Source organism: Silene latifolia, chromosome Y (genome assembly GCF_048544455.1).
Source record: "Silene latifolia isolate original U9 population chromosome Y, ASM4854445v1, whole genome shotgun sequence".
Lineage (NCBI taxonomy): Eukaryota > Viridiplantae > Streptophyta > Magnoliopsida > Caryophyllales > Caryophyllaceae > Silene > Silene latifolia.
In genome coordinates this window covers 44,957,879-45,029,845 of record NC_133538.1, presented here as the reverse complement: position 1 = coordinate 45,029,845, position 71,967 = coordinate 44,957,879, and the positions used below count along the sequence as shown (strand labels likewise).

Here is a 71,967-nt window from a genome sequence, read left to right as displayed (position 1 = left end):
TCGTAGGTGTCCACGCCGGTTTCCCAAAGTTGTTTCAACTCTTTGATCAACGGTTGGAGAAAAACATCTAAATTTGACTTAGGGTTCTTAGGACCGGGAACTAGTACAGATAAGAACATAAATTGTCTCTTCATGCATAACCAAGGAGGTAAGTTGTACGGAGTCACAATCACGGGCCAACAAGAGTATTTCGTCCCAAACAGCCCAAAAGGTTGAAATTCATCCGTACACAAACCTAGCCTAACATTCCGGGGTTCACTTGCAAAATCTGGATGCTCTCTATCGAAATGCTTCCACGCTTCTCCATCACTTGGATGTGTCATTGTTCCCCTTTCTCTTAATCGAGAGTTTTTGTAGTGCCAACTCATCTCACCTGCTATGTGCTTGGTTGCATATAGTCGTTGTAACCTTGGCGCAAGCGGGAAATAAGTTACTAGTTTACATGGAATTCGCCTCCCACTTGAATTCTTTTTACCTTTATACCGAGATGCACGACACTTTGTACATTCTTCAAGATTAGAATTTTCCTCCCAGAAAAGCATGCATCCATTGAGACATGCATCAATCTTTTCATGGGGAAGTTGGAGTCCCTTCAGAACTTTTTTAATCTCATTAAAATTGCGCGCCATTTGATTTTCCTTTGGAATTATGTCATCAACGAACGATACAAAACCATTAGCGCATCTAAGAGATATGTTGTTCTCACATTTGAGTGATAACAACCTAGCAGCTGCTTGCAACAAACTCATATCACTTCCCTCAAACACCGGCTGTTCGGCTTGCTCTAACATTTTAAAGAACGAAGAAACTTAGGGGTTCGGGGTTTCATAACGCACTTCTTCATCGTTAAGGTCATCAGGATTAAGTCGATCCTCCAAAATTTGGTCAACAGTATCACGCAATACATTTTACACGAACTCACGGTAAGGATTCTCACTAGCATTTGTACTAGGTAGTTTCTCACCGTGATATGTCCATACATAATAATTATCGGCGAAACCATACGATCAAAGATGAATTTGAACATCTGCTTTCCTTTTAAAACCTAGGTTTTTGCATTTCTTACACGGACACCTCATTTCACCTAAATTCTTGTACTCACTACTTCCTTCAGCGAATTTAATAAACTCTTTCACCCCCTCTGCATATGCTTTCTTAGGTTTCTTTTTTTCGTCTAATCTTTCATACATCCACTGCCGTTCTAATCTTTTCATGTTATTATATATCTACACATTTATATATGTCATTAAAAAAGATAATAACCTAACAACAATCAAAATCAAGCATAATACACAATAATTTAACATTTTAACCAATATAAATATTGTATTTCTTTGAATTAGGTCCTTATCACTCCAACCTAAACCCATCAATGTACGTTTTAAGTCACTAGCAAACATTTAATTGTGATTTATTAATGAAAAAAAAAATTTGGCAGCAATTCCCATCCGTTCTCCAAATACACAATATATAATAAATAATTACTCTACATATGCATTTAGAGAACATTAAAGGAATTGTCACCAAACTCTTTTCTCATTAACAAATCACAAGCACATGTTTACTACCTAAGTGACTTAAAACGTACAAAGACAGTCCCAAAATGGGGACTATTCAAAAATTACTCCTAGTGAATAATTTTTGAACGGGTACTAGGTCAATATGAACAATAATTTTAACAATATGAAAAACAAAACATACAACAATGACTACTTTTTCAATTAACATAAACTAACATGATTTACTTTCCATTTTACATATCTAGTCTAATTCATATCTATTCTAATTAACATTTAACAATAATCTAATTTTTAACAATAAAATTAAATATCTATCTTAAGTCAACATGCATACATTAAAAAAATATATATAACTAATAATCTAAATTAACAACATACATTAACAACATACATCCGTCACAACATTGGCTTCTATCCTAAGTCAACATGCGTCAACACCAACCCTTTTTCAACAACAATTAAAACAATAACTAATAATCTAAATTAATTAAACTAATTAAAAAAATTAAAAGGAGTAATACCTAATTAACTTGACAAAAAAAATGAAAAAGAAGGGGCAGTGGCCGCAGGCGGCGGACGTGGGGTCGGCGGACGTGGGGTCGGCGGCGGACATGGGTAGGCGACGGCGGCGGGCTGCTATGGACAAAAAAAAAGTAAATAAGAAAAGGAGAAGGAAAAGGATGAAGGAGAAGGAAAAAGTTAAAGGAGAGAGGAAAAAAAGATATAGTTAATTACCTTATAGTGATGGCGACGGCGTGGTGGTGTTGGTGGTGGTGGTGGTGGCGCCGGAAGTGGAGGAGGGTGGTGGTGGTGTCGGGTTTTAAGGAGGTTAGGGTTGACGATTTTTAATGATTTGGGGGAAATTTGGTAAAGTGAGGGGAAAGTGTTCCCGTGGTTCAGTTTATAGGGACATCTGACGGAAATTCCGTCGGTTAAATAGAAATACTGACGGAAATTCCGTCAGTTTTTTTATTTAACTGACAGAAATTCCGTCATACGCTCACTTTATCAGAAAATAATGCAAGTGACTGTACACGTCAGTCAAAGTAGAAATCCTGACGGAATATCCGTCAGTATTTTGAAAATTCTGACGGAATATCCGTCAGTAGGACAATTATTGTGACACTCTGTCACACACTGAAATCAACTAATAATTGACCAACTGACGGATATTCCGTCGCTTTTTTCAAAATATGCGACGGATATTCCGTCGTATACTAAACTCTTTCCATTTTGTCCTCCATCATTTGCATGTGAATAGCAATGACGGAAATTCCGTCAGTTTTATGGAATTACTGACGGAATTTCCGTCACAGCTTTTTTGGCGCCTTTGACTTAGTTAACGCGCCAATATTTACTGACGGATTGTCCGTCAGGAAACGTTACTGACGGAATTTCCGTCACAAATCCGTCGGTAACCCGTGTTTTCTGACGGCCTCTTTTTTCCGTCGGTAGAGCCGTCACTAACCCGCGTTTATTTTGTAGTGCAAGAAACAAGGCACGACTAGTTGTCCAAGGCTAAAATCAACAAGAAGGGATCGATTATGACGAGGCCTTTGCACCCGTAGCAAGACTTGAGGCTATTCGTCTCATTATTGCCTTTGCTGCTCATAAAGGAATGAAATTATTCCAAATGGACGTTAAGATTGCATTTCTTAATGACTATTTGGAAGAAGAAGTTTATGTAGAAAAACCTCCCGGATTTTTAGATAGCAAGTTTCAAAATCACGTTTATGAATTAGACAAAGCTTTATATGGTTTGAAACAAGCTCCAAGGGCATGGTATGACAGATTATCCAAGTTTTTATTACAAAATAATTTTAAAAGAGGATCGGTCGATAAAACCTTGTTCCTAAAATCCGAGGGTTCTAATTTACTTGTTGTGCAAATTTATATAGACAATATAATATTCGGTTCTACTAATGAAAAATTGTGCAAGTATTTTTCAGATCTAATGACTTCTGAGTTTGAAATGAGCATGATGGGAGAATTGAAGTATTTTCTAGGTTTACAAATTCAACAAACAAAGGATGGTATAAAGATTCACCAACAGAAATATATCAAGGAACTAATTCGAAAATTCGGTATGGAAAATGCAAAATCTTACGATATACCTATGGTACCTGATAAGAAGATAACTATAGATGAACATGGTAAGTGTGTCAATGAGACTACATATCGAGGTATGATTGGTTCACTTTTATATTTAACTGCAAGTCGTCCTGATATAATGTATAGTGTATGTGTCTGTGCGCGATATCAATCGTGTCCTAAAGAGTCCCATATGATTGCAGTTAAACGTATCTTGAGATATTTAATTGGTACATCAAATTTGTACTTATGGTATCCACTTGAGTGTAATTTCGATCTAGTAGGATATTCAGATGCAGATTATGCAGAATGCTCTTTAGATAGGAAAAGCACTTCTGGGTATGCAACGTTTGTTGGACCTTGTATATATCATTACATAGGGATCAAAGAAACAAAATTCAGTTGCAATGTCTACTGTTGAAGCCGAGTATGTATCTGCTGAACTGGTATGTTCTCAATAACTTTGGTTAAAGCAACAACTATGTGATTATGGTATAAATGTAGGTCGTATGCCTATTATGTGTGACAATACGAGTGCTATAGTAATTTCTAAGAACCCTGATCAGTACTCGAGGATAAAACATATAGATATTAGACACCATTTTCTACGAGATCACATAGAGAATGGCAACATTTCACTTGAATTTTGTAGTACCGAAAGGCAATGGGCTGATATCTTGACTAAGCCGTTAGCTAGAAATTGCTTTGAGTTATTGAGACTAGAGATTGGTTTAACTAGCAATAATTAAATCCGTCATAATTATGTCTGGGAACCTGAATGACTGGCTAGGAAGATGAGATTGTACGATTGTGTCCGTATATTTTGTTGCAAGTTTAATTATGTTAAATAATGTTTATTTTACGTGTTATATCTTGCTTATGTGTATGGTAATATTTAATATTATGTATAATCACATATTCTTACAAAAAATTCGACAAAATCTACAATAAAATGCCTAAATATAATAAAGATATTTCTATCTTATTATATTCCTACACAAATCTCTATCCCTGCCATATTCTTGTAACCACCTCTTCACAATCCTACCTAAACACAAACTAGATGATTCTTTTCTTATTCTTATCATATAAGAACAAGGAGAAAATACCAAAAAAAAAAAAAATAGTGCCAAAAAAAAGGGGAAAGTGCGAAAAAAAAAGCACGAAAAAAAAAGGAAAAGCACGAAAAAAAAGGCACGAAAAAAAAAAAGGAAAGTTGCCGGAAAAAAAAGGGCACCGAAAAAAAAAATTATAGAAATTGGTATTATTTTCTTTCCTTAGAATTCTATGGTTACCAAAACACAAACTCCTTAATGCTATTTAAACCCTCTTAACCCCTCCATAATTCTCATCAATTTAATGATCTTCTTCACCTAATACTTCTTCAAAATCTTCACAATTAATAATGGCAAATCATCCTACAACCCGTTTTCAATCCAAGAAACCCGTTGTTGTTGGAAAGAAGGTAACCCGATCACCCCTGAGAACCACCCGCTCCGTCACGCCACCCGAGACCGGTTCACGGTCACCACGGTCCGCCGCCGACCGCACCGACACCGCCAATTTACCTATAGTTAGCAAGAAGAGAAGGTTTATTAAAGGTAAAGGAAAATTGGTTTCGGAAAGTGAGGTAAGCTCGAAAACTGAGAGCTATATACTTCAAGATGGTTCTTCACGTGTTCTTTACGCACAGCATATGGATGATTACACTAAAAATGGACTGAATAATCTCCGATTAACTCAAGTAGAACGAAGGAATATCAATCAAGTTGCTCAATATCGCATTCATGCAGGACGAGTATATTCGGTTGATTGGTTAAAGCAATATAAAGCACTTGGGTTCTTTAGGAATTTTCTCAAAGATCAAGGTTGGGAGAATATTGTTGCTGTAAGTGGTCCAGTCTTTCCTATTGAGGTATATCAATTTTATGCTACTGTTCAATTTAAGGAAGGAAATTTACTTGTTGTGGTTAATGAGACATCTATACGTGTCTCAATTGGTGATTTTTGTGACTTGGCTCGAGTTCCTAGAGAGGGAATCGAAATTAATCCAATCATAGAATGGGGAAGTATGTCGCCTGATGAGAGATTAGTAGTGAAACTGTATTTCAAACAAGATGCGACCTCGTCTGAAACTATCTTAACAAGTAAATTGTCGCCTTCTTTGAAATTCTTTTTTACTTTTATTTAGACTACTATTGTTCCACGAAAAGAAGGCCGAGATAAATTTGGGGTTCACGAGACGATTATTATGAAGGCTTGGCTTGAAGGAGAAAAGATTAGTCTACCTAAGCTTGTGTTTCATAAAATTATACAAGTTAGTGTAACGGCTAAGTTGGACTATCTAGCTTCTACTTTAAGTTTGCCTTATGGAAATTGGATTTCTCGTATTTTAGAAAAGAAAGGAGTTTTTGGGAAACATAGCTATGGAGTTATTGCAAGTGATGAGATGAATGATCTTTATTTATCTTATATGAAGCTCGTTATTAATGGCCCGGAATTGTGTTTTGAAACAACAGGAGAAAAAGGAGGAAAAAGCAATGTAAATTTAGAACTATTGGATTCTAAGATGGAATCAAATTTTACTTCTATTATTGGAAGGATTAATGAGCAAGACAAGAAATTATGTGAGTTGTTTGATCTCATTACAAAGGAAAGGAGAGTTGATACTAGTGGACCGAGTAGTGTTAGCCCGGCGCGATTATACACCATGTTGTCGCGGTTGGACACGCAAGTCGACCACGCTCTAAAGGCAGCCGTGCGAACACACTCCGAATCTACTCATATGAGGGAAGTTATGGATAGTTTGGTTACGTTTGGTGATGATCTATTACAATCTGGAAAGGATATAAGGTCTGAGATGCATACGATTTATGAAACAGTTAAAGCTATGACTTTGAGGATTGTTAATTTCGACGCTCGATTAGCTGCTCAAGCTACGCTCCTAGACCATTATCAGGCACAACTCGAGGATTTGGGGTATCAGACCCGTCCGAGGTCACGTCCACCGAGCCCATATAACCCATGACCGCTTCGCCCTAACCCATCCAAATTTCCAACCTAGCCTTATCTTTTTAATTCCTTTGCTCACAATAAAAGTCCATTCTTATGGATATTAGCTTTTTCAATTTCGCATTTTATTCCTTGTGTGATTGCAGGTTTATAATATTATTATGCTAATTAAGAACTAGATTGCGTTTAATATAATATGTTTTTCATAATTAATTTTTGTCTCATAATATATTATTCTAGTTGTTTTATGTTTGTTCTCACCTTTTCAATGATGCCAATAGGGGGAATTGTTTTTATGATTTGCGACCGTCTCAAGTTAATTCTCTCAAGGCGTTCTGTAGTTATAACTTTGAAAAGATTATTAGTTTCTGCGCTCAACTGTTCTATAATTTGGGAAGTATTATGTTGAGGGGGAACTAGACTTAGACACAAATCATAGGAGACTTGTCATCATCAAAAAGGGGGAATTTGTTGGACCTTTAGTCCTAATTAGTTGTTTTGATAATGACAGTAATGATTTGTATGTGGACTTAATATTATAAACATATGCGTGTAATTGTGTGCTCAAGTCTTAATTTAGAAAGGAACAATTATAATGACGCAAGCTTGAAGTTTGGCCCAAGGAGGTATAACTTCAAAAACAAGCAAGCTTGAAGTTTGGACCAAGGAGGTACAACTTCAAAGACATTTGATCGTAATATTCAAGATCAAGATCAAATAACAACCACAAGACTCAAGATGAGAGACTTGTGAAGAGACGATTCGTTTACTGAAGATCTTCTGAAGATTAGATAGTATAGGTCGTCATCCGGTAATGGTTTCACTTTGTTTGATTTAAAGGTTAGTAAAGTTATGACCTCATAGCCATAACTTTACTGCTAGACAAAAATGATGCGTTAATTTTTGGAAAATATATTTTTAATGTTTTATAAGAATAAGAGAGTATTTATATAATTGGAATTATTTAATTAGAATTTAAGTTGGATGTACTATCGGTTTGTAGCACGATATTTATGTCATCATGCAACCTAGGGTTTCAACTAAATTCTATCTCGATTTGTTGTGAACAAGTGGAGGCCAAATTGGACTCATGAGAGCCCAATGATGGGCCGGCCGAAATCTCCAAACCCTAGCCTCCTACTTGTTCGTCAAGTTATTTAGGGTTTCACACCTTCCAGAATTTTCTAAACCCTAATCTAAAAAACTATAAATACCTCTCTTCATTCAACAATTATTAGCGACACACATCTACAACTTTCAAGAGAAAAATATTTAAGCAAAAATTATTTGAGCTTTAATTCTTATTTTACAAATTGCTTATACAAAAGTTGCGCATCATATTTGTCAATCACTCAAAGTAAATCGTTATAGGATACTAAGTGCACAAAGATATTATACTCACTCGCATAACGTGAGATTAGTATTTATCGTTGTGTTTTTCTTATTAACGTAAGAGCAATCTAGAGTATTTAACGATACTCAATCTGAGTTATAATCATAGTGTTGATTATACGAGTGGGTTGATAATTTTTGTAATCCGTAGAAAGGTACTAAAAATTGTTAATCGAGAATAGTGGACGTAGGTTTCGACTTGTGAAACTGAACCACTTCAAAAATCCTGTGTGTCTCTCTTTCTCTCTTTCTTTATTTTTGTTATTTTGATTTTGCGTTTACTATTGGTAAATTAATTAGTTGATTTTAATAAATAAATCAAATAATTAATTTTACATCATATATTTCGAAAAAGTGGGCATCGTTTTTAATACTCAATTCACCCCCCCCCCTCTTCGTATTCGATCAATAGACTTCTCAAAAAGATTTGTCGTTTATATCCATATAGAATGATATTTAACCCGTTTTAATATTAAGACGGAGAACTTCGTTTTAGAAAAAATTAAAGGTGGCTTGGATTTATGACTACCCCTTGTAAACATCGATGATATATCTTATATCTTATATCTTATATATATATATATATATATATATATATATATAACTGGGTTGAAACGCTGTGGATGCGCCACGTGTCAACCCAGCATTAAATATAAGTATTAATTACAGCTGAACATTAAATATAAACATAATAAATGCTGTATAAATCTCAGCAAAATATTAATTATAGTTTAATAAATTTTATTTATAAAATTACATTAAATAATTACTGTGATTTGATTATAAATTTTTTAAAAAATTATTTTGATAAAAATTCTAAAATGTAAATAATTACGTTCATTACGAAAAATGTTTCAAATTGAGTACAATTTTCATTATATCTATTGAAATATTTTGATTTGTAGAAATTATTAAAGTGAATGTCTCATAATATTTTATGTTTACGTAAAAAGACATTTTGAGAAAGTTATAAATTTAGACCATTAAATCCTAAGAAAAATATATTTGGAAGACATTTTATTTCTTAAAAACATAACTTAAAGATAACATATAAGTTTTTATGTGGGAACGAAAAAAATTATATTGCGAGAAATTGAATATATATGAGATTTTGATAAGTTTAAATAGTGTGATAACGAGTATTTGTATGAGTATGTATGTACACAGTAATCGCGAGTGCATTTGAATAATCAAAACAAAAGTAATGATTATTAAATAATACTCCGTATAGTATTATAAACGACATGAAAAAGTAGAAAAAACGTTATATTTTTCTTTAATATCTTCAATTAAAATATGTCTACGTCAAGTATAAGTATTGATTATAACTAGCTAAATATTACTTTTAGTTAAATATTTTATATGTTATCTTTTAAATACTTTGAAGTTAAACTTCAAAAAATATTATTTGAGAAAGTTTAATCTATTTTATTTACAGGTAAACTCTGAAACATCATTTATATATAGTTATTTAAAAATACAAAAGGTGCAATTCTTATAGATATGTTTGACACATAACACATGCAAGACACAATCAAAACATTTGACTAAGTTGAGTTTGAACTCTATATGTTTGATACATAAATATCACATGTTATACATAAAAAATTAAAAATTACATAAAATTATATTCACATCATTTTGAACAAATATTAATTGATTTGGAACATAATGTATCGTGAAATGATATAATTTGAGAGCTTAATGTTGATTGTTACATTTTGAATAAATTTTATTTTAATTAATATGATATTTGATAAGACATAAAATAATTTATAAAACGTTGATCATGCATAATTAATTATCACTTATTAGTTTTAATTTAAATTGGATGTATTTTATTTTAAAATATTGAAGTTAAACCTAAAAAAAAAATGAGAAAAACTAATCTATTTTTATTTATAAGTAAAAATATTAAAGCTCATATATAAATTATGTTATTTTTGTTCAATTATGGAGTAGTAATTAAATTTTAAAACAGAACACGCGAAGCGCGGGATACTAACCTGCTAATTATGGCTCGAAAGTGATCTATCTTTAAGCAAATAATCAAGTAATCCGTAATACATTGCCATATCAACCCAATCTAATTTTAATGGTCCAGAAATTCCTAGCAAAATAATACGATACTTGTGCAGAGAGTAAATTTTAATTAAACTTAATCAAACCTTTTGCAAATTGAGTAGCCAAGGCCAAGAGTGACTGTAGGGGTGGTAAAGCCTAGGGAGGAACCAAGTAGAACCAAAGAAACGAAGTTTAAAGTTAACATTACGTTGAGGGTAAGATGAGCTACAATAGTCGAACTCTAAATGGTCACGTAACGTTTGGAAAGTGACAGTAGGATGACCCATGTGAAAAAAAAACTAACAAACCCGGCTGAAACAAAATTGGGTTTGGGATGGAACCTCCTTAGACTAGTAAACCAACCTGCTAAATGTCGTCGACAAATTAATAAATGTCGTCGACAATTTGTAATGACTTTCCTAATCTACCCCACTCTAAACCTCCCATATATTAACATCTTTTTTTCAAGTACTACATTTTTGTCACCACCGCTTCAATTCCGCCATCAAATTCGAGGAATCGACGACAAGTAATCTAAACTAGTTTAATATTTTAAAATTTTGTAATTAGTTAGTAGATTTAGGTGGTTTAGAATAGAATCGTTATTGTTAGAACGGATTAGCGATTATCGATTACCGCGTCAAAAATTAATCTAAGTCGGAAAATGATTTTATTTCCAAAAAAAAAAAAATCCCGGACGTAAAACATTTTCGTCCAGACGAAAAAGTTTTTCTCCCAGACGAAAATATTTTTCGTCTAGACCTAGATCTGGACGAAGAATTTTTAGTTTATAAGATAAAATTTCATAATAATTGTTATTATAAGCTAACAAAAAGATAATATTCTCGTTTGAATTTGAATTTTTAAATCAAAAATTACGTTATAATTAAAATAATTCTCGAAAAAATGGTACGCAAACAAAGCTCGGACTCGGGTTCGGGCTCGTAAAATATTACATGAGCGATCCAGAGCCTTGATTTTAAGAGCTCGTGTTCGGGCTCGAACTCGATTTTTACAATATGAGTGTTATATAATTTAGGTAATTTGCATTATGGCTTTTCACATTCGAATATGTACCATTGCAGAATTAGTTAGTCGTTAACTAATAGGATTTAGTGGGAATGTGATGATAATCTTCTGTTTTAAGAAACATTTTATTAGGGTGTCTTGAACTCGCACCAATGTCTCTGGCAAATGAATAGAGATATTTTAGAAGTAGCTGCGTTTAAAAGAATGGAAATAGGAGAGTATTTCCCAAATCAAGGTATTAAAGCTTATTGCAGTCTATTTAAAACAGGTCAATAAGCTATTTTGCAGATTGGTTTATAAAGCAATGTAATGTACTAAATTGGTTGTGGCATGGACTTTCCTTTGCCTTTACTCCGATTACATCACTCAAAAAAGGCGCCTCGAGTTGGTTTGAAGTCGCCTGACCGTATTTTTTGGGAGATTGTGAGCTTTTATGTGTTAATGAGCTTGGATTTGTGATTATGCGTCTTTTTTAGGGATAAACAGTATGAGCATCTTAGGTATAGATTAGATTGTGTTGTAAGATTACAGTCTTAAGGATGATCAATTCTTATTTTAGATATAGATAAACTTTATAGGCCTTATTACAATATTAAGGGGATATGGCTTTCTAATTCTTCATGGTTTGTTAAGTTAGTTATTATAGAAAGTAGGTGAATATCTTTGAGGTACGCCAAAATGTTATGTTATTGTGTAGACGATGTCGCAAGTGATGGTAACACAACATTAAGGTTTAAGAGCCTGGTTGAGTTGCTACGGTCATGGTGTTTTAGAGATGCAATAAAGTCAAGAGTTGATTTTAATAACTATGGTGGTTTATTCGAGCTTAGTAATTCAAGGGTTTGATTGAGACGTCTATGAGAATTTGCGTTCTATAATATGTTGAGTGCTTCTGGTTATAAAAGCTTATGTATGTGCAGCTGAGTGGGCTAATGCCAAAAGTAGTTAGGTGGTTGAATGATTGTGTGTCTTTAACACATCCTTCAATATTCCAGTACAAAACTTGGAAAATGAATGGTTGTATATCCCTCCTTATGTTTTTGTCAATTTCTCTTGTTCGATTTCAAGCTTGTGGCAAACTGGCTAACAACTATGTTGTCGTCTTAGTTCTCAGAATCACATGAATAAAAAAAAAATTTCTTCCCCAAAATATGCTTCCTTTCCGATAGCTGTTAGGTTGTTTTAATTTACTCATTCTATTAAGATTTTTTAGCTTATTATACAACACGTGCATCTATTTGATGTTAGAATGTCGTTTCTCCCTATTTTGTTTCAGTTGTGGTGGGTGGTTCATTAGGTGAACCTGTGAAAAAGGGGGATGGACAGTGTGTAAACATGAAGCTCATACTGAGCCCGCAAAAGAAGGTAATTTGACATTCTGATACAATTTTTATATAGGTCGTTCAAGCAAATTCTCTAGATTTCTATATTATTTGCCAAGTTCTTTTGGGAAGGTCAGTAGATACTGGATGAGGAGCTTTTATCACGGTTTGAAACCTAATTTATGATGAATTAATTTGTTTTTACAATAGTGCTCCTCTACGAAATCACCTCCTATCAACATATAATCATACAATCATAATCTAATATCAATAATACTCCCAAAATCCCCAAATCACCCAATTAGGGTTTAAATCAAAGCTAACGAATCAACATAAAAAATGTACTAGGTTCTTACCCACAATACGACGGTCTCAAAGGTGTAAAGAACTCTACAATCCGACGACTCAAGCCCTTGGATTTGATAGCAATGTGAGAGAAGAATGCAACGTAGTTTTTGTTTTCTCTTTGTAAAATGTTTAGAATAAAATAAAGGTAAAAGAAACTGATGAAAGTACTTTATATATCATTCTCGCGTTACTATCAAAACCCGGGCAAAAACCCGTAAGAACCAACGTACTCAATCGAGTAACTGAGGTACCCATCAGGCAGAATACAGTCCAGAACGCAAAACTGACTTACTCGACAGAGTAAGCCTTACTCGATAGAGTACCCAACAGCTCATAAAACCGTAGTATTACAGTCCTCCCTCCTTAAAAATGAACTTTGTCCCCGAAGTTCAAACCCATACCTATAAAACATGTACACCTAACACTAACTCTACCAACTATGCCTACCTCCACAACGCGGCTCACGATATCGTATCAACTATTCACTAACTCCATAATACTACCGAATACCAACCACAAATGCCGCTAACTCCGTCTCACTAACATATTGCCCACTAGCAAAACCAATCTCAAAACAATTCACCAAGCGAGATCAACCACCAAAACGGAATGTTACATTCTACCACCCTTAAAATGAATTTCGCCCTCAAAGTTTACTCATACTCATAAACATCATACTAATACAAGCATTGCCATGATCTTTAATAATATCGACCACAACACAAATCCATCCTTTACTCTACTCCAAGACTCAAACTTCCAAATACACTGCAACATGTACAACCATCACACTCTCTTTGTCGTATCCTACTCCTTTTAAGAAAAATGTTACTTCCTCGTAACCCACTAATACTAGATCCTTAGGTATTTCTTCTCATTATCCTTATCACCACCGCATGTCAACGCTAACCGCCTATAACTTCTACACCTACAACCATTCCTATATCCAGGGCTCTCTTCTCTAACAGCTCTCGTGCCTCCAATTATTATGCACTCCATCTAACCTATACCACAAAATTCTCAGCATAACCACTACTCCAACTCTTCAGCATTACCACAAAACGACATACTTCTTTATACATAAACTTATCTCCAAAATCATAACCCATGATCCACAATGTTACACACACTCACACTAGATCCTCAAGTTCTTTTATTTTATTACCGCAAACTCACCCATGATACTAAGTCCCAACACTCCGTACATGCTGTCGCGATAAAAGTTATAAACCACCTGTAGTTTCCAGTTCAGTACAACACATGTTCCAAAAATCACTTTCCATTACTATGTTAACCAATGCCTCCTCTAAAACAAGAACAAAAGTACTCCAACAATCTCTCACAACTGTGTCCCATTTTACAAAATATCACTATACCATGACAACAACGGACACATACGCAATTCTCTTCCATATCATACTCTACCTTCACTCCCAAGTCGAAACTGGTAGGAAACATCAATAAACAAAACAACAGTTTATATGTCCAAACCAAAACTCACAGGAAATAACAGTAAACAAAACAACAATCTATATAACTGGTATACACCTTCGAAAGCTCGTCACATATCCACCACAACCGATGACGGTATCGCAACACCGCCACCAACAGCCGCACCGCAACGCGAAAATACCCGGATCACAACACGAAGTACCGTGCCTGGATCGCTACCCGAGGCACAACAACCACATCGATAGCCATCGCAACTTATACAATCCCATAAACACTGACTCAGTATAACTTTCTTGACAAGAAAACTTCCTTAAAACCGCTTTACTAGATCACAACGCAACATATTACACGGAATAACAGATAATTACTTTATGAATATCATCCATACTATTACTCATGAGGTCGGAACCTCACACTATCACTTACATGTATCATAAATACACATACAAGTATAACTAGCCATTCCAGATTACCTAAATTACCACTTTTGAATATCACCTATTAGATTACCGTACACAATATATGACGCGGAACACTCAGATAACGACTTTATAACTATCACACCATACCATTATTCGTGAGGACAGAACTGTTAGGTTCATATACCTATTATTAGACATTTCTAATAGTGATCTAATCAAAAGAAAAGAAGGTTCGGGAATTTTTTTTTTTTGGAAAAAAATATCATTTTCCGACTTAGATTAATTTGTGGCGAATCGATAATCGCTAATGCGTTCTACTCTAATGCGTTCGTCAAATCATAAACTTGAAACGTAAACATATCTCTTGAACATCGTTACTAACTTGATCGTTGTTACCGTCATTAGTCGATATGTTTAAAACCGTTTTAATCGAAAAGTTCGTAAATTAAATTACGATTTTTTCCGAAAAACCGTCTTCTTTTGTTTTAGAAAGATTAGAGAGAGACAAGGGGGGAGTTAATGGGGGGCAATATTGGAAAGAAGTGTTAATTGTCGACGATAATTAGTAAAAATATCGACGATATTTAATACGATGGCTCAGACCCATGTGCGAATCTAACAACACAAAATCTCATTGAAGACGGCACGTATCCGTCTAACAAACCCGTCTGAAATAAAATTTGCTTATATTAATACATCTATTATTGACAACTTAGCTACAAGCCAAACGGAATGCTATAACATATGCACTGTGCACATATACATACACAGGGCGCGAGTGATCAACGTATGTATACACACATAAAAACGAATTTCCTTATAAGTTTCGAACATGATTATTATTTTATTCACAAATTTGTATTTATGACGGATATATCCGTCACAAGCTTATAACGTCAAATATTACCCACTTGAATATAGTGGCGGGCGCAGGATTTTACTCAAGAGTAGGCACCGATTTTTTTTTACTAAAATAATGTTTGGTATTGGATTTTTTCCAGAATATATATATTAAATATAAGTACATTTGGCACTAATTGTCATTACTGAATTTCTATTTGATGTTATATAACGTTTCACTACTATAATCAATCAATCAATCAATATATATACTTAAAAAATGAACTTTTGAAGCGATTTCATTGGTTATTGCTTTTTTTGAATTAATTATGTATATAAATAAAAAGATATATAAATTGTGTATAAATAAATATACATTAAAATAATAGTTTACAATGACAAATCTTCGATTATTTTATTAAATTCATAAAGAATTTAATATTTACAAACAAGTAAAACATTAGAGAGTCCAATATAACATGCACATTTAAGTGGATATCATCTTATCTCTACATAAACAATAATAAACTCTCGCACTACGTTGTTTTTTTAAGTATAAAATACTTATACTACATATATTTACTAATAACTAGGACTATGATTACCAACTAATATAACCAATATATAAATTAATGAAAGATCCAAAACACATACAAAGACTTCCCTCATGAGTATGACATACGGACTACGAAGTCCATCCTTGCTATTCTTTCTAGATCGAATATTAACCATTATACGGGATTACGGACTATGCTTTATTTTCCTGTATTGAATCGTTATTAATCTATCTATAGTACTATATGCTTGATTTTTCATCTATTACATATGTGCAACTGGATTTTTTATATTTATCATTATATGTAGTTTTATTATTGTTAATAATTCATTGCTTGATATCAAGAAAGTACTACCAGGCTAATACCAGACCAAGTTGGTATACACTCCGTCTTATATTTATGGAGTTGTGAGAACATACTAATTGACATTGGACGTTTTCTTATAGATTACAAGGTGTACCATGAGGCAATTCTCTAAATATCAGTTTTTCTTTCGCTTGTTTCTCATATTTTCTCGATCTTTTTTTCTTCACACATACATCTTCATTTAGTAAAACAAAGGTAATAGTATTGCGGAATGTGTACGATTTTTACATAATTGGAGTAATGACTAATACAAATGTATACATGTGTTCAACGAACGCATTTATTAAAAGTTAATTGATCATTATTTTTTTTAGCATATTTCACATTGTCATTATATTATACTCCCTCCTATCCACTCTTTTGTTCCTCTTTGAAGTGGGCACGGAGATTAAGAGTGGAGAGTATAATATTGATAAAAATATGAGTGAGGTTTGGTAATTGGAGAGAGGTATGAATAATTAGGATTAAATATTAATAAAGGAGATGAGTGGGGTTTGGTTATTGGAGAGAGGTAGGAATAATTAGAATTAAATATTAGTAAAGGATATGGTAGGGTTTGATGAGTGGAGAGAGGTAAGAGTATAATATTAATAAAAACTTTCTCAAAAAGGAAAGGGGAAGAAAACCTGAATAATCCGTTTTAGGAAATAGGGAAGAAAAGAGTGGATAGGAGGGAGTATTATATTATACTCCTTCCTATTCACAATAAACTTCCCTATTTTCTTATCCGTCTATTCACAATAACTTCCCTATTTCCTTTTTTGGTAAGTGTTTGTGTGGTCCAAATTTAATTGTATGGTGGGGTAGTGTATTTGTGTGGTCCAAATTTAATTATATGGTGGGGTAGTGTGTTTCCTTAATATTTGTGCCAAAATGAAATGTGAGGTTTATTGTGAATAGGAGGGTGATACCCGTCGTTGTGAGTACCAAAAATAAAATTTATAATCTCCTATTAAAACTAACCTAACAGGGTCGAACCACAAGGAGGCGAATGTAATTGTCTAATTTAGTCTAAGGTAACGAAAGTGGGGGTTGATTTGATTTGGTCTATACTAATAGCAATAAAAGATAATAAACTAAATAAACAGATAAAACAGATAGAGAAGGGGTACTAGGATGGTCAGTTCGTTATAGTTTGGGCAAAGATACTAAACAGTCTAAATCAAACACATGAGGCGGGAAATAAAGAGGTCCTCTCGGTCCACTCTTAACAAATAACATCTTTCGATCTCGCTATAAGTCCCTAATATCACTAATACTAACTTTCGTCCTGAAAAGTGACTAACGGTCTAAACTTTACCTATCTTTCGATCTCAAAGATAGTTTAGTCATTTTAATTGGTGATCTAACAACTCTGTCCCTATCTTTCGATCTAATGGGTCAGTCAAATATTAAGTATTCAACTAGTCGCATGCATTCGATTCGTCAAACACAACATTTAAATCAATTAAAACGAGGGTAAACCTCACGTGGTCGATCGATCGACTGGTATGGCGATCGATCGACCGACACGCGATTCAGCCGTATTCATTCTATTGCCGCCTACACTATAATTCCCCTACATCCTAGCACAAACTATTTAGCTACTCATACTAAGGGTGATAATAACAATAAAACCAATAAAATAGACAGAAGAATTCATGCTTGAAATAATAGAACAAACAATTAACATAAACGATGAATCGGTTTTGGGAAACTAACTAGCAATTCTATCCTACAAAACGATAATAAAGCAAATGAATTATTAGCGAGGAAGAATACCGATTGGAATTGCAAAGAAGAGATCCGGAAACCGAATGCGAGAGTAATTGTACGAAATAGTATTAAAAACCCTAACTGTTGAATGTTTGAGACCAACTAAAGAACTAGTAAAAACTGAATAAATTTCTGAATATGTCAACTAGGGTACGTTATATAGGAAAATATACGTAACACTTATTATCAAAACCTAAACACAATGGGCTTGAGTTTCCTCGATCTTTTAATTCTCGTCTAGCTTAGCGGCTTGGTCGATCGACTAAGAGTGGCGGTCGATCGACTGAGTAGCGATGATGTCTGATAGCTTCGGAACCCGCAAGTTGGTCGATCGATCGATCAAGGCGATGGTCGATCGATCAAGTAAATGACACTTGACTTCCAATTTCTCGTGTATTTGTCTTTTGGGCCTTGGAATGCGCACCAAGCTCGTTCCTTAAGCGAATGCTTCACGTCAAATGCAATGCAAGACACTCGGGGACGGATTTAGCTCAATTTCCGTTGAATTCTTCACATTTCTGCAATAATGTACAAAAACACGAAAATAGACGGGAATAGGGGAAATGGTAGCTTAAACTACACAAATGAGCTCTGAAATGCGTGGAAAATAGGATGTAAAACATCATATAAAAGACACGCATCAGAGGGAGTATTATATTATATTATATTCCTAAAGATTTCGCTTCAACTATATCCGTAAAGCAATTAATTATATGGAATAAAAATTTTAAGTTAACTAAGTCAATCACAATTGCTATAAATCTTACGAAGTGTACTATAAAACTTTAACTACATAGCAACCTATGCACGCATCAACGATATGGATTTAAATTGTCTCGCCTCCCTCTTTGATATGCTGTGTTTTTTGCATGATGTAAAACACCATGATTGAAAATTTAAAAAAAAAAAGAAAAATAGTTATTTAATAAATTAAGATGATTAGATTTTGTATTAAAGTTGATAGCATCTAGACTTCTTTTGTTTTATAAAAAGTGGTAATTAGTAGTGGCAATGCAACATAATTCTATTAGAAACGAATTTTTCATTTATCGGGTAGAATTTTTAATTTTTGTGATGTATAATGGTGTTTGTGATGTTCATTATGACATGTTTTAATGTGATACAAGATGCTTGATGTACCTTTTCAATCAAAGAGTCCGAAAACATTTTATGTTGTTTAACAAGTTTATTTGGTAGAAAAAACAATATTTGTATGCTTATAGGTATTAATTCACTCTTATAATTAGAGGACTTATAAAATTTATTGAACTATATAGATACTATTCCCTTTATCCCTGTTCCGGTCATTTGTTTACCTTTAATTTTAGCACAAAGATCAAGGAAAAGAGAAAGGACCATTTGTGGTGATTGTTAATAGATGACAAGTGGATCATAATGGAGGTGTATGATCAAACTACCCATAAAGAACTTTCATGATATAGAAAGGTAAACAAATAAATGAAACACCCCAAAATGAGATAGGTAAACAAATGGTCGCGACATACCCTTCATTTTTTTTACAACAATTTCATTAGTTAAAAAAGTTTGATATGTAATTGTATTATGAACTACCAAATTTATATTTTTATTAATTGAATTTAGCTTTTTGAGTGCCAGTCATTTTACTTTGGTACTTGAAATATTCTATTAATTGGATCTATATTATTGGCTACTAATACTACACAATAGGTAGTTGTATCCCTGTTCTGGTTGTCAAAAAATAATATAACTGATATATGTCATTTAAAATTTTACTTATTTATAAATAAAATAGATCGATAGATTAACCTTTTTCTAATCATATTTGTACGTTTTATCATCTATTAAATTTGCACAGTTAAACAAAAGAATTTGCCAACGAAAAATCTATAAAAAAAAATAATATTAAGCTTTGTTACCATATAAAGCCAACTATTTTTTTATGTTTAAGCGTTAGTAAAAAGTTTCGACTGTTACGAGGGACTTAAAAGAAAAATTAGAGAACCCACTTCTCTTAAATTATCAAAATTTTAAAATTAATAATTATAAAAGCTATTTATCTATCAACACCATTGAATCAACTAAACAAAACGACTAGATTAGAAAAGTTTAGGGTAATTAAAACAATTTAATTTAAGCAAATGACTTGTCCTCGATCTAAGACATAACAATGGAAACATTTGCATACATTAATAGGGCACTAGGAGGGAGACTACATATAATCGTAGAAGTTGTTTGGTTATTACCTAATCTAAACCACATGAATCTAAAAAATTATGCAGATTATTTAGGATAAAAGTTGTAATCAAACTTACCGTAACTACCATTGTATATTCTTATCATTACAATATTTTTTTTGATGAATTATTGGATTTGAACCCATTTTTTTTAATGATAATGAGGAGTGGGGATTCTATGTCCCATTTGGTGTTCCAATATGTGTGTCACTCCAATCACCTTCTAACACATCAACAAATTAATATAATTATTTCAATATTTTATTTTGAAATATGTGTCAAAAGGTGAGTGGAGTGGTACACACAATGGGACATGAAAGTGGGACAGATGATCCTTACTAGATAATGAGGCCAATTACTTGAACAGAATCTAAAGAGATTATTATATAAGTCATCCGTTTTTTATGTGACTTTTTACATTTTCGAGAATTCGAGGTAAGTGTTTGAGTTTAATATTTACAAAAATGTGTTTGTTCAAAAATTATAAAAATGCTACCATTGTATTCGAGAAGCTCTTTCATATGAGTAGGCTTTGGGACTAAGCTACTTGAAAACAATCATACTCAATAATTCTCTATATATGCCTATTACGGAGACTCGCCTATTACGTTGTATTTTTCTTAAGGTTAATATCGTGATAATTACTTTAAACCCTGTCCCGGGCAACGCCCGGGCATGAAGGTTGTGTTTGGCAGTACAAATCATGTACCTTTTTTCATCAAAGTAGCTTTTTTGCAAAAAGTTTCAGGTAGCTTATTTATTTGGAAGCGTTTGGCAAGTAGCATTTTTTAGCAAATAAGCTACCTGAAATAAAATGCTACCTAGGCTCTGTTTGGTAAAACTAGCTGAAAATGTACCTAAAACCTGAAATGGTACCTGAAAACTGAAAAGGTAGCTGAAAATTAGGAGATGCTAAGGTAGCTGATTATGTAAAATTATGTTTGGCAAACTAACTGAAAAGTTAGCTTATTTTTGTGAAATGACATAAAAGTATATGATAATTATTTAATATTATAAATTGAAGGGGTAATAATGTAATTTAAAGCAGGATCAGGTACCTGAAATCTCAAATGCTACCCTGGGTAGCATTTCATTTCAGGTAGCTTATTTGTGAAAATAAGCTACTTGCCAAACACTTGCAAAAAAATAAGCTACCTGAAATTTTTGTCAAAAAAGCTACTTCAGTAAAAAAAGGTACCTGAAATGTCATGCCAAACATAGCCCTAATGTAGCATTTGACATTTCAGGTACCTGATTATATTTTACATACCATTTTTACCCCTTAACATAAATGATGATAATATTAAACCATCATTTTCAGGTTTCAGGTACCTTTTCATGTTTCAGGTTCCTTGGCTTATATTTGGCACTAATTAGGCAATTACTGAATTTCTATTTGATGTTATATAACATTTCACTACTATAATAAGGCTGACAACCAGGAAAAGATGCTAAAACTTAAAGCTCTAGTGGGATTTGAACACGGGTCTTCTTGATCATATAGTGGACAACTAACCATTCTGACATTCAAGGATTAATGCTTCTACTATGCATCAATTACAATTTATTTATGGAACTTGGGGGTAGTCACGTGCCTAATAGAATAGAGAGACTTATGGGAAAGATTAAATTTAGAGCTGATCAAGTGCGGGTCGGCCCGTTCGGTCCAGCCCGTCCGGCCCGCTAAAATAACGGGCTTGGACAAGAAAAATAAAAAATTAAACGGGTAACGGACAAGAAAACTAGGCCCGCTAGAATAAATGGACGGGCTTGGACTAAAAAAATTTGTCCATGGGCGGCCCGCTATTAAAAGTAACCTCATAAAAGTCTTCAAAAACCCTTAATCCTCCGACCTTCTCTGCTGATTTCATTTACAATTTGTACACTCTAAACCAATTAGGTAGCGCAAATGAATATTTATGCCTTACGTATTAGTGGAAGATTGTCAGTATTTAAACTTGTTGTATAAGGATTCTTCGAGAATGGACGACATGTTAACGGGATTGTCGTATAAAGATAGTACCTTTTAAGTATTTATTACACGGGAGTGTATGTAACCGCTAACAATGCCGCACAAAGACCAAGGCAAAAATGAACTTTAATTGATTTTGTAGTATTAGGACATTGTCATGTCAAACTTGTATTTTTTCCAAAATCTAGTAAACTTATCTTTTGAAAATTAGTATACTTTCTTAAGGGTAAGCTTTAAAGACAATTGTTAAGTTCTAGTGGGATGTAGCGATAACAAACTCGTATTTTAATAGAAACACTAAAATTTCTGTATTTGATTTTAGCCAGGCCCGCGGGCCGGCCCGCTCGTTTGAATTGGGCGGGTACGGACAGTGGAAACTGGCCCGCTTAGTGGGCTCGGGCTATAAAATAAGATCCGCCGGACACCTTTTTAGCAGTTGGGCCCGGCCCGTGTCCGGCCCAAGCCCGCTTTTGATCAGCTCTAATTAAATTATATTAAGAATTGCATACCTAAATACAATGACGAACATGAGTATTTTATACAAACTAGAGAATGAGAAGAACCTAGTTAACCCTAAGCTGTAGGTCGAAGAAGAACTTGAGGAGCAAGAAATTACAAGATACAAATTACCTAATATACACAAATATGTGATATGCATAACATCTAGAAAATATATATACATAAGTAATATGGAAACTAAGACAATAAATAATATTCTTTACGGTGCCTACCCTATCCTACCCCCAAATCCGCCCCTGCTTGAATAGATAAAGACAAACATTTTGTGATTCTCTAAATTTGTGTTATCTACACAAGTGGGAGATGTTTGATCCGTCATAAACTTGTGACGCTATCATATTGTATAATATCACCCTATTTGGACCTCACCATCCTGTTCTTCCAATTCCATCAGACTGTAAAGTTTGTAATAATGCAACAAAAAATTTGGCATAAAGTTGTTACCATAATAGTAGAACATATTCATTGGCAACAAAATGTGAAGACTGGACAGATTACTATAGAATATTACTACGAGTAGTTCGTAATTGTGAAGTCAACTACTCAGAAAAAGTAAGAATATGCTGATTTAGTAAAACAACTAAGATAAGATTTGATCAAATCATAATGCAACCAATCTAACTCTGTATCTGCTGCTGTTGATAGATGCGGAGCAACTCACTGGAAAAAATCATGGCTGAAGAATTCATACTTGACCCAGTTTGAAACTCACTCTACCTTCCTATTTGTCCAACTCAAAGTTACTCCAGCTCGTCCAATTATCTTATATATGCTTTTTTCATTAAAACAGTCATAAGTATATATATTTATCTCATAGGAGTATATATATTAGTAATGAAACAAGCCCGGAATTTTGAACACCGACTTATGTCAAATATTTTTACAAAGATTGGCAAAACATTGGACAATTGTCGGGCCTAACAATCTCGCTTTTGATTGATCAAAACATGGAAATACATACATACATGTTCTTAAAAGCTACATTTGCCTAATTAACTCTATCTTCTCATTTCTAAAGATTTGTTCTCTCTTGTATATCGTTTTCCTCATATAGTAGTAATAATATTCATTGAAAATGAACAACATTGAAGTTTGGCATAAAGAAAGCAATAACTTTCCCTTAAGATGTATCCCTCTTAACAATATAAAACGGATTACATATTATCCCATTATACATTTTTACATATAAGACAAATCTGTTACTTTTCACCTTTTTTCCATGCATTATGCTTTTGTTTTATTCTAATTATTTAATCAGTGTTAAATTTAAAACGGATAGTATTATTTTAAATGAGATTTTTTTTTTTTTTTTTTTTTTTTTTGTAAAGAATGACACGAACAAGTCCAGTACTTGTCAAAGTGAAAGTGTGGAACCCATCTCTTTATATTTAGAGGACAAGAACCCTTCTGTTTTTAGGCATCACACATGTACGCACGCATATAGACGTATCACAAAATAAATGTCCTCCCCAGTCCCCCACCCACTAGGCCACTATTGTGATTGTGTCTTCTCTTCTACTTTACAGGCTACACCTTAACTTGTGCCACTTTCCAAACCTGTTCATCGTCAACATTCCAACACTACGTTTTCCTTTACTTTCGACGCGAAGATCATCAATTAAAGAGAAACATCCGGGAGGGAGGGAGGGAGTAAACCAATTCAAGGTAGAGCTTGTTTAATCTTTACTATTGATTGATCTCCTATACAAATAATGTGCAACAGACAACATTTTAATGACATAAACACCATATTTAAATATTCGGTTTTTCAAACATATGCCCAATTAAGGTGCTAATTAGAGAAAGATTTACATGCATAATTCATAATAAATATTATAGTAGATGCACACATCATGTGTGTGGTAAGTTGGTAACTAGAGTTAGTAGAGTATCCAAGATGTGGGGTGTAGGCCTGTTAAAACGGGTCAGATCAGAGAGGGTACATTAGTCGAAATATTCTTTTAACGATTTAAGTACGGACTTGTAGCAAAAAAGCTTAAGAAACCCAGATAAAGATTAAGGAACATATTACTGAACTACTAGCAAGAACAGAATTAAGTGTAAAGTGTGTTATGGGATTGATTATTACGAACAATAAATTTGACAAACAAATACAGACAGAATCGACTCTTGCTTTCCTAATAGAATAATTCGATCCTTATTCTTGTGCCTGGGTTATACCGAATTTTTCTACTGAGATAAGACGGTCCCCTCTGTCTTTGGCACTCAAAGATCAGAGACGTAATATAGAAATATTGTGTGTAGTTTGTTAAACGTTTGTTGATGTCAGAAGAATTTTCTATATCTGCTTCTTCTCTTCCTCTTTGTTTATATAGAGAGGAAAACAGGGAAGGGAGGGAAGTTATTCTGATACGTTGAATTGGTTTCCCTTGAAATTAATTAATTATCTTTTCAGAGTAGACACGGAATTAAGTTCCGTTTCCCGCGATATTTAATTAATTCCAAAGTCATAGTCATTCGTCCGAATGATAAACCGTAATTCCGTAAATAATTATGCAAGTATACTCTCCGTATTTTCCCGAACTTGCAATTTATTATTCAGAAATTACCCACTAACGAACCAACCTTAATTACGCAAAATGAAACCGGTAATTACTCTTAAACCACCAACAAAGTGCACATTGGTTAAAATCTGGGCCATTAGTGCAAGAAAAGTTGAACTACCAACGAAAATATATATGCCAAACCTCTCCATCCAATGTGGATTATCCGTAGTTAAATAATACCAGTAAATACAGTTATAACTTATAATACAGTAAATCATAGGGAAGCTGAGATGTCCAGAAGATAATTTCCCCAGGCTAATTTAAACGAGCCCTAAAGCTCCAAGGAAAATTGGTGAGTAAATAGCGTAGGGTACTCCTAAACCGTCGCATTATCCTATGCTAACCCTCTGTATACAGTGAGCAGAATTGCCGGCTAAAATTCCACACTCAAACTGGGCCGGACTTCAGATATCACCCTATTTCCCTCCTTTATGTATACATAATATACAATTAATGAAACAGATGAATAGAGCAAAAGGAGACTAACCAGTCAGATGCTTGAAGGGTGATTTCGACATTTTAAGTGTTGTCAGCAATCTCTGTTAGATAATGTGCAAAAGCCTTCAGCACCCAATGCTTTTCATGATCTTTTTAAGCCGTTCAATAACCTCTTCAGGATCAGAAGAAGAGGCTGGGAGATTAATGGCATGGTAATCAAGACATTTCCACTTGGAGATTAACTGAAAATGTGGACGTTGGAACTGGCTGCTAATGATTTCAAGAATCACAGTTTTTGGTGAGGCAGAGACCACATGAGTGAGACCGGCCCCATGAGCTCCGATAATCACATTAGCATCCTCAATAGCTCGGATTTGCTCTCTCATTGACATGTGAGCAAACAACCCGTTTACAAGGTTGACCCGGCAATCGGTATGATTAGATGCCCACGTCTTCAATGAATCAAATACCTCCTGTTCATTACTCAGTCGAGATTCGACTCTGCCACCGTGACGTGGATGAGCAAGATAATCCTCACGCCTAACAAACAACACGTTGTATTCCAGCGATGGTTTCACGGTTCTAAGTCTTTCAACTGGTAAGTCAAACGCAGATTTGACCAGTTCCCCAAATTCTGATAATCGGGCAGTCTTGCTGTCATCGGGGTTTGCCCATAGGCCTTGAGCCGAAGCCCCTTGACATTGTATAGGCTCACTTAGACCCTTGAACCAGGCTGTCTCATACCCTAAAGGTACAAAGACGGCATGTCGAAAGCAGACTGGTCCAGTGAAATTTTTAGCAAATCTAATACTCGAAAATAGCGCTTCCCATGTTTCTTCCAGTTGTGTCTGCATGCAGACAAAATGATGTTAGGGGACTGTAGACTAATTTACAGAAACATCTCACTTCACAGAAAAGTTAGATTGCCGACATAAGAAAAATAAGCCTGCAAGATTTGGGAGGAAATTGTATCCAAACACCCACTTTCCATATGCCCTCCTCTTCCCTTACCTCCCTTTCTCTTCCCTCCTTCCCCCTCCCCTCCCTTTCCCTCCACGGGTGTGTTTGGATACCATTTTAGGAGGGAAGGGGAGGGGATGGGAGGGGGAGTGAGAGGAGGGAAGGGGAGGGTAAATGGATTGAGGTTGTTTGGATAACAAAAATGGTGAGAGGGAAGTGGAAAGGGAGGAAGGAGAATGGATGGAGAATGCTAATGGTATATGATGAATAATGAGAGAGATTATGTCGTCTGATATGTCATATGTGTGATGTGTGTGAGTGTATTAGATTTTTAGTAAGGATAAAATTATCTTTTTCTAATTAAATGAGGTTTTCTTTCCAAATCTTGCCACTGATGGAAAGATTATGTTTGTTCTATAGGAGAGAAAATAGATCCTCTCATTTCCCTCCCCCTCCATTTCCCTCCTTCCATATTTTGTAACCAAACGAAAGAAATTGAATCCCTCCCTTTCCTTCCCCTCCCCTTCCCTCCAATTCTTTCAATCCAAACGAACCCTAAGGGTGTGTTTGGGTAGAAAATTTGGAGGGAAAGGGAGGGAAGGGAAAGGGAGAGAAGGGAAGGGGAGGGGGAATGGGGTGTGGGTGTTTGGATACAATTTCCTTCCAAATCTTGCCTATTGTGGAGAGATTTTGATTAGGGTTGAAGGAAGGAAATTGGATCCCTCCAAATCTCTTCCCCTCCATTTCCCTCCATTCCCATTTGCTATCCAAACAAGGGATTTAGAATCACCTACTCTCCCTCCCTTTCTTTTCCCTTGAAATCCTTCAATCCATACACACCCTAAATGTCAATTTTTGTTATATGCTCACTACACCATACTTTCCCTATGTTTTCCTCATTCGAACCTTCCTTTCGGCCTCTTCCAAGATAAGTGTTCAATGGGTAAGAGTAGGGTACGATCCCAGGCCCATATCCTTGAGTTTTCCTAAAAACATGTTGAATTAAAGGAGAAGGTTCAAGAGAAGATCTAAAGGAGAAGGTGGATGATGTTCCTTGGAGAAACATAGGGTAAGACTTACGAGTAGTAATGACTGCAGGGCTGTTTGTATCACTTCACTAGCACAACTAAAGATAGTTCATTTCATGATTCCAAGGTGTTGGGGTTTTTGGTACAAAACAATATAAAAGAAAAAATGCAAATATCGCAATGTTTTTGTTACAAGATTAACCACATCCCAACTTGCATTATTATTCAAACCGTAACAATAACACAACCCTCTAACACTTAACTAAGAAGTTAAGATTTCCACTCTATAATTAGCTCGGGGTATTAAACATAACCCTCACTTATCCCGCAATGACCAATAACCTTTATAGATAAGGTCCTAAGTCATAACTTTAGCCTTTAGGCCACATTAAGAGTTTTCACATACAAAATAATACGGAGTAACTCCTAATATTTACCACTGATTACATAATTCTAAACAAATAGAGACTCTATGTTACTGATAAATTTATTCATCAATGCTGGGTTACTTCCCAACATCATTCGAAACAAATAACGACTTTATATGTTACTGTTGAACATAAGAGTTATCCATCAATGTTGGGATTACTTCCAACACAAGGCATGACTACACATGTAAGTACATCAGAAAATTACCACTATTTCAGGCTGATTGTATCAAACGTGTAAGCCTGCTGCACTTAAAAGATGATGCTATAGAAGCACAAGCGCAAAAATTGAGCATTCAACTATTGATTGATCAGCGATTTATGTGATTGACAAATCAACAAGACATATAAAGCCAAAATTGATATACAGTAAACAATTCACTTACCCTAGCATGCCCATCCAGGAAAACCACATTTGGCCGAGTTGGCAAGCCTGTCACTCTGGAGCTAACGTAGGAACTGTACCAATCTGTATATGTGTGAAACACATTTGCGTACTCAAACCTAGTCACAAGTAATGTGGGTTCCTCAATCCACTGTAACCAGAGAACATAAACAAATGTTTAGTAATCATAATGATTATGTTAATGATATTGATGGCGTTCACCATATCCAAACTGTAAAGTGTAAACCCAAAGAGGAGGATGCTCATACAGTTTGTTCATTCAGATCATACTAACTAACAATAAAGTTCAACGGAAAGAAAAGTAATGTTGCATGCTCCAGAGTTCTATGACCCTATCCTCCTCCCAGCACCTTCTCCACAAGTTCTTTCCCTCCTTCCCTTTTTAGCCAAAGATTCTGAAGTATTTAAATCGCTGTTATTATAAATTTTCTTTTTTTTCCCGCTAGTTCCTATAACTGATATCTAGCATTTATTCTACTGCTGCTCCGACTATTACCACTGCTTATCTCAACACCAGCCTGGTCATATGGCATGTTCTTGTCAATTTGTCATTGCTGTTCAAGTAGTAGCTGTAACGATGATCAGATTGTCAAAAATCAAAACAACATTCCAAAATCCTTCAACAGCAAACGATTATTTTCACTTTGATATGAACTACACAAAATCCCACAAGAAGTTTCTTGGAGGCGAATCTAATGAAATTTTAGGCATCTACTCTAAGTACAGAGTACTTTTTAGTTTTTACTATTCCAGAACAATGACGAGTCTGAATAATATATTTCCTAGAGTATGGAGTCTGGAAACCGATAATGCAAGACATATGCTGGCTTACACCTATGGCCCTATCCAACGGAGCAGTATTACAAAAATGAAAAATTGGAATATATGGAAAAATGATTGGATAAGAGAATAGGAGGAGAAAAACCACAAATGTAGTGAGTTATGGATTCATTCTAATTTGATAGTCTCAAGTCTCAACTGGCCGGAGATTCCCTTCTGGCTGGATTCAGGCTCAAAGGTAGTACTTTTCGACATAATATCATATACGAAGTACTATCATGAGCATATACTTTTCAAAACAAACATCATCTTCCAACTTACATTAAACTCCATACTCACAATTAACTACCATCATATGAGTAGCAATTATAGAAACTAAGAACATTTAATGAAAGTAGTTTAGAGGAAATCTACCACACTAACAGCTATTTCTACCACACTGTTACAGAGCCATAGCAATCATCTAGATGAAAGACTGTCCAAAACTATCAATGCATAAATCTCTGAATGATCACCAAAGGAAGAAATCTGAAATACAATCATACTATTCAAATTCTGGTTTGCAAGGTTCAAAGTTCAAACAAACACTCGTTTATCAAGTCCAACCTATTTAATGCATCCTTATAATCACAAATTTCTCATAGTCCTCCTTTTTAACCCCACATTTCACTTGACAAGTATTCGTATCATCTCAATTTGATTCCGGTGCCACGGTTTAGTATCTCATGCCTACAGTCATCAATACCAAGCATTACTCCGACTAACACTATCATCAAAACTCGATATTCACGAAGTAATTCCGAAATAACATATGAGCATTAATTGACAACATAATTCCAATCCAAAAACACAATCATCAAAACTCATATTCTCGATATTTATATAATTCCAAAATAACATGAGCATTAATTTTCAACATAATTCCAATCCAAAAACACAATCAGGCAACCAAATAAACGCATTTAACATCCTCAATTACACAAAATAAACAGAAATGACAAAAAAATCTCACCTCATTACAATTAAAATCACTTTTCCCAACCAACTCCATATTAGCAAACAATTCCCTCATAGTATGCCTAGAAATCTGTCCATGAGGAACAAACTGATCAAGAAACGCCTCCGAAACGACACGTTTTGGAGACGTCTCCTCCTCCCCCTCCCGACGACGAAGCCGAAATGAACCAGGCAAAAAAACCGGTAACTCCTCCTCATCGGATCGTCCAATAACCTCATCAATCTTTTCACCACCATCAGACATCCGAATCTTACTCGGATCCATCAAAACCTTCCCACCATCACAAACGGAGCTCCGAAGCCCCGCATTGTAGCTACACCCGAACCACGAAGCTGACGAGGTTCGAGGGAGAATGAAGGAGGTTCGGGAGAAGGCGTTACCGAAGAAGGACTCGCAGGAGGAGGACGAATTGGAGGGCGGGGTCCACGGGAGGTAGGATGGGAGGCTAGGCCAAGGTTTTGATGACGTGGAGGGGTGGAGGTGACGGTGACGGTGGGGGTGACGTGGAGGGGAGAGGGTTTTGGTGGTGGTGCGGTGGAGGAGAGAGGAAGGTGGTGGTGGTGGTGAGGTGGATGGTGAGGTGGAATGGTGGTGGAAGTAGGTGAGGAGGTAGAGGAAGTTGAGGAAGAAAAGAAGGGAGACGGAGAGTTGTAAAGCGCGGGTTTTAGGGAGGTGGAGGAGGTTGGTTAGGAGTTGATGTATGGTGGAACTGGTACTTGCCATTGTTGAATTGTGGCGGAGGAGTTGCTAGATTTGCGGGATCAGACTTTCTTTATTAGTCAAGCTAAACTAGAGTGAGTATCGGATGAACGAGTCTAATGTATGCTAGTGAGATACTATATCAAGAGATGGAGTAGGTTGGGTTGGGTTGGGTTGGGTATGAGTGCGGATATGGGTTACCCGCGACTTTAAGCCAATCCGTGGACGTGTGGCGGTCAGAAAGCCACGTTTGGTGGCGTATTAAATGCTTTCGACCGGTTCGTTTTAGATCGATCGGTTTCGTCTCGGCAAGAGTCTCGAAACGATGTTAGAGATGTTCGGAGTCGCTACCAAGCAATTGTGGGATGCTTGGAAACAGTTCGAATCCACTTTATACCTAGGTCAATCAAGGCAAAAGCGGTGTTTGATATAGGTATTAAAGATAAGGAGTCGTCCCTCTTTAGCATCTTATATCCAGAATGACTCTCGTTCGCCCTGGATAAAGTCGTGCACTATCCAAAGTTTCTGAGTAAAAGGTGAAGGTACGTATTGGGAAGCCCTTTAATAGGACACCCAATCTCGCCCGCGGTAGCGGCCTCTACTGATCGATCTTAGTTGGTTGAATGCAAAAGTTGATAAAACGGGAAAATGCATGAATGCGCATACACAAGTTTAAACCTAACATGTGAAATTTACTATGTCGGTTGTTTATCCAAATATCAAGTAATTGATGTCAAGTTGGATTTAGTGTTGATTTGCATCCAAGACGGAAATTAAACATCCATTTACCGAGTTAGGTTTATGGTGCATAACGTGATATATTTGTCTTAGAAAGGCATTTTGCAAATACAAAGTAGAACGCAGACTTGTCAATCTGATCCGTCTTGTATTCGGGTTAACCGAAGTCGGGATCGTCCTAGACAAGTGTTGGAAAGGAAGCTAATAACTCGTGATATCCCTTTACTATAAAAGTCAAAACACTTTGATGGTAACAGTCCTATTTATCTGAGAAAGTCTCGTTAAAGGCTCTTGGATAAACAGGTTGTTACTGAGACGGTCTCTAAAAAACTTAATGTTTCAAAAATCGAGGGTACCATGTAAAATATGCGAAAGTATAGGCCGATAGGCGTGCCGCATAATTAAAAACCCATTAAATTTGTGAGGTATTAAGTGGTAAATAAAAACAAAGTATGGAAAAACACACAAGAATTTAGTGGAAGAACTCTCTCACACCCTTATTGTATTAATCAATAAGGCCACTTACAAAGAACTCTTTGTAACACTACAACTTTGAGAACTCTCAAATATGACTAATAGACTCTCTCTCACAATTCTTGGGTACAATTATGAGCAACCTAGCCAACCTTATTTATAGGGTAGTAAAAATATTCTCCTTACCAAAAAAGAGTAACTTCCTAATTCTATTAGGAAACAAATAAACTTTCTAATATCTTATCTCTATTTTTCCAATAGGAACATATTTCTAAATAATATGCAATATTAATTAAGAACTAACAAAATATCAGAAACGAATATCCTACTTTGTCTAGACTCTAGACTTATATTTACATATCAAGCCTATTTCCTAACAAACCTCCCCATAGGCTTAATATGTTAGTCACCTTTGATTAATGACGAACAACTTCACCGTGACGAACTCGTCCTAGCAAAGCCTCCCCTGAAACGCAAACCTCTCCACAATGCTCGAGCTCATAGAGGTTTCTCTTGTTTCTTCTTCCTACTATAGCCACTGAGAACTCATTAGTGACCATAATCCTTTTGTCCCCTACATGAACGTTGTACCCAAGCGTATTTAATCTCCCTATTGAGATTAAGTTCTGGCTTAACTTAGACACATGTCTAACCTCAGCTAGATGGAGTATTTGATTATAAGGAAGCTTTATTCTGACCTCTCCAACCCTTTCAACCTTCACCTTTTCTCTAGTCGGTAAAGTTATGAACTTGCCCTCACACTTCTCATAATAAGAAAAATTGTCCTTCTTTGTACAAATATGATAGGAACATCAAGAATCTAAGATCCACTCTCCCTTAGCCTCACACTTTTCTTGTACCAAGAGCATATCACCATCCTCACACTGGACCGTCATAGCTGCAACTCCCTTCTCCTTAGACTCCTTCAATAATTTTATGTCCTCCTCTACTTGGGGACACTCATACTGAATAGTGACACTTCACCTTAGAGTTACGACACCCACCCTTTTTTAAAATATCTACTGCCACTAATTTCAGCTACTAGTGCACCACATACCCCCGAAGTGCTCGAACTCAAGCCCTGCTTTGACAACTTGTCCGCTTCGAATAGAACAACGGTAGTTTCATCCAAGGTTAAAATTGTCCTTCCCACTAACAAACTAGTAATCACGTTATTATAATGATTAGTATTTGGTAGAGATGCCAACAACATTATCGCCTTGTCTTCCTCCTTGTATGTCTCATCTAAACTAGCCAAATGGGTGATTAGGCCATTAAACTTGCTAAGATGATCCCGCAAATCGTCGTTCTCTTCCATCTCGAGCTTAAATAAGTCTTTCTTCAAAAACAATTTATTTGCTAGGGACTTCGTATTATATATGTTCCCTAGTTTTGTCCACAAACTCTTCGGATTGTCTTCATCAAGAACCCTATACTTGATTTCTGGTGCAAGGGCTAACCGAATAGTTGAAACTGCTCGTAGTTTCATCTTTTTCTACTTGGAATCTTCCAGATCTTTAGGCTTCTTGTCCTCAAGGGTATGATGTAACCCTTGCAGTATGAGGATATCTTTCACCATACTTTTCCATAACGTGAAGTTGTTCTTTCCACTGAACAACGGCATCTCAAACTTACCACCTAATATTTTTTCCATCGCAGCGGAATCGTCACTCTAGCTCTGATACCAATTTGTGAGGTATTAAGTATTAAATAAAAATGGTAATTTGATAACTTATACCTTAAATAAGTCACTTTTTCAAATCTTATACATATGATAACTTTCTTTAAAATATTATACCTAAAATAACATTATTTCCAAACTTAATACCAAATCTGAAAAAAAAGCCTTGAATTGACAGGGCAAAATCATTAATTTATGGATTTTTTTAAGATTTGGTATCAAGTTTGGAAGAAAATGTTATTTTAGGTATAAGATTTTAAAGAAAATTATCTAAGGTGTAAGATTTGAAAAAGTGAGTTATTCAAGATATAAGTTATAGGCCAGTTACAAAGAACTCTTTGTAACACTACAACTTTGAGAACTCTCAAATATGACTACTAGGCTCTCTCTCACAAATCTTAGGTACAATTACGAACAACATAGCCAACCCTAATTATAGGTTAGTACAAATATTCTTCTTACCAAAAAAAGAGTATACCTTCCTAATTCTATTAGGTAATAAATAAACTTTCTAATATCTCATATCTATTTTTCCAATAGGAAAATATTCCTAAATAATATGCAATATTAATTAAGAACTAACAAAATATAAGAAACGAATATGCTACTTTGTCTAGAATTCTAGGCTTATATTTCCATATCAAGCCTATTTCCTAACAAAATTAAATATAATGCATTTGATTAATAAAAGAACACTTTATCTTGTACAAAGTACATCAACTTTCAAGTGTCGATGATGGCTTGAGATTGCCAAAATTTTGCTCTTTCAAATCCATTCACACTATTTTCAAGATCCTCAATAGTTTGATCAATTTCATCTTGTGTGTTCATCACAAAAAGGTCCAAATTGCACCACGGGCTCTTCTAAGGTGTTAGGAATTGTGCCTTGAATTTGTGTCGAAGACGGACTAAGTTAAGGCAAGAAGAAAGATACTAGAAACAGACAAAGGGAATTTGTCAAGTGTTATGCGGGTCGTGTAGTATCCTGTGCTTGGTTATTGATTCCATGCTTTGCTACGGTGCTAGTGTGCTACGTACATGACTACTTTGCAAGTTGGCTTCTTGTCTTATGGTGTTGTATTTGTTTTAGGAGATTAGCCGTATTAATTTCCTTATTAGTATTCTATTAGGAAATTAATATTTATTTCCTATTAGCTTATTTCTTTATTAAGCTAGATATTTTATCTTGGGTGGAATAAATATATAAAGACCCAAGTTTTATTCTAGGTTAAATTAAGAGAGAGATTTGAGAGCACACAATAAAGAGGGTCGATTTGTGAGGTTCCTTCTGAAGAAGAAAACTCAGTTTGTTCCGGGCTCTATTATTGTTGTTCGTCTGTCTTTGAAGATCGGAGGAGTTTGTTCAGATCTTGGTAGGCCTCAAGATTATTTGTCCTTTGTCTTATTGGGGTAGTCTCTTTTGTTCCTTTGAGACTACTATATTTGTTGGTAGAATAGGGTATACTTTTGGCTCATATTGAGCGCGTGTGTACCGGTCTACTGTTGTACTATTTTCTCCACATTAGTGAAATTTGATCTCCTCGCAGGGTGGACGTAGCCAGTTATTTTACTGGTGAACCACGTAAATCTTTGTGTCAACTTTATTTATATTCGTTATTTATTGTTCTTATCGCCTTGTCAATTAACTGTTTGGGTAACGGGACGCCTCCGTTACAACAATTGGCACCAGAGCTAAGGTTCTGATTTGGGATCTGCTTCCGCGTTAGTTGTCTTTTAGGCGTTATTTGGGTTTCTTGATTTTCAGGTGAAAAGATGTCGTCTACGAATGTTTTGAATGTTGAAAAGTTCACTGGGAGAAATAGTTTTGGGCTGTGGCAGTTAAAGATGAGAGCTTTGCTTAGACAAAGAAGACGCCTGGTCTGTTATCTCAAAGGCAAATTCAGCGGGTAGTTCGTCGATGCAAAGAAAGACCGCAAAGACAAAAAGATGTAGTATTGGAAGAGAAGGCTCATTCTTTAATTCTGTTATGTTTAGCTGATCATGTTATGGTTGAGGTTGCCGATGAAGAAACTGCTATAGGTTTGTGGTTGAAGTTGGAATCTTTGTATATGACAAAGACTCTAACCAACAAGTTGCTTCTTAAGCAGCGTTTGTTTGGTCTTCGTATGCAAGAAGGTACGTCTCTCAAGGACCATCTAGACCGTCTTAACTCTATTTTACTTGATTTACGTAATTTAGATGTTAAGGTAGATGATGAGGATGCTGCCTTGATTTTGTTAGTTTCTTTGCCAAATTCGTTTGAGACTTTTGTGGAGTCGTTTGTTATTGGTAAAGATTCTTTGACCCTAGAGGAAGTGAGATTAGCGCTTCACACTAGGGATTTGCGCCGAGTAGCGTCAGGTGGTGTTGTAGACAGTAGTCCTGTAGGGCTTGTTGTGAATTCGGAGGGTTCTAGTAAGGGTAAAGCCAAGTCTAAGGGTCCTCGTAAGAATGTCTGCAATTACTGCAAAGAACCAGGTCATTGGAAAAATCAGTGTCCCAAGTTGAAGGAAGCTGGTGTTTCTGCTGTTGCACAAAAGGTTGCTAAATACGATTCTGAGGAAGATTATGCTCTCGTTGTTGATGTTGTTCCACGTTCTTCGGATAGTTGGATTTTGGATACGGGATGCGTTTATCATATGTGTCCTTTTAGAGAATGGTTTACTTCTTATGAAGCTTCACATGGGGTTAATGTTGCCATGGGTGACGGGTCTATTTGTGAGGTGCTTGGAGTTGGGACTGTTCAGGTTAGGACATTTGATGGTGTTGTTATTTTCCTACAAGGTGTTAGGCATGTTCCACGTTTGAAGAGAAATCTTGTATCACTTGGGATGTTAGTTGATCAGGGCTACATTTTTCAAGGTGATGGTGGATCGTTGTGCGTTGGTAAGGGTTGTTCTGTTACTTGGAGGGGTGTTAAGGAAGGAACTATTTATGTCCTTCAAGGCATTGTGTTGACTGTTGGAGCATCAGCTAATCATTCTTCTGTCTCTCTCGAGTCTAAGTTGGGGCATATGCAACTTGGATATGTGAATGATACTTTGAAGCACATCCAGTTTGGGTCACTTGGGTCACTTGGGTCACTTGGTGATATTCTGGATAATTCGGGTTTGGATAGCTTTAGTGAGAATGGTAGTGTTGACAGTAAGGTGGAGTCTATTCCGGTACAGGTCAAACTACAGAGTTCTCAAGACAAGCTATCTACTTTTGTGTAACACCCCCTCATACCAAGGTACCTTACCAGGACCACCCTGCCATGAAAGTGTGTTACTATCTCGGTTGCCCGAGGTTAGTACATACCAAAAGCGTCTGAATTGAGCACTATTATTAAAGTACTGTGAAATGTAAAGTTTACAATATCCAAAACCAAATACTGTTTAACAAAATACAACTTCAAAGTCTTAACATTAAAGGAAAATCCACTAAGACTCAGACGGTGATGCTATGACTCGTGGTGGCAAATCTCCCGAGATAATCCCCAAGCTCTCACTAGCAATACCTGTCAAGCCTGCTCACCATCCCCGAATGGATCACCGCAGATTCCACAAATAACAACGGGGTCAGTATACTCAACTAATAAGACAAACAAATGCAATAATCGTCTGATCATCACCAATTCCCAATCATCCAAGCTCACATAGTAACCGACTACACACCAAAGTGTGTAGCCCTGCCAGATTACCCATCGCAACAGGTAATCCTCGCCGCCAGTGGGTGACCACAGCCGATCCCACCTAGTCCAGCTCCTCAACGAGCGACAACGATCCCTGTCCCTTAATGTGCACATCCCCTCCCGTGGCGGGATCCACGGAGGGCGAACTAGGGTGTGAAGCCACTCCCGCAAGTGACTCCACCACAATCACAATCACATGACATCGCAGTCATCTCAATCCCCTCACACCAACATTGTCACAAAAACCTCCATATTACGATGATCAACAGACAACGATAATTACAACAACATGTCATGCAAAGCACGAAGAACGAGTAGGAAACCCTACCTTAGCAATCAACAAAGCAGATGCAAACACGAACAATCAGAAAGGCTCCTCTACGAAGTCTTCTCCTATACAATGATCATGCAACACGATTACACTTTGTACAATTCCCAAAATCCCCTTCTCATATAAATGTACAGTAATCCAAAAATACAAATAATCACGAAGATAAAACTTACCAACAGTGCAACGAGAACTTATACGCAAGAACTACGACGATTACCCACACAATGACGCTACGAAATGCTTAAGAGAAGGATTAGGGAATGATTTTAGGTGTGATTAGGGTAACGTAGAAATGATAAAGCTTTTAAAAATGATATTAGAAACTGACGCGGTTGTATAAAATACCCTAAACATTCCCTAATCAAACCGTCGAAATAACACTCCGCCAAACCGGACACTCGGTCGAGTAAGTCCATACTCGGTCGAGTATTCACTATACTCGGCCGAGTATTCCTCGGCAGAACCAAAATAACAAACAACCAAAGCACTACTCGGCCGAGTAGGCTCTACTCGGTCGAGTAGTCACCAAGGAAAATCCGTAGTGTTACAATCTTCCCCCCTTAAAAAGAACTTCGTCCCGAAGTTCACACTCTACTATACAAGCAAGCACAACACTACGTCACAAGATTATACCAACTACATAAGACAACTCCAAGGAAATATACAGGCACCACAACAAGTTACCACAAACTTATTTCCCGACTCGAACCAAACAAAGAAAAACAAAACAAACACCATCGCGACCATCTCCTACCCCCCCTAAAAAAAGACAACGGTTACGTCCCCGTAACCAAACATACCTGATCAAAAAGATTAGGAAAACGTTCTCGCATAGCTTCCTCAGGTTCCCATGTGGCTTCCTCCACATTATGATTAGACCAAAGGACCTTGAGTAAGACCGTCTCACCATTCCGGGTCTTACGAACCTTGCGATCAAGAATTTCCTTAGGAATCTCGGCATAGGACAAGGATTCATCAAGTTCGATGTTCTCCATCTCAAGGATATGCGACGGATCACTCACATACTTCCGGAGTTGTGATACGTGAAAAACATTGTGCAGTCTATCCAAAGCTGGTGGTAAAGCTAACCTGTAGGCTACCTCGCCAACACGGTCCAAAATTTCATAAGGACCTATAAACTTTTGGCTTAACTTACCCTTTTTCCCAAACCTCATAACACCTCGCATAGGTGACACTTTCAAAAGAACCTTGTCACCTACCGCAAACTCAATGTCCCTGCGGTGTAAGTCGGCGTAGCTCTTCCGGCGATCTGAGTGCTCTCATCTTTTGGCGAATCAATTGGATTTGCTCAACCATATCTTGAACCAGTTGTGGCCCTAAAACCACTGCCTCGGAACTATCATCCCAACAAACTGGACTTCGGCATTTTCGACCATACAAAGCTTCAAAAGGTGCCATCCCAATGCTTGTATGATAACTATTATTGTATGAAAACTCGATCAAGTCAAGTCTGTCTTCCCAATCGCCCCAAAGTCCATAACACAAGCCCTTAGCATATCTTCTAAGGTCTTGATGGTCCGTTCTGTCTGACCATCGGTTGCCGGATGAAAAGCTGTACTCATTTTCAACGTTGTACCCATCAACTCTTGCAGTTCTTGCCAAAATTTTGATATGAACCTCGCATCACGATCAGAAACGATATCTTTCGGGATACCATGTAACCGGACGACATGCCTTCTGTAACCCAACGCCAGCTGCATCTTAGACCAAGTATCCTTCATGGGAACGAAATGGGCTGACTTGGTTAACCGATCCACAATCACCCAAATCATGTTGTTACCTTGTTGTGACCTAGGTAGCCCCACAATGAAGTCCATGGAGATCGACTCCCACTTCCACTCGGGCATCGTCAAAGACCGAATCTTACCTTGTGGTCTCCTTTGTTCACCCTTGACCCTTTGGCGGGTCAAACATCTAGCCACAAACTCAGCTACATCCCTCTTTATGTTCGGCCACCAAAAAGTCTTCTTAAGGTCTCTGTAAAGCTTGTCACCACCCGGGTGAACTGAATAAGGAGTGCAATGAGCCTCTGACAAGATCATTCTCCTTAACTCGCATCGTCAGAACACACCATCTCCCATTAAAACGAACACTCCCATCCGGATGTATAGAGAACCCGGAAGTCGCTCCACTCTCTACCTTTGACTTCCACTCCCGGATCTTAGGATCAAGCTCTTGCTTACTTTTGATGTTTTCATACAACTCGGGCTCGATCGTCAAATCCCCGATGGTATCACCCTCTCGAATCATAAAGATCCCCAAACTAGACATCTCATCTCTCAACTTCAGCAAGGACATAGCTGTACATAGCGAATGAACGCTCTTCCTTCTCAATGCATCTGCAACCACATTAGCTTTACCCTCGTGATAGATGATCTCCATATCATAATCTCCAATCAGCTCCATCCACCGTCTCTGTCGCATGTTAAGCTCCTTCTGAGTGTAGATATACTTTAAACTCTTATGATCAGAGAACACCTTAAAAGTTGCGCCATAAAGGTAGTGCCTCCAAATCTTAAGAGCGAACACAACTGCACCCAGCTCCAGATCATGAGTAGGGTAGTTCTCCTCATATTTCTTCAGCTGCCTCAAAGCATAGGCTATCACTTTCCCTCCCTGCATCAAGACACAACCAAGACCATTCTTTGAAGCGTCGGTATAGACCTCAAAGTTCTCACAACCCTCTCGCAAGGCTAGGATAGGAGCTGTGGTCAAGCGTTCCTTTAAGGTCTGAAACGCCGTTTCACAACTCTCATCCCAAACAAATCTAACTTCCTTCCTCATCAAGGATGTCATAGGCCGCGCTATGGTAGAGAAATCTTTCACAAATCTCCTGTAGTAGCCGGCAAGGCCTAAGAAACTCCGAATCTCAGCAACATTCTTCGGCGATTCCCACTTGGTAACGGCCTCAATCTTACTAGGATCCACAGATACCCCCTTCTTAGATATAACATGGCCTTAAAAGCCACTTCCTCTAACCAACTCACACTTGGATAACTTGGCATAGAGTGATTTTCTCTCAAGGTCTGTAACTATCCTCAAGTGCTCTTCATGCTCTTCCTTAGTCTTAGAATAAACTAAGATATCGTCGATGAAAACAACCACAAACCTATCTAAAAACGGTGTAAAGATCCGGTTCATCAAATCCATAAAAGCTGCTGGCGCATTGGTCAACCCAAAAGGCATCACCACGTACTCGTAGTGACCATAACGAGATCGGAATGCTGTTTTAGGAATATCCTCATCTGCTATCCTCGGTGATGATACCCCGACCTCAGATCAATCTTGGAGAACACACCTGCTCCACTTAGCTGATCGAACAAATCATCAATCCTCGGCAACGGATACTTATTCTTCACAGTGACCCGATTGAGCTCTCTGTAATCAATGCACAGTCTCATACTCCCATCTTTCTTCTTTACAAAAAGAACTGGAGCTCCCCACGGTGACACACTAGGCCTGATATAACCTTTGCCTAACAACTCATGTATCTGGTTTTTCAACTCTGCCAACTCTTTAGGTGCCATACGGTAAGGTGCTTTAGATATAGGACCCGTTCCCGGCTTAAGCTCCACGCTGAAATCAATATCCCTCTTGGGAGGCAAACTCGGTATTTCCTCAGGAAAGACATCTTCGAATTCTCTCACCACGGATATCTCAGAAACTGTCGGCGGCTCTACTCGGTGATCTCTCACATGACAAAGAATCAAGGGACACTTCTTCCTTAAACATGACTTTAAGGTCATCACAGCTATAAACCTACACTTAGGCTTTACCACAAACCCTCTATAGGACACCCTAACACCCTTGGGACCCTTTAAAGACACTCTCTTTTGTCGACAGTCTATCCTGGCATCATACTTACCTAGCCAATCCATCCCGACAATCACCTCAAACCCATCCTTAGGAAACTCTAACAGGTCTACTGGTAGGTCTACCCCTCCAATCACCATGGATATACCCTTATATAACTTGAGACACGACACAGACTCCCATGAAGGTATGAACACATCATCTTTTACAACCTCAAACTTCCCCAAACCCATAGACACAGCATGACTTTTAGACACAAAAGAATGCGTTGCCCCGGAATCAAACAAAACAAAGGACGGTACATTATGAACAAGAAAGGTACCGGTAACTACATGAGCATCATCTTGTGCTTCCTGCTTGTCCATCATGAAAAGCTTTCCACTGTTTTTCTGTCCTCCACCCTGAACTGAAGTATTGGAGGTACTTGGCTTAGCTGCCGAATCCTGGGTGACGCTGTTATTCTGGCGCTGATAAGATCCACCACCACCGCGGTTGTAACCGCCCTGGTTACCCTGTCCACCCCTGTTGCCCCATGAACCTCCCGGTCGGTTGCTAGCAAAACTCTGAGTCGGCCCCTGAGAAAAATTCCCTGATCGAGCTCCTGAACCATTGCCGGGCTTGTAGCTCGTGCATTCCCGCCTTTTGTGGCCTATCCCACCACAGTTGAAGCACGTAAGGTTGGTGTTGTCACTTACAGCCCGACCCCCATTCTTTCCCCAGCCACGAGAACCTCCAGAGAAACCAGCTCCACTAGAAAAAGCCTTAGCATGGTTGAAATTCCCTTTCTTGTTGGTTGGCTGATTGTTGTTCCCGCCATCAGCCTTTCTCTTTTCTGTAGCAGTCCTCTCCTCGATCTCTCTTGAGAGATCCACCATTCTTTCAGCTTGACCCGCTCTCAGATACACTTCCTTGAGGTCAGTAGCAACCCCAGCTGGCATACGACTCACGATCTTAGCAGATAAACCCCTCTCAAAACGGAGAGCCAAACCTCTTTGCCCGAGCTGCATATCTTCCACATAACGAGATAGCTCCAAAAACCGATGGTAGTAATCAGTGAATGTCATCTCCTCAGTCATGGTGAAAGAATCAAAGTCGGATCTCATCTTGTGTCGGATATGTTCCGGCACAAACTGCTCTCTCATAGCACTCTTCAACCCGCACCTCTTGAATAGCCCCTTCCGCCCGGTAGTAAGCTCTAGCATCATCCTTGACATTCGCCACCAAACGCAGCCTTCTCCTCTTAGGTAGTACACTACCCGCTCCACAATCATGTCCTCGGGGCACTTAACCATTTCCATGAGAGCTTCAATCTCACGGTGCCACTTCTCGAGCAGCTTTGGTTCACCTACCCCGTCATATGTAGGAGGGTGGAAACGAGCAATATTGATGCTAAGCTGGGTTGCATCCATCGTCTTCTCGTTCCCTTTCCCCACATTTTTGAGAGCTTCAAGGAGAGCCTCTTGTTGCTCAATCATGCGAGCAACCTCATCAAGAGTCATCTCTGAAGCTTGGATCTGCGCGGGAGTTCTTTTGGGCGGCATTTTGAGCTGATAAGAATGAAAGAAACGTAAACACATGCTCAAAATTTAACACTCTTCCGCCATAAGAACACTCGGCCGAGTATACATCATACTCGGTCGAGTAAATCCAACTCGGTCGAGTATCCCCCCAGATACTCGGTCGAGTACTGACTCCAGAAGCGAGCGTCAAAACACAAAAACAACACTCGGTCGAGTGTAACAACACTCGGCCGAGTGGACACTACTCGGTCGAGTATATGTTCATACTCGGTCGAGTTATCACAAACAGTAGCGACTGCTACTTACCATCAAACAACACTCGGTCGAGTTCTTGGCTACTCGGCCGAGTACTCCATACTCGGTCGAGTACCTGCCCTGCTCGGCCGAGTTACGCTATAAACAAAGTTTCTGATTACGATTCCCCTATCATGCTCACTATTCCCGTAGCAAATACGTAAGGACTTAAAAGCCATGTTATAATCACATCAGCATGCAATGCATATATTAAAAACTTTAATACCACAGTGTAATCATATCAGCATCCAATTTGCACATAAGTTAAATCCAACATTGTAATCACAACCCGTTTCCTCTACCACTCCTCCCATCACAACAATTAAGAACTTCAACACACATATTTGCAACTATTGACTTTTACCAACATGCATCTTCACATACATGCACATACAAAGCCTAGCTCTCATCACACTCCCCCATGTTACCGGCTCGAGTTAGTAAGGGCCAATGTGCGACTCCGGGACGTCTCCCGAGTCTTTGCGGTAGCTCCAAACAACTCTCCCCGGGTTCATTTTATTTAGACTCCCTAGGTTCATTAAATTCATTTGTTTAGGTGCCGGAATCTTCGGCTCTGATACCACTTTGTAACACCCCCTCATACCAAGGTACCTTACCAGGACCACCCTGCCATGAAAGTGTGTTACTATCTCGGTTGCCCGAGGTTAGTACATACCAAAAGCGTCTGAATTGAGCACTATTATTAAAGTACTGTGAAATGTAAAGTTTACAATATCCAAAACCAAATACTGTTTAACAAAATACAACTTCAAAGTCTTAACATTAAAGGAAAACCCACTAAGACTCAGACGGTGATGCTATGACTCGTGGTGGCAAATCTCCCGAGATAATCCCCAAGCTCTCACTAGTAATACCTGTCAAGCCTGCTCACCATCCCCGAATGGATCACCGCAAATTCCACAAATAACAACGGGGTCAGTATACTCAACTAATAAGACAAACAAATGCAATAATCGTCTGATCATCACCAATTCCCAATCATCCAAGCTCACATAGTAACCGACTACACACCAAAGTGTGTAGCCCTTCCAGATTACCCATCGCAACAAGTAATCCTCGCCGCCAGTGGGTGACCGCAGCCGATCCCACCTAGTCCAGCTCCTCAACGAGCGACAACGATCCCTGTCCCTTAATGTGCACATCCCCTCCCGTGGCGGGATCCACGGAGGGCGAACTAGGGTGTGAAGCCACTCCCGCAAGTGACTCCACCACAATCACAATCACATGACATCGCAGTCATCTCAATCCCCTCACACCAACATTGTCACAAAAACCTCCATATTACGATGATCAACAGACAACGATAATTACAACAACATGTCATGCAAAGCACAAGAACCGAGTAGGGAAACCCTACCTTAGCAATCAACAAAAGCAGATGCAACACGAACAATCGTAAAGGCTCCTCTACGAAGTCTTCTCCTATACAATGATCATGCAACACGATTACACTTTGTACAATTCCCAAAATCCCCTTCTCATATAAATGTACAGTAATCCAAAAATACAAATAATCACGAAGATAAAACTTACCAACAGTGCAACGAGAACTTATACGCAAGAACTACGACGATTACCCACACAATGACGCTACGAAATGCTTAAGAGAAGGATTAGGGAATCATTTTGGGTGTGATTAGGGTAACGTAGAAATGATAAAGCTTTTAAAAATGATATTAGAAACTGACGCGGTTGTATAAAATACCCTAAACATTCCCTAATCAAACCGTCGAAATAACACTCATTAAACCGGGACACTCGGTCGAGTAAGTCCATACTCGGCCGAGTGTCCAATACTCGGTCGAGTATTCACTATACTCGGCCGAGTATTCCTCGGCAGAACCAAAATAACAAACAACCAAAGCACTACTCGGCCGAGTAGGCTCTACTCGGTCGAGTAGTCACCAAGGAAAATCCGTAGTGTTACATTTTGTCTCTGCGCCTCAATGAGGCGGTCTGCGCCCCAAGAGGTGGGGCGGTTTGGGGCTCCAGGTGGAGCTGTTTGTGGCTCTTGAAAGAGAGCCGTTTGGGACTTCATAAGGGGTCATTTGAAACTTCGACGGGAGTTTATTCTTTGGAGCTTTGGATTGGACTATCTTGTCTAACAATTTGTACCTTGATGGAGGTAATTTGTGCTCGCTTAGAATATTGTTTTTGTTTTGGTTTCGGCTTGAGTTTTGTTGCCTTGGTGTAGACATTTTTGTGGTGGTCATGACACCTAGTTTACTCAAGTGAGACATTTGTTTTGTTCGTGGCATTTGTGTTCTTTTTGGGACAGTTGGTACGACGGTACATTTAGCCATGTAGTTTGGAGGAGATTTTGTTTTGGAGATCTTGTGTGTGTTGTTTTGGTACACCGTTCCATCTTAGTGATATTTGGTATCTCATATATTTGTGTTGGCATTTTGGTAGCTTTTGTCCTCTTCGGAGTTTGCTGCGTTTGGCCTTCCTATTGGTATGAAGATATGTTGGGTACTTAGTACAATTAGTAGTTTCAGCTTACTACATTGGATACTTCGTATATTGGTCACATTTGTTGCACACTTGGTTCGTTTGTCCGTTTTGTGAGTTGTGTTCAAGTTAGTGGAGACTATCGGGACAGATAGTGACTTGTGGATCGACTTTATTGAAGCTGATTCGGGGTTTGGTTCTTGATTGGGTTCGTGTTTGAATAATTCAAGTCAAGGTGGAGATTTGTTAGGAATTGTGCCTTGAATTTGTGTCGAAGACGGACTAAGTTAAGGCAAGAAGAAAGATACTAGAAACAGACAAAGGGAATTTGTCAAGTGTTATGCCGGTCGTGTAGTATCCTGTGCTTGGTTATTGATTCCATGCTTTGCTACAGTGCTAGTGTGCTACGTACATGACTACTTTGCAAGTTGGCTTCTTGTCTTATGGTGTTGTATTTGTTTTAGGAGATTAGCCGTATTAATTTCCTTATTAGTATTCTATTAGGAAATTAATATTTATTTCCTATTAGCTTATTTCTTTATTAAGCTAGATATTTTATCTTGGGTGGAATAAATATATAAAGACCCAAGTTTTATTCTAGGTTAAATTAAGAGAGAGATTTGAAAGCACACAATAAAGAGGGTCGATTTGTGAGATTCCTTCTGAAGAAGAAAACTCAGTTTGTTCCGGGCTCTATTATTGTTGTTCGTTTGTCTTTGAAGATCGGAGGAGTTTGTTCAGATCTTGGTAGACCTCAAGATTATTTGTCCTTTGTCTTATTGGGGTAGTCTCTTTTGTTCCTTTGAGACTACTATATTTGTTGGTAGAATAGGGTATACTTTTGGCTCATATTGAGCGTGTGTGTACCGGTCTACTGTTGTACTATTTTCTTCACAATAGTGAAATTTGATCTCCTCGCGAGGTGGACGTAGCGTTATTTTCTTGGTGAACCACGTAAATCTTTGTGTCAACTTTATTTACATTCGTTATTTATTGTTCTTATCGCCTTATCAATTAACTGTTTGGGTAACGGGACGCCTCCGTTACAACATAAGGGTCACCACCAACCAAAATAAACCTAAGAGCCTTAGTAGAAGACTTGTTCCATGCTAGTAGCCCATCACCTAGGCCTAGTATAATAAGATGATGAGATGATGTCGAGGATGATGTCGAGTTTCCAAAGATGCCCTCCCCTTCGAAGACATAGACAAATGAGTTCCATGACTTTGGAATTGGTTGTTGGAGTTTTGCCCCCTGGCTTTAAGGTATAGTCAAGGAACATAGTTGGTGTTATAGTTTGAATTGGTGATTTTATGCCCAATGCTTCTCCGGCTATAACTCTAACCTTGATGCCATTTTTCTCAATTTCGGCTATGTCTTTGCTTTGCATTTCTTGGTATCTTGGCTCCATCCTGAATTTTTAATTAGTGACAAATATATAGTAAATCACATATTCTTGTTTAAGACGGCAATATAAAAAGACGCTTAAAGACTAATAAAAGGTTATCATATATATGTGAACCAGAGCATACTTAACCTTTTTTTTTTCTTTTTTTTTTTGGGAATTTTTTTAAAAGGGGTGCAACACGAGGCCTTCCCAGGAGGTCACCCATCCTAGTACTACTTTCGCCCAAGCACGCTTAACTGCGGAGTTCTGATGGGATCCGGTGCATTAGTGCTGGTATGATCACACCCTAAGAGCATACTTAACCTATTTTGATCCTAAAATGGATATACTGTCGGTGGTCCTAAGAGAGAATTACTGATGGTAAATTAGTTATACGATTCTACATCATCCACTTAAATTTATGAATCAATCGACAATAAATAGTGAAGGAGGAAAACATACATTTTGTGTTTGGAAGAAAGGTTGACCCAAAGTTGTAAACCTTTTTGGACACCGGAGGCAGCAGGCATTTCAGAGTGAACAATTCCTCTTCCGGCAGTCATCCATTGCAATCCACCTGCATCAATCGTCCCTTTGTGTCCTTGGAAATCTTCGTGTGTTACGCTTCCCTATTTGTTTACCATACACATCAATTCCAAATATATATGTCCCTTTGGTTTTTCTACTATGTAAATATAAATAATCTTTGTTTTACTAGACCTGTCTTTATTTTGCATCAAAATTTGACACTAATATTCATGATTCATGAACATTTTATATAATTATTTCTTTGGTGATTCATATTTCACCGAAATACATACTTAATCTAAGCATTTAGTGAGTGAATTCAGTGATTATAAGTTGGCCTGGTTATTCCGATTATAGTGCTAAAATACGATTTTCTAAAAATGTAGCATTACGTTAATGTTGATAACAATCATACTCCGCTCATAAGTAAGAGTCTTATACGCTTAAGGTTGTATTGTTGAGTTGAAATTAAATTAGGAGGCGTAAACTAAAAGAGGCGTGAATTAGGCCAACACTCAACTGGCATGCTAACTAATTAAAGGCTTAAAATCATGACATTTTGCCTCTAACAATTTCAATAATAATCCTTACCATTCTTAATTTTGTCATTAAATTTAATACATTGAATCTTATTATGCAATAGTTTACCTGGAGCATGTATGTCACTGTCTCAAAGCCTCTATGTGGATGATCAGGGAACCCAGCTGGAGCAGAAACTGATAACAATAATGGAAAACCATACAAATTTATTACAGAGTAACGAGCCAAAGGTGGTAGCGATGCCAACCCGAGGCGAGCCCATATTCATGCTTTTTTTTATAAATAAAGAAAGATTGGTAATGAAATAAATGGCAAGTGTTTCTAAGTACAGTACCTGAGAATTCATCCAAAACGAGGAAGGGATCAAAGTATTTGAGCTCGAACCTGATAAACAAAATGATACATTTAGTCCAACTAAAATATGTCACGATCATATGTGAAAGTATGAATAAAACTACGTTAAATGCAAGAAATTTTGGCCGACTATTTTACAAAAGATAACTAGATTAAAAAATAAAGGAAAACTAGGAAAATAATACTCCGTTTTATTATTAGTATTGAATTTCGACATCACCACTTACATATACAATGCATGTACCAGTAATGTTTACAAGAACAAAGAATATAAAAGACCATTTAACTAACTTTGGAAGTATCGTTGATGCTAATACCAAGAGTAAAGTATTTCGGAATATTCGTATAAAGTATTCCGTAATAGATAAATAATAATAGTGACATACCGGCCAATGCTTCTTCTAACAACAGCACCAACACCTTCACGTTGAGGTCTAGCTTGGAATTTTCTAACAATTGGACGTGGATCATTTACAATAGAGCTGCATTCCTCTGTTTTTTTCCATTTCTTCTTGTTTTAGATTTTCTTGTTTTCTTACTGTTTATATTGTCTTTAGGTTGAATTCAACCAAAATATCTGGATCGTATTTTTTTTTTTTTTTTTGAAACGGGGAAAAGGCTTCCTTTCAATCTTTAGAGGATCCGCCTAGTCGGGACTATGGCGAGTGTACAGAACACCAGAGATCATAAAGAGGAGTCCGGAGAGCCCAAACCGCGAGGATACGCGACAGCACGGAAAGCCGGCACCTCGTTTAACAGATCCCAAAGGGCCACCGTGCAAATACCTCGGTCTCTCCGTGCAGAAAGATCGAACCGGGACCTCATGACAAGATTTCAACGCTTTGAGGCACTCCCGCGCACCACTACACCCAAGCCACTTCGGTATCTGGATAGTATTTATAAGAAGCAATGAAGCATGTTTGATGAAAGGTGGAAATAGTAGTCAAAGCAAGGAAATTTTGTTAGTGGTTCCCACTTGTGGTAGCTTCTTTTTGGAATTTTCTATTATGTTATGTCACCTTAACGTCATGGTGATGGCTTTCTTACATGTCCTACAAACGGGTTTCCGTCACCCCGCCCTACTAAAACAAACTCAACCCAAATAACTCGATTTCAATTTGCCTTCACCCGAATTGAGTGTATGTGTATCTACCCTATTCAACTTGACCTGAATATTTATTATTTCATATTAAAAGTTATCCCAAATAACTTAATAACAACCTACAGGAAAATGATCTGAACCCAAAATATCCTCACGAAACCCGGTTTGAATTCTTGGAAACCCAAACAACTCAAACCCGAATTAAACAGATCTAACCCGACATAGTTGACTCGTTTGCCAGGTCTAGTCACACCCGTACTTACACAGTTACACTTGATAAATGGGTTAATCGGGTTGGTTTTGGATCGAGTTCGACCGGTTTGATTTTATTCGAGTAGAGTTAAGCTTGAGTCGATTCATTTTTGTTAGCCACTTTATTCGGTTTGTGTTATTTCGAGTCATGTACAGAGTATGTGGAGTCCATATTAGTTCATACTCTCCCTCTCATCCAAACCAAAGGTATAAGCCTTGTTTTTAGGTGATTTTCGAGGCAATACTTTCCGTATTTTTTTCATCTATGTGTGACTTTTTTTTTTCCAAGAAATAAAATTTTATAAAATATTTTTCATAACAAATCTGTATATATAAGTTTCGTCTTTCAAAATTTTCTTACCTTGAACAATATTCATGGTAAAAGTTTTCGAAGTTTGACTATATAAAACTGAATGTTACCTTTGTTTTGGTTGGAAGAGATTATGAGTTTCGAGTCAGCTTCTGATGGGAACATCATCAATACTACTCCCTTCGTCTCGGTCATTTGTTGTCCTCATACTTTCTTTTGTTATTAATACTACCTTTATTGTTACTTCAATGTATTTAAATAATACTATACAAATTAATTTGTATAGTTTTCGAAGTTATATATATATATATATATATATATATATATATATATATATATATATATATATATATAGAGGAAGGATCAACTAAGGTCCATTATATATTTGAGTCCATAAGGTCTTTTGTGAGCCATTGGATGGAGGGAGATGGAGGGATGAGATGAACCCACCAAAAGTCATTATACAAGCAAATTAACACACTTTACTAATCCACCCTAATTAACCACTAATTTACTATATATTTGTTTTCTACCCACCTATTTCTCTCTCATCTCACACATTTCACTCTTCTCTTCTCTCAAAAAAAAAACCCAAAAAATCCAAATAAATAAAAAACCCAAAAAATCCAAATAAATAAAAAAAACCCAAAAAATCCAAATAAATAAAAAAAACCCAAAAATTCCAAATAAATAAAAAAACCCAAAAAATCCAAATAAATAAAATTCATTTCTCTCTTCCTCATTCACCACCACCCACCACTATCCCACCCGACACCACCCACCGCCCACATCCACCGCCACCTCCACCACCGCCGTTGGTAATTATATAAACTCGTTTTTTTTTTTTTTTTTTTTTTTTTTTTCATTTTGCGTCTCGGTTTATTTTCGTCACTTTTTTTTTTTTTTTTTTTTTTTTTTTTTTTTTTTTTTCGATTTTGTGTTAAATTAGTTGTTTGGGGTCGGTTTATTCTATTTCTTAATTTTTGTTAGTTTTTGTTGTTATTTATTCTTTTCAAATCTATTCTTATTATACGTTTTTTAAATAAAAATTTCGGGTTTTAAATATCGTTTTTTTTGGTGATGTACTTTTTTTCAACTAAGATCTACTAAAATATTGACTAAAATTATACAAATAAGGACTAAAGCTATACAAAAATTAACTAAAGTTATACAAAAATGAACCAAAGTCATACAAAAATAGACCAAAGTTATACAAAAAAGACTAAAGTTATACAAAAATTGGACTAAAGTTATACAAAAAATTGGACTAAAGTTATACAAAAATTGGACTAAAGTTATACAAAAATGAACCAAAGTTATTCAAAAATCGACCAGAGTTATACAAAAATGCACCAAAGTTATACAAAAATTGGACTAAAGTCATACAACAATGGACTAAAGTTATACAAAAAATTGGACTAAAGTTATACAAAAATGAACCAAAGTTATACAAAAATGAACCAAAGTTATACAAAAATGGACAAGAGTTATACAAAAATGCGTGCGAGTTATACAAAAATTGGACTAAAGTTATACAAAAAATGAACCAAAGTTATACAAAAAATGAACCAAAGTTATACAAAAATGCTTGAGTTATACAAAAATGCACTGAGTTATACAAAAGTTAGTCCATTTTTGTATAACTTTGGTGCATTTTTGTATAACTCTGGTGCATTTTTGTATAACTCTGGTGCATTTTTGTATAACTCTGGTTCATTTTTGTATAACTTTGGTTCATTTTTTGTATAACTTTAGTCCAATTTTTTGTATAACTCGTCGCATTTTTGTATAACTCTGGTCCATTTTTGTATAACTTTGGTTCATTTTTGTATAACTTTGGTTCATTTTTGTATAACTTTAGTCCAATTTTTTGTATAACTTTTGTCCATTGTTGTATGACTTTAGTCCAATTTTTGTATAACTTTGGTGCATTTTTGTATAACTTTAGTCCATTGTTGTATCACTTTAGTCCAATTTTTGTATAACTTTAGTCTTTTTTTGTATAACTTTGGTCTATTTTTGTATAACTCGATCTTTTTTGTATAACTTTAGCCCATATTTGTATAACTTTAGTCCATTTTTGTACAACTTTGGTCCATTTTTGTATAACTTTGGTTCATTTTTGTATAACTTTGGTTCATTTTTGTATAACTCTGGTTCATTTTTGTATAACTTTAGTCCAATTTTTGTATAACTTTAGTCCAATTTTTGTATAACTTTAGTATTTTTTTGTATAACTTTGGTCATAAAATGTATAACTTTAGTCATAAAATGTATAACTTTAGTCATAAAATGTATAACTTTAGTCGTAAATAGTAAAAAAATCAAACAATAAATATGAAAAATATGAAAAAAAAAAAAAATAATAACAAAAACCAAAAAAACTCATAATAACAAAAACAAAAAACCAAATAACAATAATAAAACCAAAAAACCAACAACCCAACCAAACCCGAAATCTAAAATAAACCAAATAACAATAAAAAAAACCAAATTTAAATATCGTGTGTATAACTCTAATGCACGCAGTGTATAACTTTAATAGACAAGATGTATAACTTTAGTCAAAAAAATCAAATAACAATAACAAAACCAAATAACAATAACAAAATAAAAAAAAATAAAAAAAAACAAAAAACAAAAAACAAAAACAAAACAAAAAAGTAAATGTGCAAAATAACAACAAACAAAAAAAGAATGAGAAATGAAAAAAGCGTCCCACGGAAATTGTACATCTTTATCTCAAATGCCAACAACAACGACCACCATTTTTTTGTTGTACACAATGACCACCATTTTTTTGTTAAATGAGAAAATCATCATCACCACCATTTTTTTAAAAAAATAAAAGAAAAAGCAAGGTGGAGAGCAACATCAAATAAGAACAAAGAACCACATAAATAAAATCACCTCAACCCAACAACAACCAACAACAACAAGAACCATATAAATTTTTCGGATCGAAAAATAAAAAGAGAAAGGAGAGGATAGGGATGCGGCCGCTTGTCGTCCGTCGCGGTGTGGTGGGGTGGTGCCGTGGTGGTGTGGTGTAGTGTGGTGGAGGAGGGGCTGTTTTTGGTTTTTTTTGTTGTTGTTTTAGTTTGGTGCGGTGTGGTGCGGTGTGGTGGAGTGTGGTGGAGTCGGGATTGGTTGGTGGTGTTGGCGGGTCTGGTGGTGTGTGGCGGGTTGTGGGTCGGGTGTGGTGTGTGGTGGGGCGGTGGTGGGTCGGGTGTGGTGTTTGGAGGAGGGGTTATTTTGGTTTTTTTTTTTGTTGTTTTAGTTTGGGTTTTTTTTATCAACTGGTTTTTTTTTTGTTTAGAGAGGGTGGGAAGAAAATGAGAGAGAAAGAGTGAATGTGAGAAATGAGAGAGGATGAGTGAATGAGGAAGTGAGTTGGGAGATTAGAATGGTGGTAGAGTTGTACACAATTAGCCAGAGTTATACACAATTAGGGAAGGAGATTAGGGAGGGAGATTTGTAGCCCTCCATTGAGATGTAATCTCATCCCTCCATCCCTTCCATCCAAAGGCCCTTATAAGGACTTAGGGCCTTATATGATAGGAGGACCTTATAAGAACCCTTCTCTATATATATATATATATATATATAGATTCGGGATCATATGAGAACCACTAGGATGATGAGAACCATGAGAACCACTAATAATACTACTAATATTAACATTACTAATTAATAATCCTAATAATATTACAATTTACGCGCTCAACTCCCAAACCCTTCAACTTCAATCATTTCCCAATTTTCCCTTTCTCACTCATCTTCTTCTCTCTCTACCACCCTCATCATCCGCGTTTCCAACCGTCGCCATTTCCGTTCGTCTTCTCCGATCATCGTCGCCGCTCATCTCTACCCTACCTTCATCGTTTCCGATCACCGCTTCTCATATTACGGTTCAATCCATTCGTCAGGAGCATTTTCGCGAGATTTATCAATCTCATTCCTACTAATTCAGGTACTATGCTTCCGATAATGGCGATTGTCCTGTAATTTTATCATGCATGTATTTTTCCCTTCGACATTCATCAATTCCTCCGAGATTCATCAATTCTTATTAAACTATTAACCCTAATTTGTAGTAATTTCCCTAATTAAGGTATTTTAATTGTTATTCTATAATGAATTCTTAGATTCGGGATTTAAATTGAGTTTTAATGTGTTGAACACATTTGCATAGAAAATCGAGTTATACGTTGCTTATAGTTTAGTGATTTCGCATTTTTGTTTCGATTGCATGTTCAAGTAATTTTAAATAATTGAATTTATGGATTTATGAGTTTTTATTCGATTGCATGTTCAAGTACTTTTAGATAATTGAATTTCGTATTTTGTGAGAGTCTTTTGGTTTTAAATGATCTATATTGTTTGGATCTGAAAAAATAGTCGAGTTGCTTGTTGTTTTCAGTATTTTTAAGCCAAGTAAGTTGAGGTTTTAGGATACTTGTCCTCTGTCCGTGCATGAAATAAGGTACAACGTGCATAAAATAGGGTTCAATGTGCATCAAATAAGGCCCTGTCCGCATCAAACACGTCGTCACTTTAAAATTAGCAAAGAGGTTCATTGTCGATAAGGTGCCAATGCTTAATTAGTAGAGTGCCCTTGACTCGGAAAATCTGCATATTTACCAAAATCTAAATGCTCTCGGTTGTGCATTTGCCGAAATTTCTAATTTCACTTGTGTTAACATCAGTCAATACATTCACAGATATGAGGCGAAAAACTGTTGCAAGGAAGAAAAACACACCAGCCAAAATTACACAAATAAAAGGAGGTCGATCAGTGAAAGATTATTTCCCACCAAACCCAACAAACTCAACTATAAATGATGCTGTTGACCAAAGTATGTTGTAAGAAAACCTGCATAGTTTTGTCTATTTTTATGTTTCATCCCTTCCTTCCCCAAAATAATGATAGACTACATTTTAATGCTCTCTCTAAACTTGGATGCATTACCTGTATTGCTGGCTTAATGTGATATTTCCTGAATTTATCTTAGTGTTTTTCGGCATGCTTTATGTGCTTTTCAAATGACGGACTGCTTGTACTCTTTTCCTTACTCGTTCCTATTTCTAGTTTTTTCATTCGAGAGTTCAATTTGTGATGTTTGTAGGTCATTCTCTTACTGGTCAACTACTTATACATAGCCAAGTATGGCCAATTGGTGCAAGGGGTGGGTAGTCAATATTCATGAAGAAGATAAAGCACTTTTTGTCAAGAATTACGTAAGTGAAAAAAAAGAGGCTATGGGTTTGTCATTTGCTCCCTTAGCCAAAGTTCAGTTTACCGACAACTGTTATCAAGCCCTACTTGATGATGTTTTCAATAATCAAGATCTAGTGACTAACATATTTAACCAACTAGATTTTAACGAAGATAAGGCAAATATGGCGTTGGTCTGTAGGAATTGGTCTCAGCTTTTCCTCATACACCCAACTGCACCTCGCATTGAACATGCATATGGCATTTCTCTACGGACCAATGATATCAATGGTGTAAGAATTGTTCGTAGGGGTCCTAAACTAATTTATAAACGATGCAAATGCTTTATGACTGAAGATTTGGCAGCTAAATTGCTCCTGCATCATCAACAAGAGAAAAATATTTTCCAAAGAGAACATCTAAATGCTCTTGATGATGCTGAACGTGCACATGTGAATGAGTTGCTTCATGCTTTAGCCACGCCATCTCCTGCACGTGACACAGCAGTTGCCATTTCAACAGACTTAGCAACTCGGGCGATTTGCCTTTTTCGGTTTTTTTTCCTCTATTTCGGCCTTTAACGGTTCAGTCTTAAAGTTGCCCTAGTTTCGTCTTTTGTGGTACTCTTGTATAATTCCATGTATTAAGCCACCTTTGTATAATTATGTAGTCGTGTTTTCCCATTTTCAATGTTGTAAAGCTTTGTCATGTATGGATGATATATGTTTTATTAATGAAGTTTCTTTTCCTTATTTTGTTAATCATCGAGCTTTTCATTGTTTCATAATTACATGAAGTTTTTGGATCTATGGAACAGCCTTGTAGATGCATCAAAAATAATCTCAAAGTGCATTAAAATACCCCCGTATATGCCTCAAATAAGCTGCCTTCTTAACCTACTTACTTTGTCAGATAATCCTCCCAACCCAAGTACTCCAACCGCAAAGCGCACAAATTCCTCCTCCACGTCGACGAGTCCACGTATCCAACCAAGAGTTATCGAGCAAGTACCACCGATATGCTTTCGGTAACAACAATGGTGAGGGTTTACCTTTTCTTGTCTCTTTTAAAGATTTCAGATATGTCGTTTGTTCGAATATTAATGGTGATGGTTTAAGGTGCAATACCCATATGAATGCATCAAGTAGCGTTGTAGATGCATCAAAAAACAATCCATATGCATTAAACAACCATGCCTTGCGGTTTTCTTCTTGTTCGAATGACAATAGCAAGGGAAAGGGTTTAGGATTGGATTAGGCGGACCCGCGGTAGCGGTCCACCTAATTCAACCCTAAACCCTTTCCCGTCCCGTTTTAGGACACCCGGTCCCCTTTCTAAGATCCCGTCCCAAAAAAAAGGGTTCACTCGTCCCCTTCTAGGGTGTCTTTAGGTTTTCGTGTTCGAATGACAATAGCAAGGAAAGGGTTTAGGGTTGGATTAGGCGGACCCGCGGTAGCGGTTCGCCTAATCCAACCCTAAACCCTTTCCCGTCCCGTTTTAGGACACCCGGTCCCCTTTCTAAGATCCCGTCCCCAAAAAAAGGGTTCACTAGTCCCCTTCTAGGGTGTCTTTAGGTTTTCGTGTTCGAATGACAATAGCAAGGGAAAGGGTTTAGGGTTGGATTAGGCGGACCCGGGGTAGCGGTCCGCCTAATCCAACCCTAAACCCTTTCCCGTCCCGTTTTAGGACACCCGGTCCCCTTTCTAAGATCCCGTCCCCAAAAAAAGGGTTCACTCGTCCCCTTCTAGGGTGTCTTTAGGTTTTCTTGTTCGAATGACAATAGCAAGGGAAAGGGTTTAGGGTTGGATTAGGCGGACCGCGGTAGCGGTCCGCCTAATCCAACCCTAAACCCTTTCCCGTCCCGTTTTAGGACACCCGGTCCCCTTTCTAAGATCCCGTCCCCAAAAAAAGGGTTCACTCGTCCCCTTCTAGGGTGTCTTTAGGTTTTCGTGTTCGAATGACAATAGCAAGGAAAGGGTTTAGGGTTGGATTAGGCGGACCCGCGGTAGCGGTTCCGCCTAATCCAACCCTAAACCCTTTCCCGTCCCGTTTTAGGACACCCGGTCCCCTTTCTAAGATCCCGTCCCCAAAAAAAGGGTTCACTAGTCCCCTTCTAGGGTGTCTTTAGGTTTTCGTGTTCGAATGACAATAGCAAGGAAAGGGTTTAGGGTTGGATTAGGCGGACCCGCGGTAGCGGTTCGCCTAATCCAACCCTAAACCCTTTCCCGTCCCGTTTTAGGACACCCGGTCCCCTTTCTAAGATCCCGTCCCCAAAAAAAGGGTTCACTCGTCCCCTTCTAGGGTGTCTTTAGGTTTTCTTGTTCGAATGACAATAGCAAGGGAAAGGGTTTAGGATTGGATTAGGCGGACCCGCGGTAGCGGTCCGCCTAATCCAACCCTAAACCCTTTCCCGTCCCGCTTTAGGACACCCGGTCCCCCTTTCTAAGATCCCGTCCCCAAAAAAGGGTTCACTCGTCCCCTTCTAGGGTGTCTTTAGGTTTTCGTGTTCGAATGACAATAGCAAGGAAAGGGTTTAGGGTTGGATTAGGCGGACCCGCGGTAGCGGTCCGCCTAATCCAACCCTAAACCCTTTCCCCGTCCCGCTTTAGGACACCCGGTCCCCTTTCTAAGATCCCGTCCCCAAAAAAAGGGTTCACTCGTCCCCTTCTAGGGTGTCTTTAGGTTTTCGTGTTCGAATGACAATAGCAAGGAAAAGGGTTTAGGGTTGGATTAGGCGGACCCGCGGTAGCGGTCCGCCTAATCCAACCCTAAACCCTTTCCCGTCCCGCTTTAGGACACCCGGTCCCCTTTCTAAGATCCCGTCCCCAAAAAAGGGTTCACTCGTCCCCTTCTAGGGTGCCTTTAGGTTTTTGTGTTCGAATGACAATAGGAAGGGAAAGGGTTTAGGGTTGGATTAGGCGGACCCGCGGTAGCGGTCCGCCTAATCCAACCCTAAACCCTTTCCCGTCTCGTTTTAGGACACCCGGTCCCCTTTCTAAAATATTGTTTTCCTGAAATAAGCTTGTATATGCATGAAATAAGTTTGTCTTCCCGAAGCTAAACTGTGTTTTGTTTGGTGTGCACTAGTCTTATGAATTAATGGACTAACCTTGTATATGCATCAAATAACTGTTTAAGTGCATAAACAACATTCGTGCATGCATGAAATAAACTGTCTTCTTGAAGCTAATCACTGTTTGGTTTGGTGTACAATGGTCTTATGAATTCATGGACCAACAGTGTTTATGCATCAAATAACTGTTTAAGTGCATTAAACAACTTCTGTACATGCATGAAATAAATCGTCTTTTCTCAAGCTAATCACTGTTTGGTTTGGCGTACAATGGTCTTATGAATTCATGGACCAACAATGTATATGCATCAAATAATCGTTGAAGTGCATTAAACAACTTCGTACATGCATGAAATAAACTGTCTTCCGAAACTAATCACTGTTTGGTTTGGCGTACAATGGTCTTATGAATTCATGGACCAACAAAGTGTTTATGCATCAAATAATCTGTTTAAGTGCATTAAACAACTTCGTACATGCATGAAATAAATCGTCTTTCAAGCTAATCTTTGTTTGGTTTGGCGTACAATGGTCTTATGAATTCATGGACCAACAGTGTATATGCATTAAATAACTGTTGAAGTGCATTAAACAACTTCTGTACATGCATGAAATAAACTGTCTTCCTGAAACTAATCACTGTTTGGTTTGGCGTACAATGGTCTTATGAATTCACTAACCAACCTTGTATATGCATCAAATAACTACCTATGTGCATAAAAGAATTTAGTATATACACGAAATAAGCTACCTTACTAATGCCGACTACTTTGACGATAATTCTCCCAAACCAAACCCTACAAAGAAGAGAGGCAAAACAAATTTCACCGCAGCAACGGAGTCCGCGTGTTAAAGCCAAAGTTCACGATACTTAAGTTGCACCGAGTTGCCTCCTAACAAGAACAAGAGGAAAGCAAAGATCAACAAGCAAAGAGCCAACGCAAAGTATAAAAAGAAGAAAGCGTTCTGACAAGTATAAGCCTCTCCTCACTCGGATGAGTCCTTCCTTGATCACTAATTTCATCAAGTTGGGGCCATCCGAACAAAGAAATTGAAGCCATAAACAGTATGGGGTTCGGAGGGTTGTTACAACTTAAGTCAGAAGAAATCAATGGCCATCCGCCGATGGATTGTCGAGACATTTAATCCGTTCAATTGTTCATTGATGAACCGCGATCTTGTTATCTCGGATGAGGATGTCCACGTTTAACCGGACTTCCTATGGGACCGATTGACATTGTTGCAAACTGGAATGTTCTGTAAGGAAAAGGAGTACACAGAGGCTGTCAAGAGGTATAAGGCTCAGTTTACCACCTCAGATATTACGAAAAAGGTTCTCTTAGATAAGATGATGGAGCAACGGGATGGTGGAGACGATTTCAAGAGGAATTTCCTCATCTATATCGTCAATGTTCTCTTGATGGGGGTAGTAGGTGATCATCCTAGCCCTCGGATATTAAGCTCCCTTTCAAATCTCGCCGATGTCCCTAACATGAATTGGTGCAAATTTGCACGGACCCATATGATCAACAACGTCATGTCGTGGAAGGCGGCTATAGCTAATTCCCCTAAAACTTATTTTAAGGGACCGATTCTGATTTTCCAGATTATCTACTTGGATAGATGTGTTTTCATGACGAGAACGGTGTGTCGATCATTTCCCTTATTAGCGAATTGCACGGATGAGAAAATTAGAGAAAGGGTTAAGTTGGAGAAGCGAAAGGGGATGGCTTTGGCAAGGGCTCTGTTGAACCCATATTTGCTTATGTTGCACCTCAACATGAACGTGAACCCGTACCGTACGTTTACCGAACTCGAACTCCGAACCTCAAATTGAACCCGAACCTCAACCCGAACTCGAACTCGAACTTGAAGCCGAACCGGTTGATGAGAGGAAAGAATCCATCAAGGTTTTGGCAAGCATGCCCATTCGACTTGCAGACATTTATGGTGACTTTACCAAAGCAATTAGAAATGCTAAGTGTAAGGCTCCCGCATTCCCTACTGTCACGCAAATGTCAAAGTTGGCAGATTGTTTATTTGAAGGATTTTCCCTTTCACACAGAGTACGAAGAAGGTGAAAGGGAAGGTGCCGATTGTGAAAGGAAGGTGCTTTGATTGTGAAAGGGAGGGTGCTACCATGGAGAACATGGAGGAGGATGAAGTGGAAAAGGACAATGAGAAAGATAAGAATGTATTGAAGGAGAGAAAGGAGGAGGTGGCAGTGGAGAAGGAGTTGAAGAAGGATGAGGGTAAAGTGGAGGAGGAGGAGTTGAAGGAGGAGGTTGACATGAGTTGTGCAGATGATGCGTTTCTAGACAATCCCACTGTCATGGCTGAATTAGAAGGGATCCTTAATAATGCATACACTCATGTTGGCAAGGTGTTTGATTCACATCATGAAAATATGTGGAACGAAAAAAAGGAAAAGGAAAAGAGGGATAAGGCTTTCGGAAGGACCGTCTTTCAGCCTTTTAGTGGTGATGATGCGCTATATAACTCTCAAGAGTTCCTTGAGTCCAGTTGCAGTCGCTTCAAGTGTTCCTCATTCAAGCACAACAACTACGACGTCTGTTCCAAAGAGTTCGTCCTTTATCGCCAATATCGCCAATTCTCGATCTCATCCCAACCATCCCAACCATCGCCCGTAGTTATCTCCTCTCAAGTATCGTTGGATGAATCGCCAATTGAGCCTTCTTGTCCAACTGTCCCTCGATTATGCCATTGAGAGGCAAGTGGCTGGTAGAAGGGTGCTCCCTAAGAGGTGTGTTGAAGTAGCGAATGTTTACCGGTCACCTTACTTTATCAGAAACGTGGACATGGTTCGTGACTTGAGTCGATCGGAAAAACTGGTAGGAGACTATGCATTTTCAGAGGACTTAGATGAAGAGTATGTATCACTCTCCTATATTTTAATTTTATTCGGCATATATGTATTACATTTTCTTTGTATAACACTAAGTTTCATGTTATCATAACTGTCTAGGGAGGTTTTATTTAGCTGTGCGGGTAAGACTCTCACACGAAGTCATATGAAGAGTTTGCTTCTTGATCGTCGAGTTCATACAGATGTCATTTCTGTGTGGTGTGATTATTTGAATGAGGCCAACAAATTCAGAAATCGTAAATGCCCTTGCCGTCTATTTATCACAGAGACAACTGACGTAAGTGTTCCATGGCTGTTCTCAACCTTGGGATGCATTAGTCTTTCGAATGCATGAAATAATCTTGTAGATGCACGAAATACCAACCTAGGTGCATTAAACAACACTGAACATGCATCAAATAAGTGCCCAATTATTACAAGTTTTTATTCTCTAAAACGTGTCACCTAATTTAATGAACAGATTGACTCATTGGATGTCAAATTTGCAGACGTGGAGTTGGTAAGTCCTTCAATATTTTCACATTTCCATGGTTGTTCTCAACTAAGTGTCTTTCTTTTCATTATTGTCTTTGTTTTCAATGTCGTACAGGTTTTCATTCCTATAGTTACACCCTTGCCATTTGTCTTCTGTTACCATGTTAGTAAGAAGCTGTTAGAAGTGATGCACTTGATGTCTCCGTCAACTGACTATTCCCGCCATGTTAGACCTGTGGTATATCTTCAGATCTTTTTGCCATAAAGTGCCTGATTTTCGTCTAATTTTTGTGAGAGATTATTTACTTGTCATTGTTTTACCTTTATCAGAAGAACTTGTTGGGTACGCTTTCAAGTAAGATTCCAAACTTGGTGTCTTCATGGCTTTTGATTCCTAAGTTGTATATTCCGCACGTTGCCGTTGATGTCGAGCATGATACTGGAATCTACCTCATGCGTCATATGGAGATGTACAACGGGGCTAAGGGACGCTTAGGTTCAAAGGTGGGTCGTAAAGGGAGTAAGTCTGTATTATTTAATTCAACCTTTCCTTGTATGTGCATTAAATATGAAGTCACTGATGTTGATTTCTTTTGTTGTTATTGTTCAGAGAGTTGATGTTACACGTTATGTTGTGAGGGTTTGCATTGAAATACTAACTTGGCGATACAACTCTTATAAACTTCAAGTGACTACTGCAAAGAAAGGACTACAAGAATGGCGTTAAACCTTCGGTAATGCGAAATTTTAAGTAGCTTTGTTTTCCGTTTTTCCGTTTTTCCATGTTAATAAAGAAGCTTTTATTTTCCCCTTTTTCGTAATCAAGCGCCACATGATGATTTACCATATACAGATGCACACTTGATCAATTATATTCGGAATAATAAGAAGAACAAGGAGTAAGTTCTAACTGACCATACAGCTTTCTAAAAACTTCAGTTTTTGTCCACTCTCTGATGTTCCGTGTTTTCTAATCTAATTGCAACATGTGCATCATTAGTGAGGTCGTTGTAGAAACCGATTGGTTGCAAGTTACCCAAGACGCGCTGCAGACCTTGCTGCCAGGAAATTGGGTAATGGATATGGTTATTGATGCTGTTGGTATTCGTACTACAATCGAAAACCCGAGTGTTGTGTATTTTCCGACAATCATAAAGGTATTCATATTCCTTATTGTGTCAAATGCTTGTTTTTGGTTTTTGAAATGACAAAGAATTTTGACAAATGTTCTCAAATTTCAGGGAGTTGTCGGTAAAGAAAAAGGGGTTTCGAAGTCAATACGTCCTACTTGACTACTTGCCCCTCAATCTAAACACAACCCAACTGGTAAATAAATATTCTCTTACTTTTTTTCCCTTCTCCTTTTTTCGAATGCATTCTTTTTTCATTTGAAGTCGATAAATCCTACTTGACTAGTTTGTAATATTTCAGGCTTTCTTTCCTTATTGTGTGGAGAGATCACATTGGTTTGCATGCGTTGTTGACTTTGGGAAAAGGATGAACTTCATACTCGACTCCAACCTGCGCCTGTGCGCCGTGAAGTCAGGCAAAAATTTTTAGTTGAACAGGTATGATTTATTAGTTTTTGCACAAAAACATGTTACCCCTCACTTATTATATCCGGAAGGTTGCTCAACAGCTTTTTGATCGCCCAAAATGCATTGTCGAATGAAAAATACTGTTGGTGATCTTAATGTGCATGAAATACCCTTCTATGTGCATGACATACCCTTGCATGTGCATTAAATAGCCTTATACCACAATCACAATCACTCACTGTCTTGTTTTTGTATAGCTCTGCCCGCTTTGGAGATCATCGCAAGAGACTCTCCAAGATACACAAGGTTGTTGGAGATCAAGACTTTTCAGTGGGAGGTTGTGCAAGTGCCTCAACAAAAGAATGGGTATTCTTGTGGAGTTTATTTGTTAAAGTGGCTAGAAAATTTGTGTGATCAAGCATCATGGAGTGATGAGCGTTCTTACGAGGTATAAATTTTTAAACAAACTTTTGTAAACATTATTCAAGATATTTTATTTCAAGCATTTCAATATTTGTTGTCAAATAAAATTTTTACGTAGGATTTGGATGAATATGGTACGAGTATGATTGCACGTCTCATCAAATGGAAGCGAAACAAGAGAGAGGTAAATATAAAGAACCTTGAATGCCTAATTTAAATTTTGCCTACTTTTAATCTTCTTTTCATTAGATTCTGTCTCGGAGTGACTTTGACGTATGTGATTTTCCCCCGTTTTTTTGTAGGATTATCCCTAGGTGATATTTTCTAAACACTTGAGTCGAGGGATGTGCAAAGGGAGTGGCAGATGACCTAATCCAAAATTCAAACTTGCCATTTTTTTATCCGATTCCTTGAGTCGCGGGATGTACAAAGGGAGTAGACCCTGGAATATTAGCTTCTTGTGGAGTTTATTCTGGAATATGTAGTACACTAAGTCTTGAGAGTACATATTAGATTTTGGAATATGTAAGGCGTGTAAGACATGAAGTCATGTTTCTGGACTAATTCTAAAAACATGTCACGGGGCAACGAAAACGAGAAACAATTTTCAAAATTGGAAAACGAACATGTCACGAGGCAACGAAAACGAGAGACAATTTTCAAAATTGGATAACGAAAAGGTCAGAATGAAATCGAAAACATCGTAAATGCATTAAAAACTGTTCCACATGCATGGAATAACAGTGTGCATGCATGAAAAACAGGTTTATTAGACGACAAACTCGGGTTAGGAGGAGCGTTCGAGTTTCATCAGTAATTGCATATCATCTCATTACAAAAATGGTAGCATTTTGGTCAGCTCATTATTTACTACGGTAGATGTTACAAGTAGTTTGAATTATGCGACTTTTTTTTCGCTTTATTGTAATTTTTTCCCACCATGGATTGAGTGATTAATAATGAATCAATGAAACGGAAAAGCACAAAGAAAATTTAAAAACGCTATAAATAAAATGAGAACTTAAACCGTTACTTGCTTAATGTGTGCATGAAAACATTTCCACATGCATGAAATACATGTGTATGTGCATGAAATACCATTATATGTGCACGAAATAATGGTGACAGAAACACTCGGGCTTTACATTCTAGAAGTGTTGCATTCATTCGTTTGAAGAAAAAAAGTCCAACATCTATCAAATAAAATAAAAAGTCACGAATTATTCAATAAGGCAAATGTCCAATATCTATCAAATAAAATAAAATTCCCAAATTTTTCAATAAGGTAAAATAAAAAATTACTCTACTCATTGTCGGTTGTCCTTCGGTCACAATTCCTACTGTCGTGGTTCGCCATCTCCCCACAGGCCCTGCATTTTCTTAGCGCTTTCTTGGTCACTTCCCCACTCGTTCTCTTTGTGAGATCGGCCTTTTTCCCGAGCCTTTGTTTTTGCACTGCCTTGGAGGCAAAACCTTAATCTCACTAGGCATGTTTGTTCCTAAAAGCATCCCAATTTCAGCATTCTTGTCCTTTACCTTTGCAATACCAGTATTTCCACTTTCATCAGGGGTAATTTTTACCCTTTCCTTGAACTCACGCAAAATCCCAAGCAACTCATCACAATGCCCAGGACTCTGTTCAACAAGTGCCACACAAGTAAACAACTCTGACCATAACTCGCCAACTTTGTTTTTCTGTACATCCATTGATGTACAATCGCAAGCAATCGGCCATTAGGGCCGACGATTGGTGGCGGGTTGCTAGTTTGCTCCACCGACTAAGCGGTAGTCACTTGGAACTTTCGAATTCCCCGATCTTTAAAGACACACAGAGCATGTCGACAGAGCATTCCATGTCTTTCAAACTTCTTGCATGTGCATACCACTGAAACATCATCCTTCTTAAAACCAACCTTATACGTTTTATTTCGAACTTGATCTATGATATCTGTGTATAGAATTGGATAGGTTTTATCTTTTTCTTTATCCCCAACACCACATGAATAGCAAGTTGCTTCGACTTCCTTTTGAAACTCGCCGAAAATTGTTGGAGTGTAGATTTCTGATGCATGCTTTTCTAGGGCTAATGGAGTCGACAACTGGGGGAAGGAGTTTTTTGATTGTGCAACAAGTTTCGAATGAGTCCATCTTTGAGCATCCATTGCACTCTCAAATCTCATCCAAAACTCAACTAGGGTTAAATTAGGATTAGTGAAGTTCTTTGAAAAAGTGGTTTTTCGACTCGACGGGAGGTCGTTCTCATCAAGCCTCCTAAAAAAACAGATCACGAAAGTAAGTGGAACCCACATATTTCTAATGTTGTACTTCTCCTTAAGCCACTCGTTATCCGACAACCCATGAGATTCAACTACTGTTGTCCACCTTTCCTCAAATTCAGACGGCTCCACATCTTCGCTCCAAACACATCGGTTTATCTTCTTCAGAACTCAAAGTATCTTTACATATTACAGGCCCTACTTTCTCGTGCAACTTTTTTAGTATGTGCCACATGCAATATCTGTGTTGCACCTTGTCTTTCCAGGCTAATTTCATTCCTTCTTCTATCCCCGCATCTTCATCGGTTATCATACAAACTGGATGACGACCCCCATAGCCTCTACGAATTTCGTAAATAGCCAAGCAAAGGACTCCTTACTCTCATTTATAATAAGTCCAACCCCAAAGGTCACGCATCTCTTATGATTATCCACGCCTGTAAAAGGACCAAATATCATCCTATACTTGTTTTTTCTAAAGGTCGTATCAAAAGAGGTCATGTCCCCGAATAGCAAATAGTTTTTAATACTAATAGGGTCAGCCCAAAACACATGTGACAATCGACCTATCTCGTCTACCTCAAAATCAAAATAAAAAGATGGACACATGTGTTTTATCTTCATAAAATGCTCAATAAGCATTTGAGCATTCCCCTCTGATAAATAATTTTTGATATCTCTAGAAAAGTTCTTAAAGTCTTCCAATGACGCACCCACATTCCTATAACCTCTAACATACTCCTTGAACAACCTATACGACTTAACTGGACCTATGTTATTTTTGGAGTTGTCAATTATCATTTTTTTGTGAACTACATTCAACTCTCTCGTTTGTGTCAAATGTACCATTGTTGATGGTGTTTGTGGCATATGATTATGACCTTCATGAAAATCATATATTTGGTATTTACCCATATCAGGACCTTCCTCCAAAATTCGCTTAAATTTAATACAAGAAGGACATTCTATCCTAGTCCTTTGCCTCCGATGATTTTTCCCTTTCGCTTCACATACTCCAGCCTTATTACACACAACTTTTTTATGCGTAACGACACCATTTTTAGACTTTTGTGAGCTTAATCTAGTCACAAACCCAGATTCTTTTGCATATGCTTCATAAAACTCAACACCTAGTTCAAGCTTATCGAATAGCATACCAATAACAGGCTTAAGATGGTTGAGACACTCAAAAACCCGATTCGTGTTGCTTGAAGAACCTTCTGCTGCCTCCTCGTCCTCTGCCTCCTCTACTATGATATCTGCATATGTGGTGCAATTAAAGTAAGAAAGGCGAGGGATACAAAAGCATATGAAATGTACCTTTAAAAAGCTGAAAACATCAAGCAACTACCAGGATGAATAGAATTGTACCTTCAACAAATTCGAAAGTCACAACTTCAGGAACATCATTCTCAACTGCTATTGCAGATATTTCTAATATAGGCTGACATGCATTAGCTTCAACATTCGCTCCTTCGTTTGTAATGACATTTGAAGAAGTTTGTGATAGTATTGAGGAGTTGTCTTTGTCATTATTGCTGCAACAAGAAATGTCAAAAATTAAATAAGCAACAATACAACAGTATAATTCATGAAATTGAGTCCCTGATTTTAACAAATGTAGGCAATTTCACAATTTCTCCAACCCTAATTTCTCAATTAAGCCAATTTGATTCACAAAATCACATTTTGATGCACCTAAACAGGAATTTGATGCATATAAACAGGAATTTGGATGCACATAAACAAGATTTTGATGCACATAAACGGTCTCCAACCCTAATTTCTCAGTTTCCCCAATTTAATTCATGAAACCCTAATTTCTCAATTAGAACAATTTGATTCACAAAATCACTTTTTAATGCACCTAAACAGGAATTTGATGCATATAAACAGAATTTGGATGCACATAAACAAGATTTTGATGCACATAAACGGTCTCCAACCTTAATTTCTCAGTTTCCCCAATTTAATTCATGAAACCCTAATTTCTGAATTAAGCCAATTTGATTCACAAAATCACATTTTGATGCACCTAAACAGGAATTTGATGCATATAAACAGAATTTGGATGCACATAAACAAGATTTTGATGCACATAAACGGTCTCCAACCCTAATTTCTCGTTTCCCAATTTAATTCATGAAATCCTAAATTGAAGCATGATTTATCAATCCGAAACTTAAGAGACGAATCAAACCCTAATTTCATGGTTTCAACAAATTTCTCAAATCCCCTAACCCTAATTTCTCAGTTTCCCCAATTTAATTGACGAAATCCTAAATTCAGAAGCATAATTGTTCAATTCAGAATTCTAATCGGTTAATCAATCCCTAATTTCACGAACAATCTAATGTAATCGACTAAATCAACTAATTTCACAACAAATAATCATAAAGATCAAAATTTTACCTCGAATTTAAAGGCGTCATTGATTGAAGCAGCGTCGAAAGGTTGATTGTCGAAGAATTTATCGTTCGATTGTAGAGAAAGTTAAGGTTTGATTATCGAATAGGCGTCATTGATGGCGGAAGGTTTTCATAGTCGACGAGATGAGTTGAAGAAGAGAGAGAAAGCAAAATTAGAAAATGAGTAAGATTAGTTGGGTTTGGGTAGGACGCGCGAAAAAGTTTGGGCTTTGGTTGAGTTAATCTCAGCCTGTGTATTATTAGATTCAAGGGTTGTTAAGTGGTTCTCATGGTTCTCATTATATGAGTGGTTCTCATAGGATCTCGACCCTATATATATATATATATATATATATATATATATATATATATATATATATATATATATATATATATATATATATATATATATATATATATATATATATATATATATATATATATATATATATATATATAGGGTCGAGATCCAGTGAGAACCACTCATATATTGAGAACCATGAGAACCTATTAGAACGCAATTTGGATCATACACAAATCCTAACAATTTAAATTTTACGTGAACATATAAAACTCTATAAACTCTCTCATCTCTATCATTACAAACCAAACATTTCTATCTCTTCTCTCTCTCGGCTCCTCATTCCATAACCCCACATCACTGATTCTTTCGCCGACCACCGCATATCCCAGATTCTTCGTCGCCGACTACCGCACATCACCGGATTCTCCATCGCCGACCAACACGTTTCTCCTTCTTCACAGTCATCGAGCACCGTCGCACTCCTCCTTCACCACCATTGACAAAGGTAAGTTTCCTGTTTAAATTTATTCAATTTTGTAATTTGAAGATATTATTTCCGTGTGATAACGATAGAACAGTTATTTTATGTGAAATTTCTATGATTGCGATTCGATTTTAACCTAAATTGATGCAACAATGAATTAATTTGACTGGAATAAAAGTAAATTACGGTTCACAATCAGCACAATTCTGAATTACTTTGACTGCAATATCAATAAATTAGTTCGATTGAAATAGCAGTATATTAGACTTTTGTTGGATTAGGCTTATAGCTTCTTCGGAAGTGGCTGGTATAAAGGTATGTGCTTAGCCAAGTAAAGGATAGATTCCTATTCTATCTAAATAATATTGGACCTTTGTTTCCACTATCATCAACAACTTTGATTGCAACATCAGCAATTTCCATGTCTTCGGGGCTTTCTTCTGGAGAAGCTCCATTTTCCCTTTGGTTTTCCTCCCGACAGCCTATTATTGTTGTTAATGTTCTAGAATAGATTATTCACAAAGAGTAAGCATCTGTTAGTTCAAATGTCAGAGTGATAGTGCATATGTGGTTAAAATGCTGAAACATTGTGGTCTATGACTTAAATTTTCAGTGCAATTCATTGCATTAGGGCCTTAAGGGTAAGGTTGAGTACATTATGGACCTTATTGACTTGCTTAATGAGTGTTCATACCGTTTTGATCCGTTTACTTTGGAGCAGTTTGAGTGCAACTGTGAGGAGAAGGAGCAATTGGGTGCTATATGTCGTAGGATTGTATATGATTGGGTCATATCAGGGCAGGACGAGTCATTACGGAGTTGTATATGATTCGCGCGTGTTACCATCAAAGTTCTTGTCAAATTAGTCAATTGGGTTTAAGGCATTTAGAGCCAAATTCAGATTCACCTGTTTGAGTCTGGATACGTTTGGTCATTCGAGTTGGGTCAGTTTTGCTAGGTCTTATGTCCGTTTGCCAGTTGAGCTTAGCGTAGTTGATTGTTTCTCCCATAGTACTTAACTTGATTGTTATTCTCTAGGAGTCTATGCAGTTCCCTTAACCTAGTATTTTTCTTTGTGTTGGACTTTTTTTTTGTCTATCTTGGGGGTTACTTCGAGACTCTGAAACCTGAAGATGTCAATCCTCATGTCACTTTCCATCATGGAATTCCATCTGCTGCTTCTACGTTAGCTTATGATCCCGTTCAGAAGATACTTGTTCTGTCAACCAGGTTAGTTCCTAACTCCAGTGCTTGTTTACTTTATCAAAAATATTCATATCAGTATTGCTTAATTCAATTGCATGAGCATATTGCTCTCTGATCTACTTGTACTGAGCATATTTCTCTTAATCGAAGTCATGTCCTGCTACTTGTAGCCGTACTCGATCTCTTCTCATTCATCTTGTACCTAACTGCATACCTATTTAATTTTCCAGGGAGTTCCTGGTGCATATAGCCGACTTGCCATGGAGAAGACTTATGCAAATTGTGTAGATGTGACGAATTTGAGAATGCATTTCAAGTATATTCTCTCAACTTCTCTTTTGCTTTTGTTATTTAGTTCAACACCAAATTTTATTAGTTCTAGAATTCACGCCAAAAGTGATCCTTTCAACTTTTAGAACTGCATTGGCAAACAATACTTAGTTCAGGAATGATGATTGATGAAACGCTCTCTCCTTTTTTTTTTTCATGATCATACTTCTTTATTCTATATTTGTCTTCTTCGAAAGTAGCTTTCCAGGGATTGTCCATTAGACAGACTATTACAGAGAAATATTACACCAATGTCAGATAATGTGAGGACCGAAGATTTGTTTCCACGATCAGCTTACCATCTGGATCAGTTTAAGGTATATGAGGTGATCAACTATACTATTGTAATACCTTTAGCATAAAGATGAGGAAAGTGCACAAAATATCAGCGCATCATTTGGGTCCAATTCCGAAAGCCAATTAGCTCAAATGGCAGAGCATTGTGCAATGCACAAAATATGGGTTCGATTCCCATATTGGCTATGAAATACCATTCTTTGTTTTACTTTTTTTTTGTAGTCAAGAAATTTTTTTATCACTGTGAAGATAATCAAGCTATGCTAATCAAGCTATCACACTGGCTTATCATTTGCATTGTTCTTTGATCGCTTGAATTTGATCATGGTCTCGCATCCTTATTCATAATTGTATTGTA

General features: G+C 37.2%; 1 protein-coding gene, 1 non-coding gene and 1 pseudogene across 4 annotated transcripts; all 3 read right to left on the bottom strand.

The window, feature by feature from the left end:
- Window positions 1-18,221: 18,221 nt before the first annotated feature.
- LOC141633832 (beta-1,2-xylosyltransferase-like) lies at window positions 18,222-31,314 on the bottom strand. Of its 3 annotated transcripts, none has more exons than XR_012538586.1 (4): window positions 30,497-31,314; window positions 28,685-28,834; window positions 25,932-26,730; window positions 18,222-18,688 (listed from the first exon to the last, which is right to left on the bottom strand). XR_012538586.1 is itself a non-coding variant. In XM_074446223.1 (3 exons), the coding sequence occupies exons 1-3, from the start codon at window positions 31,223-31,225 to the stop codon at window positions 26,008-26,010; spliced, it is 1,602 nt and encodes a 533-aa protein (XP_074302324.1). In that variant the 5' UTR covers window positions 31,226-31,314; the 3' UTR covers window positions 25,546-26,007. The 3 variants fall into 3 exon arrangements, 1 of the variants encoding a protein (XP_074302324.1); XR_012538587.1 differs by lacking the exon at window positions 18,222-18,688 and adding an exon at window positions 22,840-23,272; XM_074446223.1 differs by lacking the exon at window positions 18,222-18,688 and having other exon boundaries at window positions 25,546-26,730.
- A 15,885-nt stretch (window positions 31,315-47,199) lies between these two features.
- LOC141627973 (pirin-like protein) lies at window positions 47,200-49,544 on the bottom strand (annotated as a pseudogene).
- Window positions 47,795-47,913, bottom strand: LOC141634542 (5S ribosomal RNA). The gene has a single exon (XR_012539270.1). It is a non-coding gene; the product is annotated as a 5S ribosomal RNA (ribosomal RNA).
- Window positions 49,545-71,967: the final 22,423 nt, after the last annotated feature.

Coding starts and splice junctions, on each gene's coding strand:
- LOC141633832 (XM_074446223.1), bottom strand. CDS start 31,225: ATGGCAAGTACCAGTTCCACCATACATCAACTCCTAACCAACCTCCTC. Junction 28,835..30,496: donor GTGATTTTAATTGTAATGAG/GTGAGATTTTTT, acceptor CTCTGGTTACAG/TGGATTGAGGAACCCACATT. Junction 26,731..28,684: donor TCCTGGATGGGCATGCTAGG/GTAAGTGAATTG, acceptor GTCTGCATGCAG/ACACAACTGGAAGAAACATG.